Source organism: Triticum dicoccoides, chromosome 2A (assembly GCF_002162155.2).
Source record: "Triticum dicoccoides isolate Atlit2015 ecotype Zavitan chromosome 2A, WEW_v2.0, whole genome shotgun sequence".
Classification (NCBI taxonomy): Eukaryota; Viridiplantae; Streptophyta; class Magnoliopsida; order Poales; family Poaceae; genus Triticum; species Triticum dicoccoides.
Genome location: NC_041382.1, coordinates 178568624 through 178640712, shown reverse-complemented (window position 1 = coordinate 178640712; position 72089 = coordinate 178568624).

The window sequence follows — 72089 nt, the reverse complement described above, 5'->3', positions numbered from 1 at the left end:
CCGGAGCACTTGCGCCGGCGGGAAACAGGGAGGGAGGACAACACAGGAGCCGACCGGTATGGGGTCGACGGTTGCCGCAAGAGAAAACCATGGACGCACGCGCTAAAGTGCGTTGCCCCGCGGACAGGGAGTGCGTCCACGTCGAGCGGAGCCTCCTGAAGCCAAGCGGAGTCGTCGGCGATGAACGTGAGCGCGCCAAGACGGATCTCGCGGCCCTCCACCAAAACTCCGCCAGAAACCATGATGATTTGGATCGGAAAAGATCGCAACTCCTCCAACAAATCGCTAAAACACCGGCCCCAAGGTGGGCGCCAACTGTCGTGGTTCTCAGTCTGACAGTAATGTAGGGGGGTAGGTATGGAGAGGCAAGATCTTAGCTATGGAGAAGTTGTAAGCACACGAGGTTTACGAGTTCAGGCCCTTCTCGGAGGAAGTAATAGCCCTACGACTCGGAGCCCGGAGGCGGTCGACTGGATTATGCGTGTATGAATTATAGGGATGCGAACCCTTTACACTAAGGAGGGGGGTGGCTTATATAGAGTTCACCGGACCCCTCCAGCCCTCAGTTGTGCAGGGTTTTAAATACATTAAGGTCGGGCATTACTGGTAACGCCTCTAATAAAGTTCTATGATGACCATAAAAGCTACTTAATAACCGACCGTTAGCGTGCGGAGTGCCTTTAGGTCTCCTGGCCATCGAGTGATTAGACCTTGGTCGAGTGATTGCTTCTTGGTCGAGTGTCTTCGAGTCTGTCGAGTGGAACACCTCCAAGTCGATTGAAAGGTGATTTCTTCTTGAGATGTCCTTGGGTAGGGCAGCTGGGACAGGTCCATGACCCTACCCTAGGTACATAGCTTCATCAGCCGGCGTGCCGGTTCAATGCCTGCGCTATGAGAGGTCGCGTGCGTGTCAGAGCAATCACTCCCTCCAGTCCTTTTTTGTTTGGGTATAACAAAATCTTGTTTTCCATTCACATTTTACAAGTAAAATTCATGGACAAACTTTGACCCAAAATACGATGGGGACTAGTAAACCAGAACGGAGGTAGTAGTTTTTTTAATCAAAGAAGGGTTTCCCCCTTCTGATTTTCATTAGTGAAAACCAACATCTAAATCTAAACCATAGTATTTGCCCTAGAACTACCAGGTTCAACATCTCGCAACATAAACCCATCCAACCATATGCCAAGGAGGTACGTAGTACTTTGAATTCCATTTTCGCTCCATACCAATCGTTCTAAAAACTACTTAGTACTTATAACGCGCCATTGAAAATCGGAACTCTTAACCCCGCTAAAAAATGATATTTTAAACGTGGCTACTCAATATGTGGCAACTGGCGAGCCACCGCCTCCAAGTCGTTCACCTGTGGTCCCGACCATCAACTACTATAGATCAAATTATCACGCGAGCTGACTATTCCTACAAAGGTGCACTCCACCACGTACCCGATACCCGCGAATGCAGCAATCGTGCACCTAGGGTTTTAGGGTTTATTTGTTAACGTTTCCTTTACGTAACACTCATGTGTGTGAGACAGCGAGAGACCGACTGCGTGCGTGCGCCTCTTCTCTTCGTATATGTACTCCACCGTTTGTCTAGTGTCCAAAAAATTATAATAACTACTAGCAATGTGCCAATGCGTTGCCACACGATCAGAGTAGATTAATACATATTCATCGATTTGATTGAAAAAAGTCTAGTTTTGAAATACGTATATCACTAAAAATATGTTATATTTCACTCAAAATATATTCCTTTGGAGGTTTTGATGAGATGAGGGAGGAATGTTGTTGGTTTCAAGATTCGAGAAGTGGTATATGTCTAATTTCTACTCTTACTAGCAACATGCCCATGCATTGCACGGAACATCAAGATCTTGTGGGACAAAAGGATGAACGAGGGAAGGCCTTATCTGCAAATGTGGAGAGGAGTGCGGGTAAATTGCCATAGTTTCCTTCCTATCCGTCAGATATAAATCGGACGGCCTATATTGCAGGATGGCAGGCCCACCATCATCACCAACTCTGTTTTTTATCCCTACTCTTATAAAAAAGCATAGTTGGTGATGATCGTGTGCCTGCCATCCTGCAATATAGGCCGTCTGATCTATATCTGACGGATAGGAAGCAAACTATGGCAATTTTGCAAAAAGATACCCACACCCCTCTCCACACTTGCAAACAAGGCCTTCCCTTGTTCATCCTTTTCTCGCACAAGATAAACTACTCATAAAATTCATCTTGATGTTCCATGCAACGCATGGGCATCTTGCTAGTTGTTGCAAAAATCCCATGTGTGTGTGAGAGAGAGGGAGAGAGGAGGAGGACGGAGTGCATGTGTGACAAAGACACAAAGTGTGTGTGTGTGCGAGACGTATCAGCTTAAAATGAGGCGATAGTGTGTGTGTGCACGATCGAGAGGGTGTGTCTCAAGAAGGGAAGAAAAATCTACATAGATACAAGGAGCGGGAGAGGGACATGTATGCGATAGTGGAAGCACGAGTGTGCGGGTGTATAAACCTATCTAGAGGCTAGTCGATAAATGTTTGTAAGAGAAATACGAGTTAGGGTGCGAAAGCGAGAGCTTTGTGTGTGTGTGAGAGAGAGACGGTAGTCGAAAAGGGGAGTGGAAGCAGAAAAATCTGCATAGATACAAGGAGCGGAAGAGGGACATGTATGCGATAGTGGAAGCACGAGTGTGCGGGTGTATAAACCTATCTAGAGGCTAGTCGGTAAATGTTTGTGAGAGAAATACGAGTCGGGGGTGCAAAAGCGAGAGTTTTGTGAGAGAGAGAGAGACGGTAGTCGGAAAGGGGAGTGGAAGCAGGAGTTGGGTGTGTCTGAGAGAGAGGTAGGGATTTTGTCTGATCGGTAAACAAATGAATAATGTCAGTCTGGGATGGAGACGAAAAGGAGACCGCAACAAATGTTTTGTCTACAGGAGAGAGAGATAGAGTAATTTTAGTGGTATGATTCATATCTAGAGACATATAGGGTGTGTGAGAGAATCCCATAGAGAGAAAGACAAAGTGAAAGACGAGTGGAGACTGTGTGTGTGGCAGTGAAAAAGAAAGCTTAGGTACCTGGTGATACGAGAGAATGGTAATGACGTGAGAGATAATGAAAACCATTTAATATATAATGATAGGGATAGTGTGACACTTCTAAAGGGAGACATCGAGAGACCATGTTTGCGAGGATAGGACAAACATGAAGTGAGCGTGCGGGTGAGCTGGAGAAAAGAGAGTGATAGCTACATGAAGGAGCATGCATGCGAGAGAGATGGACATGAAAGGAGTGAACATAAAATGGATTCAAATATTTGAATTCGAGATGATGATACATGTAATCCATACTCGAACCAAAATTGATCTATCAAACAAGCATACTCATATGAATCCACGCACATCTATGTTATTTAATATGTAGATATTACTGATCCATACATTTTAGTAGAACATAATTTGGTTTAATTTTTTGAATTCAACGTTATGATTTCGAGATCATTGTATTTGTAAATCATATTATACATATAAAGGAGCATAATTCTGTGTTGTGCTTTTGAAAGTATATATAAAATGATGTATATAGAATTTTATTCCAATCGAAAATGGACCCCCTGAAAGAAATAGAATACAAACGGGATTCGAATTGAGTTGGCACGGTAAACGTGCACTCTGCAAAATTTGAACGAAGCAGGGAAAGTCGTAGTAACCGCCCGAAACCAAAATCTGTGAGATGGAAATTACTACTGCCTATCCCTGCCACACAAAGCCTATCTGCTTGATTTCTATAGGTTTCGATAGGGGTAGGTTTGTAATTTCACTCAAACGTGACATAACCGCCTCTCACCTGGATTCATACATGGTGGGCGCCAAAACACAGTGTGTCCTCGGCCGAAATCGACTCCCTCCCCGATTCATACATGGTGGGCGCCAAAAACAAACTCTCGTCGGCAAATATTCGGTGTATGCGAGATTACCGCCCTATCCCCAACCGACTAATATTGCTGTGATGTAGGAAATTTGAAACGGGGGCTAAGTTTGTAAATTTCCTCGCATTTGAGACAAGCACGCCCTGAAGACATGATTCCCCCTTCCTCTCCACCTACATTTCCCCATACGTACTCCATGGGCGCCAAAACACCCTCTCCACCCCAGCCTCCTCCGTCCGCCACCCCATCCACCGCCGTCCTCCTCCACCATGCCGGACCTGATACCCCGACGCCACCGTCCATTACAAGAGATCGACCTCTCTCATCCACGGCTTCGGACCGGGATCCTTGCATCTCGTCCTCTCGCTTCATCCCCGACGTCGTCCACCTTGCCGACGCCGCTCCTATGACCGTCTCGTCCACCGCACCCCGCCGCCACCGTCTACCCTCCTAGATATGCTTCCACGCTGTCGACAGCCATCGCTACCACAACACCATAAAATTCTCAGTAGATGCATACACGGGGCCGCACCAGAGGCGGTACTCTTTCGTATCTTCTCAACTTATTTATCGCAACAAGAAAATAGATCGCCACTGCTCTACTCTGATTTCTTGTCCATCACTTACTTGCTAGTTGAAAGCAAACATTGGTTGCGAAGTTGCTTTTGTCCGGTTTGCACCTTCAGATCCGTCATGGCACGCTCAACACTATACTCCCAATGCTTATGGTTTTCCCCTTTTATATTCCACACTAGTTAAATCACAGTAGACTAAATTTCAAAATTGGGTCAGTCAATTTTTCAGAGCTCACGGAGTTCACCAGTGCAAACGAAGGGGCTTGGGTGGGGACGGTGGTTATGGGGGCGGTGGTGGGGCCTCACCGAACGAAGAAAACTCGACGCGGGTGGGGGCTGGTGTGGGGGTGGGGTGGGGGTGGCAGAGGAACACAGGGGGTGGGGCCGGTGGTCCGGCCGGCAGCCCGTGCGGTGTTCTGCATGGGAAGGATCAGAGACGATGAAGAAGAAGGGTTAGGAGATGTAGGATCTTCGTCCAACCACCTGAAATGGTCGGCTGACCCAAATGACAAAAGTCACGCGACTTGCATACAAACATGCCTTTTTATGAAGTACCATTATCATACCTGCTTAGCACTGCTCCTGAATCCATCAAGCTAAACAATGTGCCACTCATTATTCCAAACTTGTTGCTCAAGTACGAATCTGATATGATGCTGATATTACTAAAATAGATAACATTTAATTGGTCGGCTCATGTTCCTACTTTACTTTCGAAAATATGCTTGCTCTGGTTCATCATGTGTGGGCACTGCTGTAACGCCCTCGATGCGGCTATATCTCCCACGTGTCGAAGCACGACTTAGAGGCATAACCGCATTGAAAGCAATGTCGCAAGTGAGGTAATCTTCACACAACCCATGTAATACATAAGGGAAAAGAGATACATAGTTGGCTTACAATCGCCACTTCACACAATTACATGAATAAAGCATTACAACATCCAAATACAATCAAGGTCCGACTACGAAACCCAAAATAAAAGAAGAACCCCAAATGCGACAAAGGTCTCCGATCGACCCCAACTGGGCTCCACTACTGATCAACTAGAACGAAACAACACAAAGGACAAGATCTTCATCGAGCTCCTCCTGAGCTTGGTTGCGTCATCTACACGGACTCATCGGCACCTGCAAGCTGGTTTTGGAAGTATCTGTGAGCCACAAGGACTCAGCAATCTCGCACCCTCGCGATCAAGACTATTTAAGCTTATGGGTAAGGTAAAGGTATGAGGTGGAGCTGCAGCAAGCGACTAGCATATATGGTGGCTAACATACGCAAATGAGAGCGAGAAGAGAAAGCAAAGCACGGTCGATAAAAGTATGATCAAGAAGTGATCCTAAAACAACCTACGTCAAGCATAACTCCAACACTGTGTTCACTTCCCGGGCTCCGCCCGAAAGAGACCATCACGGTTACACACGCGGTTGATGTATTTTAATTTAGGTCAACTTCAGGTTTTCTACAACCGGACATTAACAAATTCCCATCTGCCCATAACCGCGGGCACGGCTTTCGAAAGTTCAAATCCCTGCAGGGGTGTCCCAACTTAGCCCATGACAAGCTCTCACGGTCAACGAAGGAATAGACCTCCTCCCGAGACATTCCCATCAGACTCGGTATCCCGGTTCTACAAGACATCCTCGACAATGGTAAAACAAGTCCAGCAAAGCCGCCCAATGCGCCAACATCCTGATGGGAGCTGCACATATCTCGTTCTCAGGGCAACACCAGATAGATCAAGCTACGAGTAAAACCAGCCCTCAAGTTTCCCCGAGGTGGCCCTGTAGGCTGCCCATTTCGGACCAACACTTAGACAAGCACTGGCCCGGGGGGGTTAAAATAAAGATGACCCTCGGGATGTGCGACTCCCAAGGGAAAAAGGCTAGGTGGCGAATGGTAAAACCAAGGTTGGGCCTTGCTGGAGGAGTTTTATTCAAAGCAAACTGTCAAGGGGTTCCCATTATAACCCAACCGCGTAAGGAACGCAAAATCCGGGAACATAACACCGATATGACGGAAACTAGGGCGGCAAGAGTGGAACAAAACACCAGGCATAAGGCCGAGCCTTCCACCCTTTACCAAGTATATAGATGCATTAATTAAATAAGATATATTGTGATATCCCAACAAGTAAACATGTTCCAACAAGGAACAACATTTCCATATTCCAACAAGGAACAAACTTCAACCTCCACCTGCAACTACCAACGCTATAAGAGGGGCTGAGCAAAGCGGTAACATAGCCAATCAACTGTTTGCTAGGACAAGGTGGGTTAGAGGCTTGGTTCAACAATATGGGAAGCATGATAAGCAAGTGGTAGTTATCGCAGCATACGCATAGCAAAAGAGCAAGCAACTAAGCAAGCAAAGATAGAAGTGATTTCGAGGGTATGGTCATCTTGCCTGAAATCCCGCAAGGAAGAAGAACGAGTCCATGAAGAAGATAAATGGACGTAGTCGAACGGATCGTCACACACACGACGTTATCGGAACCAACCCGAAGAAGCAACACCGGAAAGAAGCAAACAACATAGTAAACAACCAACACATCAACATGGTATGATATGCGGAATGCGGGATGCGATGCATGTGCAAGAATTGACAAGGAATGCACGAACCTGGCCTCAACATGGAAATCCAACTATGCCACTGGAAAGGTGAGGTGAAATCGCTTGAAAATGATATAAAGATCACCGGAATCGGAGTTACGGTTTGGAAATGGCGAGCAATTCAAATATGGCACCGGTCTGTGATTTACAGCAAGTAGCCATCTAAATGCAACGAGATGAACATGCTACAGCACTCAAACATGGCATAAAAATACATGGCAGGGATGCATTCATGATGCTTAACAAGAGTTTAGCACTGAGCTACGGCCAATTCATCATTAACAGGTTCAAACAAGCATGGAAAAAATGCATATGGTAAACAGATTTCAGACTTAGTGAAATTAACACTTGTCTGGAATTTCAGATGAGGTAGCACACTTCGGAGCATGAAAACTATATGCTACAGGACCTGAACATGGCAAAGTAAAGCATGGCATGGAACTACTCGAAGAGCTTAACAAAAGTCCCTTAGTGACCTTGCGCCAAAAGGGATCAGAAAATACAATTGCAAGCATGTGAACATGGCAAAAACATAATCAGACTCTCAGACTTAGTGAAAACTGGAGCATGCTGAAAACAGATTTCAAGTAGGCATGCTTACGAGCTCGATGCACTCACTACAGAGCAAGGCATGACAATCCAAGCATACACCCAACAAGAATACACAAAATACAAACTAGACATGGCAAGAACAATAACATAGCATGCACGGATCAACTACAACATCATCGGCAAAATCGCTAACAAGTAGACAATCTGCCTAGATTCACGAAATAGCAAAAATAGAACTCGATTGACTCAAGCTAGGGTGCTCCATAATTGCAAATAAAGACATGGATGGATAGAGCACTACAAGATTAACAAAACATACTTACTGATCATCCTCAAAAGAGGCACGGATCACTAGGAAACAACATGAACATATGGCATAATGAGATAAACAGGTCCCTTAGTAAAGCATGTCATGGGGATACTCAAAGAGCTTAACAAAAGTCCCTTAGTGACCTTGAGCCAAAAGGGATCAGAAAATACGATTGCAAGCATGTGAACATGGCAAAAACATAATCAGTTCTCACACTTAGTGAAAACTGGAGCATGCTGAAACAGATATCAAGTAGGCATGCTTACGAGCTCGATGCACTCACTACAGAGCAAGGCATGACAGACTAAGCATACACCCATTAAGAATACTTAAAATGCAAGCTAGACATGGCAAGAGCAATATCATAGCATGCACGAATCAACTACAACATCATCGGCAAAATCGCTAACAAGTAGACAATCTGCCCAGATTCACGAAATAGCAAAAATAGACCTCGATTGACTCAAGCTAGGGTGCTCCATAATTGCAAACAAAGACATGGATGGATAGAGCACTACAAGATTAACAAAACATCCTTACTGATCATCCTCAAAAGAGGCACGGATCACTAGGAAACAACATGAACATATGGCCATATGAGATAGACAGGTCAAGGACTTGGTGGAAATGCTACGTCCCTGAAATCAGCATTAACGAATGCACCACTTAGCAAGCTTGTGCTAGTCACCACACACATCACAAAAATACAAGGGTTGCACCTCTGGATAGATGGCAAAACCCTTAACAAAACATATGTAGAGCTCATGGGCATATCATGCACACGATAATCATGGCAAAAATGACAAATATGTAAATGGAGCAGCAGATCTGACAATTATCTCAAGTAGCACTCTTCTAACAGCATTTCAGGCATCAAGATGAACTCAAATGAAAATTATGCAATGAGATGAAATGATGTACTCTCTGAGACGAACATTTTGATATGCTATATGCCCAAAACGGAGTTACGGATGCAAAGTTACGGTATTATGAACAAGGGCATATGAATCTGGAAATTTTGGGGACTTAGTAGAAATATCTCACCCCGAGAAAAGTCAACGGGATCTCGTGGTACGGGACGGCGCGGTGCAGATCTGGGGGTAGCGGGACACCGTTTGCTTGGAGGGCTCGGGGTGGACGAGGCCGATCCAGGACGAGGCGGTCCCGGCGGCGAGCTCGGGCTCCGGCGAGCTCGCAGAGCTCCAATGGCGCGGCGGGGAGGCGAGGAAAAAGATGGCGAGCTTGGGACCGGCTGGATCCGGGCACGGTGGTGGATCTCCGGCCGGATCGCGCCGGATCCGGCAAGGGCGGCGACAAGCGGTGGCGGTTGGAGGCGGTTCCGGCGAGGTTCGCGGCAAAGGTGGCAGCGTCCGGCGAGAGAGAAGGGGGCGGAGGAGAGAACCGACGAGCGGCGCATGGCGGCGGGCGCAGAACCGGGCGGCGGGGCAGGCGCGTCTCGGGCGGCGGCTCGGGCTCGGGCGGGCCGGATCTGGGCGTCTCGGGCCCGGGGGCGCGGGGACGGCGGCGGCGATAGGTGGTGGCCCCTGAGTGGCTGAGGCGGCGGGGAAGCTGACGTGGAAGACTCTGGTTGGCCGAAGTGATGTGGCGCCGGGGTGGACATGTCCGGCCGGCGCGGGAGGAAGTGTCCGGTGGCGCGCGGAGGAGTTTTTAGGGTTTGGACTGCGGGATTTTCGGAAGGGATCACATATTTATAGGTAGAGGGAGCTAGGAGAGTCCAAATTAGGTGCGGTTTTTGGCCACGCGATCGTGATCGAACGACCGAGATGATGGAAGAGGTTTAGGTGGGTTTTGGGCCAAATTGGAGGGGTGTTGGTCTGCAACACACACGAGGCCTTTTCGGTCCCTCGGTTAACCGTTGGAGTATCATACGAAGTCCAAATGGCACGAAACTTGGCAGGCGGTCTACCGGTAGTAAACCAAGGCCGCATGAAAAGTCTCGGTCCAATCTGGAAATGTTTAATCCCCACACATGAAAGAAAGGTAGAAATGACCACGAGAGGAGAACGGAGCGCCGGATTGCAAAACGGACAACGGGGAAAATGCTCGGATGCATGAGACGAACACGTATGCAAATGAAATGCACATGATGACATGATATGCAATGCATGACACGCAAGCAATGACAAGACAACAACAGCGAATAACTGGACGACACCTGGCACATCGGTCTCGGGGCGTTACAACACTCCACCACTACGAGAGGATCTCGTCTCGAGATCTAGAATGGCACTGGAAGAACAACGGAAGAGAAAAGAGGAGAGGTAAAACTAAGTTGCTCCTTTGACGAATGAGTGAAACCAAAGAACCTTGAAGAGGTTAAGCCACTCTGGGAGAATAACACAACGGAGATGAACGAAGTTGAAAGCACTCCGTTAAGAAAGAGTAACAAGTAAGAACAAATTCGGGAAGCACTCCGGTTTAGAAGGGATGCAAGACTTGATAAGGCGAAAGGAACTTGAGCAAAAGGGCACAACACTCCGGTTAAATGTACAATCATGAAAAGAACATAATCTTTGATGAAGCGAGATGATGGTTGAAGAAAGCAACAACACAATGCCTCCGGAACAAAAGAATAGAGCTTATGGGTAAGGTAAAGGTATGAGGTGAAGCTGCAGCAAGCGACTAGCATATATGGTGGCTAACAATCGCAAATGAGAGCGAGAAGAGAAGGCAAAAGCACGGTCGAACAACTATGATCAAGAAGTGATCCTATAGCAACCTACGTCAAGCATAACTCCAACAACCGTGTTCACTTCCCGGACTCCGCCGAAAAGAGACCATCACGGTTACACATGCTGTTGATATTTTAATTAAGGTCAACTTCAGGTTTTCTACAACCGGACGTTAACAAATTCCCATCTGCCCATAACCGCGGGCACGGCTTTCGAAAGTTCAAATCCCTGCAGGGGTGTCCCAACTTAGCCCATGACAAGCTCTCACGGTCAACGAAGGAATAGACCTCCTCCCGAGACATTCCGATCAGACTCGGTACCTCGGTTCTTCAAGACACTTCGACAGGTTAAAACAAATCCAGCAACACCGCCCGAATGTGCCGACAAATCCCTATAGGAGCTGCACATATCTCTTTCTCAGGGCACACTCAGATTGTCTTAGGTACGGGTAGGCCAGCCTAGAGTTGCCCCTGGTGGCCACCGGCAGCTGATAGGTGGACCAACACTCAGAGGAGCACTGGCCCGGGGGGGTTAAAATAATGATGACCCTTGGGCGCGCGACCCCCAAGGGAAAATAAAAGGCTAGGCGGCGAATGGTAAAACCAATGTTGGGCATTGCTGCAAGAGTTTTACTCAAGGCGAACTGTCAAGGGGTTCCCATTATTGCCCAACCGTGTAAGGAATGCAAAATCCGGGAACATAACACCGATATGACGGAAACTAGGGCGGCAAGAGTGGAACAAAATACCAGGCATAAGGCCGAGCCTTCCACCCTTTACCAAGTATATAGATGCATCAATTAAATAAGATATATAATGATATCCCAACAAGTAAACATGTTCCAACAAGGAACAACATTTCCATGTTCCAACAAGGAACAAACTTCAATCTCCACCTGCAACTAACAACACTATAAGAGGGGCTGAGCAAAGCGGTAACATAGCCAATCAACGGTTTGCTAGGACAAGGTGGGTTAGAGGCTTGGTTCAACAATATGGGAGGCATGATAAGAAAGTGGTAGGTATCGCAGCATAGGCATAGCAAAAGAGCGAGCAACTAGCAAGCAAAGATAGAAGTGATTCCGAGGGTATGGTCATCTTGCCTGAAATCCCGCAAGCATGAAGAACGAGTCCATGAAGAAGACAAACAGACGTAGACGAATGGGTCCTCACAAATGCGACATAACCGGAACCAACCCGAAGAAGCAAACACCGGAAAAGAAGCACACAACATAGTAAACAACCAACACATGCACAAGGTATGATATACGGGATGCGGTATGCGATGCATATGCATGATTTGCAAAGGAATGAATGAACCTGGCCTCAACTTGGAAAACCAAGTGTGCCACTGGAAAGATGAGATGAAATCGCTTGAAAACGATATAAAGGTCACCGGAAACGGAGTTACGGTTTGGAAATGGCAAGCAATTCAAATATGACACCGGTCTGCGATTTACAGCAAGTAGCCATCTAAATGCAATGAGATGAACATGCTACAGCACCCAAACATGGCAACACAATACATGGCTGGAATCCATTCATGATGCTTAACAAAAGTCTAGCACTGAGCTACGGCCAATTCATCCATTAACAGGTTCAAACAAGCATGGCAAAAATGCATATGGAAAAACAGATCTCAGACTTAGTGAAATTAACACTTGTCTGGAATTTCAGATCAGATAGCACTCTTCGGAGCATGAAAACTACATGCTACAGGACCTGAACATGGCAAAGTAAAGCATGTCATGGGGATACTCAAAGAGCTTAACAAAAGTCCCTTAGTGACCTTGAGCCAAAAGGGATCAGAAAATACAATTGCAAGCATGTGAACATGGCAAAAACATAATCAGTTCTCAGACTTAGTGAAAACTGGGGCATGCTGAAACAGATATCAAGTAGGCATGCTTACGAGCTCGATGCACTCACTACAGAGCAAGGCATGACAAACTAAGCATACACCCATCAAGAATACTTAAAATGCAAGCTAGACATGGCAAGAACAATATCATAGCATGCACGAATCAACTACAACATCATCGGCAAAATCGCTAACAAGTAGACAATCTGCCCAGATTCACGAAATAGCAAAAATAGACCTCGATTGACTCAAGCTAGGGTGCTCCATAATTGCAAACAAAGACATGGATGGATAGAGCACTACAAGATTAACAAAACATCCTTACTGATCATCCTCAAAAGAGGCACGGATCACTAGGAAACAACATGAACATATGGCCATATGAGATAAACAGGTCAAGGACTTGGTGGAAATGCTAAGTCCCTGAAATCAGCATTAACGAATGCACCACTTAGCAAGCTTGTGCTAGTCACCACACACATCACAAAAATACAAGGGTTGCACCTCTGGATAGATGGCAAAACCCTTAACAAAACATATGTAGAGCTCATGGGCATATCATGCACACGATAATCATGGCAAAAATGACAAATATGTAAATGCAGCAGCAGATCTGACAATTATCTCAAGTAGCACTCTTCTAACAGCATTTCGGGCATCAAGATGAACTCAAATGAAAATGATGCAATGAGACAAAATGATGTACTCTCTGAGACGAACATTTTGATATGCTATATGCCCAAAACGGAGTTACGGATGCAAAGTTACCGCATTATGAACAAGGGCATATGAATCTGGAAATTTTGGGGACTTAGTAGAAATATCTCACCCCGAGAAAAGTCAACGGGATCTCGTGGTACGGGACGGCGCGGTGCAGATCTGGGGGTAGCGGGACACCGTTTGGTTGGAGGGCTCGGGGTGGACGAGGCCGATCCAGGACGAGGCGGTCCTGGCGGCGAGCTCGGGCTCCGGCGAGCTTGCAGAGCTCCAATGGCGCGGCAGGGAGGCGAGGAAAAAGACGGCGAGCTTGGGACCGGTTGGATCCGGGCACGGTGGTGGATCTCCGGCCGGATCGCGCCGGATCCGGGAAGGGCGGCGACAAGAGGTGGCGGTTGGAGGCGGTTCCGGCGAGGTTCGCGGCAAAGGTGGCAACGTTCGGCGAGAGAGAAGGCGGCGGAGGAGAGAACCGACGAGCGGCGCACGGCGGCGGGCGCGGAACCGGGCGGCGGGGCAGGCGCGTCTCGGGCGGCGGCTCGGGCTCGGGCGGGCCGGATCTGGGCGTCTCGGGCCCGGGGGCGCGGGGACGGCGGCGGCGATAGGTGGTGGCCCCTGAGTGGCTGAGGCGGCGGGGAAGCTGACGTGGAAGCCTCTGGTTGGCCGAAGTGATGTGGCGCCGGGGTGGACATGTCCGGCCGGCGCGGGAGGAAGTGTCCGGTGGCGCGCGGAGGAGTTTTTAGGGTTTGGACTGCGGGATTTTCGGAAGGGATCACATATTTATAGGTAGAGGGAGCTAGGAGAGTCCAAATGAGGTGCAGTTTTTGGCCACGCGATCGTGATCGAACGACCGAGATGATGGAAGAGGTTTAGGTGGGTTTTGGGCCAAATTGGAAGGGTGTTGGTCTGCAACACACACGAGGCCTTTTCGGTCCCTCGGTTAACCGTTGGAGTATCAAACGAAGTCGAAATGGCACGAAACTTGACAGGCGGTCTACCGGTAGTAAACCAAGGCCGCATGACAAGTCTCGGTCCAATCCGGAAATGTTTAATCCCCACACATGAAAGAAAGGTAGAAATGACCACTAGAGGAGAACGGAGCACTGGATTGCAAAACGGACAACGGGGAAAATGCTCGGATGCATGAGACGAACACGTATGCAAATGAAATGCACATGATGACATGATATGCAATGCATGACACGCAAGCAATGACAAGACAACAACAGCGAATAAATGGACGACACCTGACACATCGGTCTCGGGGGGTTACAACACTCCACCACTACGAGAGGATCTCGTCTCGAGATCTAGAATGGCACTGGAAGAACAAGGGAAGAGAAAAGAGGAGAGGTAAAACTAAGTTGCTCCTTTGACGAATGAGTGAAACCAAAGAACCTTGAAGAGGTTAAGCCACTCTGGGAGAATAACACAACAGAGATGAACGAAGTTGAAAGCACTCCGTTAAGAAAGAGTAACAAGTAAGAACAAATTCGGGAAGCACTCCGGTTTAGAAGGGATGCAAGACTTGATAAGGCGAAAGGAACTTGAGCAAAAGGGCACAACACTCCGGTTAAATGGACAATCATGAAAAGAACATAATCTTTGATGAAGCGAGATGATGGTTGAAGAAAGCAACAACACAATGCCTCCGGAACAAAAGAATAGAGCTTATGGGTAAGGTAAAGGTATGAGGTGAAGTTGCAGCAAGCGACTAGCATATATGGTGGCTAACAAACGTAAATGAGAGCAAGAAGAGAAGGCAAAAGCACGGTCGAACAACTATGATCAAGAAGTGATCCTATAGCAACCTACGTCAAGCATAACTCCAACAACCGTGTTCACTTCCCGGACTCCGCCGGGAAGAGACCATCACGGTTACACACGCTTATGATATTTTAATTAAGGTCAACTTCAGGTTTTCTACAACCGGACGTTAACAAATTCCCATCTGCCCATAACCGCGGGCACGGCTTTCGAAAGTTCAAATCCCTGCAGGGGTGTCCCAACTTAGCCCATGACAAGATCTCACGGTCAACGAAGGAATAGACCTCCTCCCGAGACATTCCGATCAGACTCGGTACCTCGGTTCTTCAAGACACTTCGATAGGTTAAAACAAATCCAGCAACACCGCCCGAATGTGCCGACAAATCCTGATAGGAGCTGCACATATCTCTTTCTCAGGGCACACTCAGATTGTCTTAGGTACGGGTAGGCCAGCCCAGAGTTGCCCCTGGTGGCCACCGGCAGCTGATAGGTGGACCAACACTCAGAGGAGCACTGGCCCAGGGGGTTAAAATAATGATGACCCTTGGGCGCGCGACCCCCAAGGGAAAATAAAAGGCTAGGCGGCGAATGGTAAAACCAATGTTGGGCATTGCTGGAAGAGTTTTACTCAAGGCGAACTGTCAAGGGGTTCCCATTATTACCCAACCGCGTAAGGAACGCAAAATCCGGGAACATAACACCGATATGACGGAAACTAGGGCGGCAAGAGTGGAACAAAACACCAGGCATAAGGCCGAGCCTTCCACCCTTTACCAAGTATATAGATGCATCAATTAAATAAGATATATAATGATATCCCAACAAGGAAACATGTTCCAACAAGGAACAACATTTCCATGTTCCAACAAGGAACAAACTTCAATCTCCACCTGCAACTAACAACACTATAAGAGGGGCTGAGCAAAGCGGTAACATAGCCAATCAACGGTTTGCTAGGACAAGGTGGGTTAGAGGCTTGGTTCAACAATATGGGAGCCATGATAAGAAAGTGGTAGGTATCGCAGCATAGGCATAGCAAAAGAGCGAGCAACTAGCAAGCAAAGATAGAAGTGATTCCGAGGGTATGGTCATCTTGCCTGAAATCCCGCAAGGATGAAGAACGAGTCCATGAAGAAGACAAACAGACGTAGACGAACGGGTCCTCACAAATGCGACATAACCGGAACCAACCCGAAGAAGCAAACACCGGAAAAGAAGCACACAACATAGTAAACAACCAACACATGCACAAGGTATGATATGCGGGATGCAGTATGCGATGAATATGCATGATTTGCAAAGGAATGAATGAACCTGGCCTCAACTTGGAAAACCAAGTGTGCCACTGGAAAGATGAGATGAAATCGCTTGAAAACGATATAAAGGTCACCGGAAACGGAGTTACGGTTTGGAAATGGCAAGCAATTCAAATATGACACCGGTCTGCGATTTACAGCAAGTAGCCATCTAAATGCAATGAGATGAACATGCTACAACACCCAAACATGGCAACACAATACATGGCTGGAATCCAATCATGATGCTTAACAAAAGTCTAGCACTGAGCTACGGCCAATTCATCCATTAACAGGTTCAAACAAGCATGGCAAAAATGCATATGGCAAAACAGATCTCAGACTTAGTGAAATTAACACTTGTCTGGAATTTCAGATCAGATAGCACTCTTCGGAGCATGAAAACTACATGCTAAAGGACCTGAACATGGCAAAGTAAAGCATGTCATGGGGATACTCAAACAGCTTAAAAAAGTCCCTTAGTGACCTTGAGCCAAAAGGGATCAGAAAATACAATTGCAAGCATGTGAACATGGCAAAAACATAATCAGTTCTCAGACTTAGTGAAAACTGGAGCATGCTAAAACAGATATCAAGTAGGCATGCTTACGAGCTCGATGCACTCACTACAGAGCAAGGCATGACAAACTAAGCATACACCCATCAAGAATACTTAAAATGCAAGCTAGACATGGCAAGAACAATACCATAGCATGCACGAATCAACTACAACATCATCAGCAAAATCGCTAACAAGTAGACAATCTGCCCAGATTCACGAAATAGCAAAAATAGACCTCGATTGACTCAAGCTAGGGTGCTCCATAATTGCAAACAAAGACATGGATGGATAGAGCACTACAAGATTAACAAAACATCCTTACTGATCATCCTCAAAAGAGGCACGGATCACTAGGAAACAACATGAACATATGGCCATATGAGATAAACAGGCCAAGGACTTGGTGGAAATGCTATGTCCCTGAAATCAGCATTAACGAATGCACCACTTAGCAAGCTTGTGCTAGTCACCACACACATCACAAAAATACAAGGGTTGCACCTCTGGATAGATGGCAAAACCCTTAACAAAACATATGTAGAGCTCATGGGCATATCATGCACACGATAATCATGGCAAAAATGACAAATATGTAAATGGAGCAGCATATCTGACAATTATCTCAAGTAGCACTCTTCTAAGAGCATTTCGGGCATCAAGATGAACTCAAATGAAAATTATGCAATGAGATGAAATGATGTACTCTCTGAGACAAACATTTTGATATGCTATATGCCCAAAACGGAGTTACGGATGCAAAGTTACCGCATTATGAACAAGGGCATATGAATCTGGAAATTTTGGGGACTTAGTAGAAATATCTCACCCTGAGAAAAGTCAATGGGATCTCGTGGTACGGGACGGCGCGATGCAGATCTAGGGGTAGCGGGACACCGTTTGGTTGGAGGGCTCGGGGTGGACGAGGCCGATCCAGGACGAGGCGGTCCCGGCAGCGAGCTCGGGCTCCGGCGAGCTCGCAGAGCTCCAATGGCGCGGCGGGGAGGCGAGGAAAAAGGACGGCGAGCTCGGGACCGGCTGGATCCGGGCACGGTGGTGGATCTCTGGCTGGATCGCGCCGGATCCGGCAGGGGCGGCGACAAGCGGTGGCGGTTGGAGGCGGTTCCGGCGAGGTTCGCGGCAAAGGTGGCGGCGTCCGGCGAGAGAGAAGGCGGCGGAGGAGAGAACTGGCAAGCGGCGCACGGCGGCGGGCGCGGAACCGGGCGGCGGGGCAAGCGCGTATCGGGCAGCGGCGGCTCGGGCCCGGGCGGGCCGGATCTGGGCGTCTCAGGCCCGGGGCGCGGGGACGGCGGCGGCGACAGGTGGCGCCCCCTGAGTGGCTGAGGCGGCGGGGAAGCTGATGTGGCAGCCTTTGGTTGGCCGAAGTGATGTGGCGCCGGGGTGGACATGTCCGGCCGGCGCGGGAGGAAGTGTCCGGCGGCGCGCGGAGGAGTTTTTAGGGTTTGGACTGCGGGATTTTCGGAAGGGATCACATATTTATAGGTAGAGGGAGCTAGGAGAGTCCAAATGAGGTGCGGTTTTTGGCCACGCGATCGTGATTGAACGACCGAGATGATGGAAGAGGTTTAGGTGGTTTTTGGGCCAAATTGGAAGGGTGTTGGGCTGCAACACACATGAGGCCTTTTCGGTCCCTCGGTTAACCGTTGGAGTATCAAATGAAGTCCAAATGGCACGAAACTTGACAGGCGGTCTACCAGTAGTAAACCAAGGCCGCATGACAAGTCTCGGTCCAATCCGGAAATGTTTAATCCCCACACGTGAAAGAAAGGTAGAAATGACCACCGGAGGAGAACAGAGCGCGAGAATGCAAAACGGACAACGGGGAAAATGCTCGGATGCATGAGACGAACACGTATGCAAATGAAATGCACATGATGACATGATATGCAATGCATGACACGCAAGCAATGACAAGGCAACAACAGCGAATCACTGGACGACACCTGGCACATCGATCTCGGGGCGTTACAACAGCGCTCTGGTTCATCATGTGTGGGCACTGCGCAACGAACATTTTATTATCCAAAATTTGCTTGCTCTTCTTTAGCATGTTCCTCTTCCGTTCTTCTTTAATAAGTACTCTCTCCGTTCCTAAATACAAATCTTTGTATAGATTCCGTTCCAAAATACATATGGAGCAAAATGAGTGAATCTACACTCTAAAATGTATCTGGATACATCTGTATGTGATCCATAGTGGAAATCTCTACCAAGACATATATTTTGGAACGGAGGGAGTATGATAGTAGTACAATATGTTCCTTGTAGTGAAGATGAGCAGGGACATTTGTAGTGTAGAGGTCTATACGGTCGATTGTGATGGACACTTTGAACTCTTCGGGCCTCTTTGATTCATAGGATTTTGTAAGCATGGGAATAGTATTTGTAGTGGCCTGCCCACCTGAATCATATAAGAATAGCAAGGAAATGCGGGGAGCTGTGTCGCCTTTGAGAGTTACACTGATATTAACAGTACTGCACCTTCAGTTGAAGAGAGCTGGTATCCGAAGCCTTTCTAGCCGTACCGGCAATACTAGCACATATATTCCTGCAAGTTCCACTTTGCTAATTTTACTCTGATGCTTACGTTTTTCCCGTTATATGTACACTATGATCTGTGTAGCTGCTTTGTGTTGATTCTTGTTCCCCACCTGTTGATTCTTGTTTAGAATATGATCCTAATGACTATTCTAACCTCGAGGATCAAAGGCAGATGGCCTGTCCTGTTCACTAATCAAGGTGCTTGTTCTAATTTGGCAAGGTTTTATTGATTGTGCGTATCTTGCATATGTTGTCTTGCATTTCTTCTACTTTGTTGCACTGCCATCTGCTTAGTTTACTCATCATATATGTCGAGATTACATGCCCATCCATTATCAATACATATTCCATCTATCACCATACCATGTTTTTCCACTCAAATGGTGTTCTTGTGCATCAGACATCAAAAAGGAAGAGGGTGATTGCCGAACCTGAAGGAGCACCAACAAAGTCCTTGAAAAACGTGGTTGTGCCGGAGAAATCAGACAGCACCGCACTTATATTGGCTGTACAACCAGTGACACAAAACGTAGGACCGACTCTAGCAGACTGTACCCATACTTCACTGGCCACACCACTAGCCCCACCACACATGACCTGCACTCCAGCAAAAGGTATGCCGATTTCAGTTGCCATAGCACCAGCCATACCACATAAAAATCCCACTCCAGCAAAAAGTACAGCAAGTCCACCAGCGAAAGACCTATCCCAACTGCAGAGACGGCCATATCCTGCAGATTGGAACCCCATTCCAGTAATTCCTAGTTTAAAATACAATGCTTTCAATGTTATTAGGGACTACATGCATATATTCCCATCATGGGAAGATTATAGTGAAGACAAACACCATTTTCACATCTTCCTGTCCCACTTATGTGTAAGTGCTATTATTCATGGTGATTATTTCCCTGTTTTCTGCTGATTGAACACATCAATGATTTACATTAAATTGTTGTAAGTAGGCGAGGGTCAGTCTGGATAGTCATGACGAGCAAAGCTTGCTTGCGGTTTTCAAGGAAGCATTCCAGTAGTATCGGTGTTACCTGAGGAAATCACACTTTGATGGCAAGTCTATAAACGGATTTCTGGTGAAGTCTCCTGTGCTAAATTAAGAAGACATTGAATGGAAAAACCTTGTTATGCACTGGTCTCGTTCCGAGGATGAGGTATTGTCTATAATATCGCATGACAATTTGAACTTCTACTTTTCCGCATGTGCCTTACGGATCTTTTTTGCAGGAAATCCGCTCGAAAAGGAATTCTGGTTTGAAAAGAACGACGGGATATCACAAATATGCTGCCCGCTACTTTGCACTTGTTAGTACCTGTTGTCCTGTATCACTTTACTTGCATACATACCTGGTTCATTATGTGACGGCAGTATGCATAATAGCTTGCTTATCAATTGTTCGCTCCAAACTATTTGATATGTATGAATGGTTACATTAGTGTAGAATATATCCAATGCCAATGATTTTTTTAGCTCTGCATTGTTCTTGTAAGTACCTGTTGTCCTTTATCAGTGTACTTATATTGACAGGTACTTGTTCATGTACCATCACTCTGCAGCTTATTTTCTTTTTCCCTCCATTTTCTACACATAAGATCTATATTTACTCTTATGATAAGGTTGGATAACACCGATGGTACTGAAGAAGTTTAGCTCTGCGTTGCGCTTGGTTGTACCTTTTGCTTGTATCGATGTACTTACATTTATAACTACTTGGTTATGTAGCATCACTCTTCATCTTATCTTAAATATTCTCCATTTTTTCTTATATTGTCACATCTATATTTGCTCTTAACAAAATGTAGAATAAAGGTAATGGTTATGAAGAAGATTATGTGCTAAACTTCTTGAATTGCGCCCCCCCCCTCCATCAGCATGGACAAGGGCTTTATAGAGCCTGCCTTCACCAATAATGTAACTTTGTCCTTCTCAAGCCTTCAAACTTTGTTGTGTATATTTGGTTAGGCGTGACTGGAGCAGCTGTTTATTTTTGGTGTTTGCATCAAAACGCATGTTTAAAGTTTATTATGTACTTCATAAACAAAGTTTGTCCTTCTCAATTTAAGTTTTCAGTTGTACACCAAGTTCCTTCTTCATACCATCTATATTAAACTATACAGAGCAAGTGATCTTATTTTGCCAATCTGAAATGGGATAAATTGACAGCACACTAACCATTGATACTTATGAGTTTTGGATCTGTAATCCAGTGGTGTCGTGAAGCTGCCAACTCCTTCACAATGTCATTTCCTGCCATGTCTTGACCTAAACAATACCACATTGTGTTAATGCTATTTTAAACTGTGTCACTTTATTCAGCAGTAAAAAATGTGATGAATTGTCAGCACTGATACTTATAGAGAAGGACCGATTTGGAAACTCGGGATGAGATAACATGTGCTAATACCTCTGCTATCTTCAAGAATGCTTGGTGGCAGTATCGGAATTACCTAAAGAAAACGTACTTCACCGGCAAAGAAACTCATCAAATTCCCTTATGTTCTCCTGAGACACATTTACCGGACGATGACTGGGAACGCCTTGTTCTATACTGGTCCGGAACCAAGAATGTGGTAAGGTCTATGAGCTCATTTTCTATTTTTAAGTATTATATTCTTGCATCTTACCGTGCTATGTTCATGTAGAACAAGTGCCTAAACCTGAAGAACAACTATTCTAATTTAAGATTCCATTGCTATCATAGCTCAAAAAAGCGCTAGGCGTTAATTGTCTATTTTGCCACCGCCTTGCGCTTTACTGACCAAAGTGCATGCCTATGCGCAGTTATGCACAGATTAAGTGTAGTTACGTGCAATGCGTTTTGCCAACGCCTAGAGCCTAGGCGCGCTTAAGCGCTCGCTTAGGCGCGCCTTTTTTTTAACTATGATTGCTATCGTGCATACTGCTTTGCTCTTGTATCACTGTATTTACTCATGTAAACTTATTTTTAAATTGAATGATCCAATCGGAACTCCAATGGCACAGGAGGTATGTTCACGCATGTTTCTTTAACATGTTTGCTCTTATCAATAGCTCTGTTGATTTCAATTTCAATTGTGTATACAGTTGACTTCTTATATCATGCACATTACTAACATCACAACAGAGCCAATAGTGTTGTTGTACATGTAGACCCGTGGTACCCATCTGAAATCTTGTTGTGTCGTGTAGTTTCCCACGCTTTGTATTCTTTCACTTATGCTTTGTCTTGAACTGATATGATTTGAACCATGTGTCTATTTGATTTGGCAAGACAATGCAGTGACCATAGGACATAGATATATGTTTGTTTGATGCTTTTATTATGTACTAGTACTTGGCAATAGAAGACTTGGTAGTTTAATCTTGTCCACCTTACTAATGAACTGGTTCACCGAAATGAGTTTCATATACTAGTACATGCTAAACCTGTTATGTGTATGCTTGTTTCTTCTTTTAGAATGCTGACAGAATATTGGGGAAGAGTGCCTTATTAAGCAATGGTAAAGGAAGTAATGTAGATAAGGTTCAGGATAGTGACACATCCTTGTTGGTCTCCAACAAAGCTGATAAAACAACTAAGGAAGACTATGTCGAAGATAGTGAGACAACCCCAAAGTCATGTCTTGGTTTAGTGTTCGAGTTACTTGCCACTACTGCTTGCACAAGCTATTCAAACACGCTGTCTGAATCAGTTCGGTTTCTTGAGTCTCAACTACAAGCTGAAAGACATTGATCAGCTATGATGCGACAAGAAGCGGAAGGATTGCGAAAGTCCCTGGAGCATTCAGATGCATACTTTCTGGAGCAACAGCAAGTGTTGGAGGATTTTAGCGCCAAACAGGACAAAGCTAATAAGCTTGCTAAGATTATTGCCAGCATGGTGGATACCCAGGATAACATTTCTTGAGCTCTTCTGAAGTTGTTTCAGTTATGCTCTTGTTTTGCTGCCGCGTTTATTTGCATCGGTGGCCAATTTTGACGGCCAGTGTATGTAATATGCTGCTTTATTCCCTATATTTGCACTGGTTGCGAACTTTGATGCCGAGTGGATGTAATATGTGTAATAGCGGTAATAGGCTAGCGCTAATTGCTTCCTTATTTATTTCCTTATTATCTTGTTTAGTTGTTTGCTTGTAGTCACTGCAGTTCTTTTTCTGTGTTTTTCTAGTGGCCACAATAACCTATTTTTGGAAATTAGGCCAAAATAATCATGGCAACACATGGACTGTTGTAACCATGGGCCTCCTGCGAGCCGTATGATCCATGGGCCTTCTACGGGCCATAGGATCCATTGGCCTTCTATACGGGCCATAGGATCCATGGGCCTCCTACGGGCCGTACGATCCATGGGCCTTCTACGGGCTGTACGATCCATGGGCCTTTTACGGGCCGTACGATCCGTGGGCCTTCTACGGGGCATATCATCATTTCACCAATCATGGGTCGTACTATTTGTGGACCATAACGGGCCGTTAATAGGCCGTATTTGATAACTCTATGAAAATAGCCCAAGGCTTTTTTTTGACATGAAAACTGCCCAACGTATTAATGGGCCACAAACGGGCCGACTGTAACCACGGGCTAAATTTGGCCCACAAGCAGAAAATGACAGTAACGAGCCATAAGTAACCAAATGCTGGAAATGAGCCCAAGAATAAACGGGCCCTAGAAACAGCCCAATGGAATAATAGGTAGTTAATGGGTATGAAGTGATACACTATTCATTACGGGCCAGTTTCACCACGGGCCGTTAATGGGCCAAGAGTTACAAAGGGCCTCATAGGGGCCGAAAGACGTCATGGGCCATACATGGGCCGGAAGTTAAAACGGGCTGGAATCATATTGGACAGCCCAGATGACGGGATTGGGCCTAATTTCGAGAGGTTGTAACGGGCCCTGGGTTAGCGGGCTGTAAATGGGCTATATGCAAACAGGCCATTAACAGGCTTTTCGTGGGCTGGCCCGCCACATTTTGACCAAGTCAAACGGGCCGGCCTTTTCATAGGAATGGGCCTCTATTGGGACGTGCCACATGTCGACGTATCATAGGTGCCTTGGGTCTAATGAGTGGATGACATCAGTCCCAACGGTGAGCTGACATGTGTTTCCTCCAGCCAATACTGATTTTACATGTGGAAAATCCCCATTGGTCGGGGCTGTTAACGGGTTACCGGATCCAAAACTAGAACGATAGCTTAGCGGCGATCCGTTACGGTGGATGCCAGTGTCGGTCAACCTTGACGAAAGCACTTCTGTGACGCGCGATTTATCGTCATGGAAGTCGACACTTCCGTGATGATAATTTTGGTAATGTCATGGAACACTTCTACGACAGCACAGGTATGACTATCTTGATTCTGTCATAAAATCGTCGTGGATGTACATGCATGACAAAAAACATGACCTACTATGACAAACACGTATCATCATGGAAGTGTATTTTTTTTGTAGTGTTGTGTTGAACCCCAAAAGGTCTATGAGGCGCTCGAGGATCCGGATTGGCTCAATGCCATGCAAGAAGAACTCAACAACTTCAAGCACAACAAGGTGTGGAGATTGGTGCCAAGGCCAAAGGGGAACCATAATGTCATTGGAACCAAGTGGATATTAAGAACAAGCAAGATGCTCATGGAATTATTGTTCGCAACAAGGCTCGTTTGGTAGCACAAGGCTACTCCCAAGTCAAGGGTATCGACTATGGTGAACCTTTGCTCCTGTTGCTCGCCTTGAATCTATTTCTTTGTTGATTTCTTATGCTTCTCATCATAACTTCAAGTTGCAACAGATGGATGTGAAGAGTGCTTTTCTTAATGGTCCTATTAATGTGTTGGTGTATGTCAAACAACCCCCGGGGTTTGAGGATCCCGAGTTCCCCAATCATGTGTACCAACTTGATAAGGAAATCTATGGCCTTAAACAAGTCCCACATGCGTGGTATGAGCACCTTACCGAGTTGTTGCAAGACCGTGGGTTTGAAATTGGGAAAATCGACCCCACTCTTTTTACTAAGAAGGTCAAAGGGGAGTTGTTTGTATGCCAACTATATGTTGATGATATTATCTTTGGTTCTCCTAACAAAGCTTTCAATGAGTAGTTTGCCGCTCTCATGACCTCGAAGTTGATGTCCGTGATGGGAGAGTTGAAGTTCTTTCTCGGGTTCGAAATCAAACAAAGAAGAGAAGGAACCTTCATCAACCAAGCCAAATACACTCAAGACATGCTAAAGAGATTCAAGCTAAGTGATGTCAAGCCGGCTTCCACTCCAATGCCCGTCAAATGCCAACTTGACATTGATCCCAATGGTAAAGAGGTGGATCAAAAGGTATATCGCTCCATGATTGGCTCCTCGCTTTACCTTTGTGCATCTAGACCAGATATCATGTTGAGTGTGGGAATTTGTGCACGGTTTGAAGCCGCACCTAAGGAAAGCCACTATGTGGCAAACAAGCGAATCTTTCGATATTTGGCTCATACCCCAAACTTTGGCTTATGGTACCCAAGAGGAGCTAACTTCAACCTTGTGGGCTTTCCGGACTCAGATTGGGCGGGAGACAAAGTGGATAGGAAGTCAACTTCAGGAGGGTGCCAATTTCTTGGTTGATCTTTGGTGAGTTGGTCTTCTAAGAAGCAAAGTTGTGTATCTCTCTCGTCCACCGAAGCGAAGTATGTGGACGCCGATAGTTTTTTTGCTCAACTTCTTTGGATGAGGCAAACTTTAAAGGATTATGGTGTCATTTGTGACAAAGTGCCTCTTTGGTGTGACAATGAAAGTGCCATCAAGATTTCTCTCAACCTGGTGCAACACTTCAAGACGAAGCATATTGAGATTCAGTATCACTTCATCCGGGATCACATTAGGCGAGGGGAGATCGAGCTCAACTATGTCAACACTCATGATAACCTTGCAGATATTTTCATCAAGCCCTTGGATGAAGCAAGATTTCGTGAGTTAAGGCATGAGCTAAATATCATTGATTTGAGCAATGTGGCTTGAACCTTTGCATACCCCACCATATTCATGTTGATGTCTTGTTTAGGTGTAGGCATGGATATAGGGGGAGTGTTGTTCTCTCAATGAACTCTCCCTTCCCCATTATGCATAAATTGATCAACTCTCTCACATTAGCCATTTTGGATGGTACTTGTGCTTCAAAGACGAGTTTTGGTCATGAGCCCTAGGATATTTCCTCGTGGTGCCATACCAATTGACTCAAACATAGGTGGCTCCGACCACCGTCCTCTCTCTTTGAGAGATTTTGGTTTGTGTTTGGTCCTCGTTGTCTTTTGCCTTCTTTTGAGCCGTGTTTGTGTTTGAGTTGCCTTGTGTGTGTGTGTGTGCTCGTTTTACGTATCCGGTTGCTTGAAGTGTGCATAGCAAAGGTCGTGTTTTCCTGTTTTTTAACTTGCACTTTCTTGGGTGTACGGTACTACCGTGGCTAGCCACGGTACTACCGCAGGAGGTGGGAGGCATTTGTGCTCGCACAGCTGCAACTCCGGCACGGTACTACCACTTCCAGCACGACGGTAATTTTTTACTGCCGCTAGAAGAGCGGTACTACCGCCCTGTGTGCGGTACTTCCGCCAGGGTGGTACTACCGCAATGACCCGCGGTACTACTGCGCTGTCGAGAGCGCATGGGGGTCAAGAGCGGGCAGGAGGAGTTCCAACTCCCCATACCCATTTATCTCTTTCTCTCACCTCATCTCTGTATCTCCTGCCCAAGAACGGCGCTGGAGGACCTCGCCGGATCTCCGTCTTCGGCCGCTCTCCTCGCATTCCGACCGGTGGGATCGATCCCCACCTCGCCCTCTTGCCATGGAACTGGTATCTCCCTCAGTCCCTCTCTTTTTACCCCATTGTTGTTCTTCTAGGTTTTGGGAGATGCTTGTGTAGTTCTTGAGATTTTTGGCTAAATCCTTGCAAGAGGAGATTGTAGGAGAGTGCTAGTGCCATAGATATGTTATTTTGTGTGTTGGAACAATGTAGTTTTGATCAACGGTAGTACCGATCCATATTTATGGATGTTCCTAGTTCCGTTTTGGTGAGATTCAACCCATGCGGTACTACCGCTCCTCCCGGAGCGGTACTACCGCCTGCTCTAGCAAGATCCGCCTTGTGCGGTACTATCGCCCGGCGCGCGGAAGTAAAAAATTACTTCCGCTCTAGGCGCGGTACTACCGTGCCAACCCAGTATGGTACTACTGTGGCTAGAGCAGATGCAACGTTTTACTTCCGCCTCACGGTGTAGTACAAATGTTGACATATAAATTACTTTGTTTTGTCACACTCAATCTCATTTCTACATTGTTTCGTTCGGTTTTGGTCTTGGTCTTTGCAATAATCCTTCTCGCTCTTCTCATGTGTTTGTGTTTTGTGTCATAGGTGGTGGCTCTAGTTCCAATGTCAGGCGCTCGAATCCCAGCCATGACACGAGCTCCAAGTGTCTTCACAACCAAGAGGCTCCTGAGGGCTCTAGTGCCCCACAACGCCACGTCAAGTCCACAGCTAAAAGATCAAGGAGCCAAATGTTGGCATGGATGAGATGCCTCAAGCGGGGTTTCTAATTCAAAGGAAGCTCAATCCCTACATCAACCCTAGGGAGATCACAAGGGGAAATGACCTGTTCTGGACCAAGCAACAAAACCTTATCTTCTTGGATGTGATCAAGGCCAAGCAGAACACCTATGTCCCATTTCAGTGGATAGACATGGAACATCTGAAGAAGAACCGGGCATATTTTGTAGAGCCTCTGGATTTGGTGGAGCAGTTTGGTATTGAGGGGATCATCACCTTCCACCTTGACTTTGACCCGGAGTTGGTGGCTCAGTTCTTTGCTTCTGTCCACTTCCACACGGATGATAAGCGGACCGTGACTTGGATGACAAATGGGAAGAGGATGTCTGCTAAGTGGAAGGAGTTCATGGATATGTTGAACATTCGTGATGAGGGGCTTGATAAGCCTATTGGTGCCCGTCCCCATGCCAACCCAGAGTTTGCCAACAAGAACAAGCTTCAACCCCTCCTTGTTGAGAAGACCCTCCCCGGTGGCAAGAAGTCTTTTGTGTTGAACCAGTTTCTTGACATCATGCACCGGATCTTCCGCAACTCTCTGTTTCCTCGCATAGGCGACAAGGACAAGGTGCACTCCTATTTCGTGGACATGATGCTCATGTGTGAGGCAGCCCGTCATCAAATACCTGAACCACTTGATATCTCTCACATTATGTGGAGTGAGCTTCAGTTTGTTGTGTTCCACTGTAAGGTGCCCATCTATGGACCTTACTTGTTCCTATTGATCTCGAAGACTTGGGAGAAGCTTTTTCCGGACGACGAGTTTCTTGCTCCCAACTGGATTCTCCATGAGCCTATCAAGCTGCACATCAAGAGCAAGTGGGCTAATACCACGACCTGGGCTGAGGCTGAGGCTGCACGGATGGATGTTGATGAGGATGAGTTTGAGGAGGAGGTGGCTGAGGACAGTTCTTCGGGGGTATTCACCTCCATCTACTGAGCCATCTTGGGCTAAGAAGCTCAAGGCCAAGATGAAGGCTCTGTTCTGCATGCAGGCCAAGGGACAGTACAAGGCCCATGTTGCTTAGAAGGAGAGTCGCCAGCACGACAAGAGGATCTTAAGGAAGCTGGGCCAGAACATCGTGAGCGGGTTAGAGAAGAAAATCACTTCGGAGGCTGCCTGGATGGCAAAGTAGGGCTATCAGTGGACTGAGTCAGATGGGGAGTCTATTCCTGCCGCTGAGACAAATGAGGAGCTTGATGGGTGATCACTTCAGTGAGAGCTACCACCTGTGTCGCAGGTGTCATCTCTGCCTTTTTGGTGTCTCGATGCCAAAGGGGAGAGAGTGTAGGATTTTCAAGTCTTGTGTCGACTCTTGTTTCACTTTGCTTTCATTCCTTTGAACCTTCGTTGCTTTGGTTTGTGGTTGTGTTCGTGTGAGACCAAGAAACTATCATAAGGTGTGAGACATATGACCTCAAGCTTATCTTAATGTCTAGTATTTTTAGTAGATTGTGAGCTTATGTTATCTTATGCCCTTTACTTTATGCTCACTTACTTTACCTTGCCTCCATGCTTAGTGTCACTTATATTGTTGCAAGGATTGCCTTGTCTATAAAATATAGGGGTAGTGTTGATCCTAGTATGTGTCCGTGCAGTCCAAAGCATACCTAGAGTGCACACATCTAGGGGAGCCTGTCTATATTTTATAGACGTTGGGTTTGCTTATGTTCATCTTATATACTTATGTGCAAATCCCGTATTGTCATCAATCCACCAAAAAGGGGGAGATTGTAAGGTCATATTTCTCCCTATGTGCTTTTGGGGATTGGTGAAAATGCATTTGCGGACTAATCATGTGCATTGAGCATCTCACATATGTCATATCTAGGCACAAGACAATTCGGTGCCCCTCGGAGCCTATCGAAGACGCGGTTTTCTATGTTTCTTTTCGGTGGATTTGAGTCGTAGGAAAGCCGTACTATTAAGAGGGGGTCCGCTTCGGAAAGGTGAGGGTGGAATCAATACATACACATATATTCCTTTGAACCACCTTTCCTTCACTTCATTGGAGCACCAGTCGCTTACCCTTGTCTCTGCGATATGAAGGCTTCCTAATGCTTAAGTGTCTGTGGCATGCGGTAGTACTGCTCAAGGGAGCAGTAGTACCGCAGGCGCTTGCGGTAGTACCGCTCCTACAAGCGATAGTACCACAGGGACTAGCAGTAGTACCGCTCGCGGTAGTACTGTTGCTCCTGGCCTCGACACTGGCGCGTGCGGAAGTAGGCGCGGAAGTAATTTTTTACTTCCGCCCCAACGCGGTAGTACCGCTCCCTGTGAGCAGTAGCACTGTGCCGGATTTTCGCGCAGTCATAAACTCATCGGAAGTAGTCACAGATGTAATTTATTTAGTCAGCGCCTTCCCAGCCCAGTTGAGCCCTTCCTTGCGGTAGTACCGCAAGGGAGCGCGGTAGTACCGCTCCGGCGGTTCTACCGCTCGTTGCTATTCGCAACAGGGCCTCGTATGGTCACTGCCGCTCTTGCGGTAGTACCGCACAGTAAAGCGGTAGTACCGCATGCCGCGGGCTGAATGAGTGGGTAACGGTTGGATCTTTTCCTCCACTATATAAAGGGATCTTCTATCCCAAGAAGACCACCTCTTCCCTCCCCAAGCTCCATTGTTGCTCAAAGCTCCATTTTCGCCAAATATCTCTCCCTAGCCAATCAAACTTGTTGATTTTCTAGGGATTGGTTGAGAAGGCCCCGATCTACACTTCCACCAAGAGAAATTCGATTCCCCCCACTAATCCCTTGTGGATCTTGTTACTCTTGGATGTTTGAGCACCCTAGAAGGTTGAGGTCACCGCGGAGCCATATTCCGTTGTGGTGAAGCTTCGTGGTGTTGTTGGGAGACTCCGATTAAGTTGTGGAGATTGCCCCAACCTTGTTTGTAAAGGTTTGGTCGCTATCGGTGTCAAAACTGGCGGATCTCGGGTATGGGGTCCTGAACTGTGCGTCTAAGTTTGATAGTAACAGGAGACAGGGAACACACTGTTTACCCAGGTTCGGGCCCTCTTGATGGAGGTAAAACCCTACGTCCTGCTAGATTAATATTGATGAGTATGGGGGTTACAAGAGTAGATCTACCACGAGATCGTAATGGCTAAAACCCTAGAAGTCTAGCCTATCTGATTATGATTGTCTGTCTCCTCTACGGACTAACCCCTCTAGTTTATATGGACACCGGAGGGGACTAGGGTTGTACAAAGTCGGTTACATAGAAAGAAAATAATACATTTGGCCACCTAGCTTGCCATCCATGCAAAGGAGAGTCCTATCCGGACACGGGAGAAAGCCTTCAATATTGTATCTTCATGGCCCAATAGTCCGGCCCATGTCAACAGTCCGGACGCCCGAGGACCCCCTTGTCCAGGACTCCCTCAGTAGCCCTTGAACCTGGCTTCAATGACGAGGTGTCCGGCGCGCAGATAGTCTTCGGCATTGCAAGGCGGGTTCCTTCTCCGAATACTCCGACAATATAGTCTTCGAACAACGACCGTGTCCAGATCTGCAAAACAAGTACCACACATCACCGTAGAGATTACAATATTTCACGAGTCCCATCTGCTGACAACTTTTTGTAACGTGATATCACGTCCCTGCCCGATTATTATTTCGAACCGTGTTTCGGCCTAGCGCTTCGTATTTCGAGATGCGGTTTTATTGGCATGTCTTGTCAAAGCAGAGATCGTGCCCCTTATTGCGGGATCCTCATCAATACGGGTATGGGTAATCAGACCGTGCCGTCTGCACGGCCCCTAGGGAATAGGCGAGTTTCATGGCGAGTGGGGAGGCGCTTGATATTCGTCGTCTTTATAAGGAGATAAGGATTCATCTCTTCCACCCAAGCCTTCTCTCCTTCTATCTACCCACTCTCGAGCTCCTGCGCCCAAGTTCTCATCCTTCCTCCCCCAAGAAAGCACTCCAATCATGTCCGGAGCGCAGGGCAAGTGGATGGCCTCCACTGTCAAGGAGAAGGACATCACCCAACTTTGGGAGGCCGGATATTTGTCCAGGGAGATCTCCCATCGGCTTCCTGCTAAGGGACAGATCATCCCAACTCCAGAACCCCATGAGAGGATCGTGTTCATCCCTCATTTCATCCGCGGGCTGGGATTTCCTCTCCACCCATTCGTTCGAGGACTCATGTTCTACTATGGGCTGGACTTCCACGATCTGGCCCCGAATTCCTTCCTCACCATCTCGGCGTTTATCCTCGTGTGTGAGGCCTTCCTCTGCATCCCTCCCCACTTCAGACTGTGGCTGAAAACCTTTAATGTGAAGCCAAAGGTGGTGGGTGGCGAACACGCAGAATGCGGAGGCACCATGGTGAGCAAAATGTCCAACGTCCCGTGGCCCAAAGGCACCTTCGTGGAGACCGTTAAGGGGTGGCAGAAGCTGTGGTTCTATGTCACTAAGCCCCGTGATCCTGCCTGGGCCGCGGATCCTGAATTCAAGTCCGGGGCCCCAATGCGGCTTACTTCCTGGCAGGAGAAGGGCCTGGATTGGTCTTCGTCGGATGAGTTGACTGCGCTTCAGACGCGCATCAGGAGCATGATGGACAAGAATGTCAAGCTCGTCGATGTGATTCAAGTGATGCTAATTCACTGGATCCTTCCATGCCAGAACCGGGCTTGCCATCTATGGGAGTTCAATTCGGCCAAGCACAAGACCCTGCAACACTTCCTCGGAACTACGCATGAGGAGATCTGGAAGGTGCTCTTCAAGGCCAACGAGACATGGCCGGAGACAACCAAGGACTGCGGACTACGCCAGTTCGGTAATTATTCCATGCTCCAAGGCGCATCTCTTTCTGGCTTGCTCAAGGAGGATGTCCCAACTTTCCTATTTTTCCTTTTCAGTGTTGGATGAAGAAGGCGGAGCGGATTCGGTGTTCGGCTCCGCTGCCCGAGGAACCAGCCATCCCGCTTTCGACGAAGATGCTGGTTCCGGCGCCCTACGTAGCACCGGAGAAGAAGGCCAAAAACAAGGCCAAGGGGACCAGAGGAGGCCTCCGTCCCAGGGGTACTTCGGATGCGACATCTGAAGATGTCGAAACTCACTCTGTCATCGAAGACGAGGAGGAGGAGGAAGAAGAGGAATAAAGCAACTTCCCCCTCCCCGAGGGGGGGAGAAGAGAGCGGCCTCCACAGATCTGGAGACGGAGGCGTCCAAGAAGGGAAATGCTTCCCTCGTGGATAGCTCCACGTGGGACGTCGATAGCAGCCCAGAGCGACGCCCTCGAAATAAGCCCCAAGCCGAATCGTGAGTATCCGAAGACCATGAAGTATTCACATATCCTCCTCTTTCACCTCATAATTCTAACATGTTGAATCATGCATTTGCAGTCCGGCTCATTCTGCCCTCGAGCGATCCTCGTCTATGGGGAACTCGCTGGATCCGAAGGTGGTGGACAGCGGGTCCCTTCTAACGGCCTCCTCTCCCAAGGCTACGGACGACGCCGAGGTGTTGTCCCGAAGGACCCCCGGCCAGGGAGAGACACAGGAGGTCGTCAAGACGACACCAGAGGGCGAGACCTCGGCCGTCGAACACATGTGGGAGCAGATCCCCATGGAGACCGACGGTGGGGGTTATGTCCAATTCGCCCCCTAGCAGAATGTGGTCCCGGAGACCTATACGGCTCCGGAATCCGGCCAGCAGCCTCCTTCACTGGAAGGAGGTGTGCCCCTTCCACCGGTGACCTCTGTCCAACCAGAGGTGTCGGATACTCTACTGGAGGCGCTTCGAAGCGCTTCCATCGTTGAGGAACACCGTACCCTCATGGGTGCGATGATTGAGAAGATCCAGTTCACGAAGAGTGGACTGACTGAAGCCTGTGCAAGCCTTCTAACAGGCTTTGAGGTAAGCACTGCCTTTGTGTGAAAAGAAAGTTACAGTATAGACAGTAGCCCCTGAGACTATGTCCGGTGTTTGGAAAGAAAAGTCGAACAGAGGATCAAATAGCTATTCGCAGGAAACTAATCATACATGTCTTTGTGAATAAGCAGGCGTCGCTTCTGGCCGCGACTTCTCATGCTGCCGAAGTCTCCGGACTGAAGCGGAAACTAGAACGGACCGAGGAAGAGCTCGGCCGTGCGAAGAACCAGCTGGAGAATACCCAAGGTATATAATGATATTGTGTATCTCCGGAAGGGATGAATAATGTAAGCTGATCACAGTGCCATGACATGTATTAGGGGCGGGGACAGGTAGAGGCCCTCAAAAAGGCGTTGGGCGAGGCCGAGGAGAGAGCGGTAAATGAAAAGGCTGTCCGAGAAAAGCATGAGGCCAGGGTTGGTGAGGTCCATCAGGAGCTCCAGGATGCAATGGAGAAATGTGAGTCCTTGGAGCGCCAGAATGCGGACCAAGAGTCCGAACTCTCTAAGGCCCACCAAAGCGCGCAAGAGGCCCGAGACGAAGCCCAAGGCGCCCTCCGGGAGATCCAGGAGGCCAAGAAGATCGCGGCGGGTAAGGATTTCATTATGCAAAGCAAGTATGTGAGCCCGAGTCTTACTGACTCGGATTTGGAGTTCTCCAGGGGCGTTTGCGGATTTGCCCCGCAGTGTTTCTGACGCTGCGGAATTCTTTCGGAGCGAAGAGTGGAGCTCGATGGAGAAGTTGTTCTGGTCGCAATACCTTGCACCAGAACATCCAGTGCCCTTTAGCGACCAGCTAAAACAGCTGGTCGAGCTGCATAGGGTGGCCGAACTAGCCATGAAGGATGTAATAATCCGGCTGTGGCCTGCAGAAGTTATACCCGGCAGCTACTTCGGCCCCGTGAAGTGGCTGGTAAATGCCTGCCCGCGGCTTGATGCCATCAAACGGTCGGTCTGCATAGAAGGTGCGCGGATGGCCTTCGCCCACGTCAAGATGCAATGGGCGAAGATGGATGTCGTCAAGCTCACGACCAAAGGACCGCCTGCGGGCAAGGAGCACCGCACGCTCGAGCGGTATTTTGAAGATGTTCTAAAGGGATCCCGCATTGTGGCAGAGCAATGTGCTAAGGACATAATTTTTGAATGAATACATTCATGTAATCCCGCCCTGTATGATAAAAATAAGGCTTGATATGTAATATAATGCTTTGTTGTTTTGTTAAGTTAAAAAAATTACCTCTTGTGCGGCCGTTTTTATCAAATCTGAGAGTTGTCCAGTCGTCGGCTTCAGCCCCCACGTAGGTAGTACGGGGGTGTTCGGGATGAATCTAAACACGCTTTGTCCATGAGTTTGGTCCTCGAAGGAGGTGTTTAGCGCAATGAACCAGGCAATCGGACTATGTGGCTTTATTACCCTCACTTAGCCATAGGAGTTTGACAATGAAAATATAAGCTCAGCCCCTAGTGTCCAGATTAGGGTGTTGTAAACACCTGATGGGATGAGAACCGATTCGTCGCGTAATGCGGGAAAAATCGCTAAAGATTTGAAACCTCCGAAGAGCTGACCGGCTCACGCCGCTGACAGTCAGTCTTCGGCTTTCTTTACTGAGGTGCTCATCCGGGTAAACCGGGACACAATCGCAGTAGTTCTCCCTTTACTACCCTAGCCGATATAGCGGAACGTAAGGTAGTAAGCACAGGAGCCGGGCAACCCAACTATTGACCAAAGACATGATTCGGAGCCAATGCATATAATGCTAAATTCAGGGTGCTGAACTATACTGTAAAAGTGTTCGGGCTTGTTGCCATAGTGTGGGGCACAATAAAGCCCCTGGCGGATTATGGCGTACCAAGGTGTATGGATGCAAATTAAAATAGCAAAAAATAAAAATAAGGAAGAAGAAGGTGCCACGTATGTTGGGCCGCAAACTGTTTCCATTATAATTTTAAATAATACGTCAGAGCGTACGTGAACAAAAAAGTGCGAGAAGCAACAGTGGCTATTTGACATGCCAAGACCAAGGCGGAGCTGCGTACGGGTCCTGAAAACAGGTAGAGTGATCTCCATGAGGGACATCTAGAGATTCCCCCGAACGTCTGTGCTACTTGCCACCTTGGTGTGTCCGTTCTACGAAAGGACTGATTACAAGGCTGGGGAGAGGGACCTGCGGAAAGGAAACCTGAGGAGGGAAAAAATAAAAAGTGAAGGTATGTGTGTCCAGGGGAGGTCGAGCCTTATTGTGGATCACAATCTAGTTATGCCTCCGTCTATGCCCACGGTATTTTGAGTGCGTAGTTATGTACGTGTGGCGCGAACGCCGCCACTTGGTGTGGTCTGGGACGGAGGCCCAATTGCTAGTTGAGCTCTTGACAAGATGGGTTGTCCTGGCGCATGGTAATCCAGACTCGTTTGACAGGGTCCGGGAGTATGGCTGCCGAATTAAGGTTCTGTTTGCGGAGGGCGCTCTGTACTTCTGCTGCCAGGGTAGCGGTGTGCTCCCCGGTATGGAGAGAGCACTCTGTATTTCCATTGACTGTTATGACACCGCGTGGTCCGGGCATCTTGAGCTTGAGATAAGCATAGTGTGGCACCACATTGAATCGAGCAAACGCAGTTCGTCCGAGAAGTGTGTGATAGCCATTGCGAAAGGGGACGATATCGAAGATTAACTCCTCGCTTCGGAAGTTGTCCGGAGATCCGAAGACGACCTCCAATGTGATTGAGCCCGAGCAGTGGGCCTCTACAATTGGTATAACTCCTTTAAAGGTGGTGTTGGTGGGCTTGATCCTTGATGGGTCGATGCCCATTTTGCACACTGTATCTTGGTAAAGCAGGTTGAGGCTGCTGCCGCCGTCCATGAGGACTCGTGTGAGATGAAATCCATCCATTATTGTATCGAGGACCAGTGTGGCTGACCCGCCATGATGGATACTGGTCGGATGGTCCCTACGATCGAAAGTGATCGGGCATGATGACCATGGGTTGAGTTTTGGGGCGACTGGCTCTATCGCATTGACATCGCTGAGCACGCGTTTGGGCTCCCTCTTGGGGATATGGGTGGCATATATCATGTTCACCGTTTTGATTTGCGGAGGAAACTTCTTCTGTCCCCCTGAGTTTGGTGGATGGGGATCTTGGTCATCGTCCTTGATTTGTGAACCCTTCTCCTTGTTTTCGGCATTTAACTTACCGGCCTGTTTGAAAACCCAATAGTCCCTGTTGGTGTGATTGGCTGGTTTGTCAGGAGTGACGTGCATCTGGCATGGGCGATCGAGTATGCGGTCCAGGCTGGATGGGCCCGAATTGATCCTTTGGAACGGCTTCTTCCGCTGGCCGGACTTGGAGCCGCTGAATCCGGCGCTGACTGCCGTATCATCGGTATTATCACCGTTGTTTCGATGCTTGTGTCTGTTGTGTCAGGGTTTGCCGTTGCTATTTTTGGCTTCCACAGTGCCAGGTTCGCTTGCATTGTTATTGCTATGGGCTAGCCAGCTATCTTCACCCGTGCAAAAGTGGGTCATAAGTGTCGTAAGGGCTACCAGGGTCTTCGGCTTCTCTTGGCCGAGGTGTTGGGCGAGCCATTCGTCCCGGATGCTGTGTTTAAAGGCCGCCAAGGCCTCGGCATCAGGGCAGTCGATGATCTGGTTCTTTTTAGTTGGGAACCTAGTCCAGAGTTTCCTGGCTGACTCTCCGGCCTGTTGAATTATGTGACTTAAGTCATCGGCATCCGGAGGTCGAACGTATGTACCTTGAAAGTTGTCAAGGAAGGCTTCTTCCAAGTCCTCCCAGCAGCCAATAGAGTTTCCAGGCAGGCTATTCAGCCAGTGTCGGGCTGGCCCCTTGAGTTTTAGGGGTAGGTATTTGATGGCGTGAAGATCATCGCCACGCGCCATGTGAATATGGAGGATAAAGTCTTCAATCCATACCGCAGGATCTATGGTTCCATCATATGATTCGATATTGACTGGTTTGAACCCTTCTAGGAATTCATGTTCCATTACTTCATTAGTGAAGTAGAGGGGGTGTGTGGCGCCTCTATGTCAGGCCAAGTCGCGACGTACCTCGGATGGAGTGCGTCTGCAATTTTCGGCTCGGACGTGACTATACTTGCCACGTTCGGCTCGATAGCCGTCGTCGCGTGTCGGGGCAAGCCCCCGTGATACATAGATCAATCTGGCTAGACCTGCTTTATTCTTCAGGCCCTGTCGGAGATCATATGTGTATCTGTGAGCAGTTTTGTCTTTATGATGAGGTGATACCGGCTAGAGTTCGGCTTGGGTTGCAGCCTTGTCCGGACCACGTGGTGGTCGGTCAGCCACATTGTGCATTGATGGCACGGGCTCCAACGCCTCGTCATTGAATTGAGGTAATAATTTGCGCTTCGGGTAACTTCTGAGTGGTCGCTTGAGGTCGTACTCCTGAGCTTCCAGGACGTTAGTCCATTTATCATTGAGCAGGTCTTGATTAGCTTGAAGTTGTTGCTGCTTCTTTTTCAGGCTCCTTGCAGTGGCTATTAGCTGGCGCTTGAAGCGCTCGTGCTCGAGAGGTTCCTCAGGCACGATAAAATCCTTAGTGCCGAGGCTCACCTCATCCTCGGAGAGCGGAAGATAATTATTGTCCTTCGAGTCTTCGTGCGTGGCCTGTTCACCAGGGCTAACTTGCCCGTCTTCCCGTTAATTTTGTTCGGCAGTTGCCTTAATGGGGTCTTCATTCTCTTCGGCACCGTCTGGAGTGTTATCTTCTCATGTGTTGTTGTTGTTGTCTTTGCTGCGGCGTGACTTAGAGCGGCGCCGCTGACGCTGGCGCTTTGGTTGTATCTTGGGAGGTTTATCCTCAACTGGATCTTCCTTGTCATCGCCGCTATTCTCTTTTGGTGCATCCACCATGTATACGTCATACGAGGAAGTGGTCGTCCAGCGTCCGGTAAATGGTGGGTTTTGGGCCTCTTCTTCTCCGGCATCGTCGTCCATACCGTCGATGTCGTCGGAGCCGTAATCGAGCATGTCAGTTAAGTCTTTGACAGTGGCTATTAAGTGGGAGGGGGTGGGAATCAAAATTCGTCATCAGCCTTCAGTTCGAACCGGATATAATTCGGTCGTGAGTCCCCCGCTAAGGAGAGTGTTTTTAATGAGTTTAGCACATCGCCTAAAGGCGAGTGCCAGAAGATGTCTGCGGAGCTGAATTCGATGATCGGCGCCCAGTCAAGCTCGTTGTGCACGGATGCACATGCTTCAGATTCTGTAGTCGAAGGCGTGTCTGAGGTTCTCGCAACACAGATCTTACTTGTGGTGGGTCTATGTGCGGCTCCAACGCCGCTGAGTCTGCAGCCTCCGTGGCGGGGTTGAGCCTCCCGTCCTTAGATGGCATGACCTGCTCTAGATTTAGAGCTGGAGCAGTTGCGGGTTCTATCCCCTAGGTGTAGTTCCATGACAGATTTAGGCCATTTTCATCGTGGTGACAGGGAGCGGCTACTGCCGCGGTCTCGAATCCGTCGAAGATCAAGTCTCCGCGGATGTCCGCGACGTAGTTCAAGCTTCCAAATCAGACCTGATGGCCAGGGGCATAGTTATCGATCTGATCTAGATGGCCAATCGAGTTGGCCCGTAGTGCGAAGCTGCCGAACACGAAGATTTGTCCGGGGAGAAAGGTTTCTCCCTAGACACTATTGTTGTGGATGATTGACAGGGCCATCGAACCTCTTGGCGACGGCACAGCGGAACTCTCAATGAATGCACCAATGTCGGTGTCAAAACCGGTGGATCTCGGGTAGGGGGTCCCGAACTGTGCGTCTGAGGTGGATGGTAACAGGAGACAGGGAACACAATGTTTACCCAGGTTCAGGCCCTCTCGATGGAGGTAAAACCCTACGTCCTGCTAGATTAATATTGATGAGTATGGGGGTTACAAGAGTTGATCTACCACGAGATCGTAATGGCTAAAACCGTAGAAGTCTAGCCTATCTGATTATGATTGTCTGTCTCCTCTACGGACTAACCCCTCTGGTTTATATGGACACCCGAGGGGACTAGGGTTGTAAAGTCGGCTACATAGAAAGGAAATAATACATCTGGCCGCCTAGCTTGCCATCCACGCAAAGGAGAGTCCTATCCGGACACGGGAGAAAGCCTTCAATATTGTATCTTCATGGCCCAAAAGTCCGGCCCATGTCAACAGTCTGGACGCCCGAGGACCCCCTTGTCCAGGACAACCTCAGTCACCGCCTCCAAGGGCACCAATAGTGGTATCACGGCATCTCGCATTGTGTGAGGGCGTGAGGAGAATACGGTGGCCCTAGTGGCTTCTTGGGGAGCATTGTGCCTCCACACCGCTCCAACGGAGACGTACTTCCTCTAAAAGGGTAGGAACTTCAGTAACACATCATTGTCTCAACCGGCTCCACTTTTGGTTATCTCTTACCTCTACTTGCCCAATCTTATATTATGTTGCAGCCCTTGCTTCCTTGTGTGCTAGTTGTGGTTGCATCATATAGGTTGCTCAGCTGGTTGCATATCTAGACAACCTTTTTTGATGCTAAGTTTAATTTGATAAAGAAAAGCTAAAAATTGTTAGTTGCCTATTCACCCCCCTCCCCTCTAGTCAACCATATCGATCCTTTCGGAGGTTCATGAAGATAGTCAACCAAATAATGAAGAACCAGACAATGATGTTGAGATGGAACCTACAGTTGATCTTGATAACCCACAACCTAAGAATAAAAGATATGATAAAAGAGACTTTGTTGCTAGAAAACACGGTATAGAAAGAGAACCGTGGGTTCAAAAACCTATGCCCTTTCCACCTAAGTTAACTAAAAAGAAAGATGATGAAGAATTTGAACGCTTTGCTGAAATGCTGAGGCCAGTCTTTTTGCGTACTCGCCTGACTGATATCCTTAAAAAGCCTCCTTATGCAAAGTACATGAAAGACATCATCACCAATAAGAGAAAAATACCGGAAGCAGAAATCTCCACAATGCTTGCTAATTATACTTTTAGAGATGGAGTACCTAAGAAACTTGGAGATCCGGGAATACCAACTATACCTTGCTGCATCAAAAGAAACTATGTGAAAATTGGTTTATGTGATTTAGGAGCTAGTGTTAGTGTTATGACTTTCTCTTTATATAAAAGAATTGATTTGAATAAACTCACACCTACTGAAATATCTTTGCAAATGGCTAACAAATCAACTGCCATACCTATCTGTCTCTGTGAGGATGTGCCTGTTGTTGTTGCTAATGTTACTATTTTGACTGACTTTGTTATACTTGAGATGCCCGAGGACGACAACATGTCAATTATCCTTGGTAGACCATTCTTGAATACTGCAGGGGCTGTTATTGATTGCAATAAAAGCAAGGTCACTTTTCATATCAATGGTAATGAGCATACGGTGCACTTTCCGAAGAAACAATTCCAAGTGAATGGTATTAAAGTTACTGAAAAATCTCTGACAATCACTATGGAAGTTTTCAACGACCTCTACCTACTGTTAAAAATAAATATTAAATGCTTATTGTTGGGGATATTCATATCCCCATTGAGGTAACTTAGTGATTTACGAAAGTTCTTCGGTTTCATGCTAATCGAAAGTGGTTCTTAATAAGACTTGATCAACCTTATTTATGGATCATTTTTGAGAGGTATGGAGTTGATGAATTGAGTAAGCACTACCTTCTGTCCCTAATTTTTGTTTTTTGTTTGTATTAGTTAAATAAAATAAAATGCAATGTTTTGTCTGTTTTCTGAATTTCCCGTGCAATAAAAAAATGACCCAAAAATAAAAGTTCTCAGAATGCTCTGAAAATGTAATACGATTTTTTTCTGAATATTTAAGAATTTTTTGTGCACATAATATCAGAGGGAGGTGCACCAGGTGGGCACAACCCACCTGGGCGCGCCAGGACCCCCAGGCATGCCCTGGTGGGTTGTGGTCCCCACGTGGGCCCCCTCACTTAACCCTTCATACCACTTCATCACCTACCTCTAGAAAAAAATCACCATTGCTCTCTCTCTCCCGTGTTCTTGCTCTCAAACCCGCGGATTTCGATCTCTTTGCTCGAAGCTCCATTTCCAAAACTGTTTCGGGGGATTGTTGCTTGGTATGTGACTCCTCTATTTTTTCCAATTAGTTTGTGCTCTAGTGGTTGATATTTTGAATAATTAGCTACTCTTGGTGCTGTTGTAGATGAGCTTGCATGTTGAATTCTTAGAGTTCTAAGTTGTTTGAATACTTTGTATGGCCTCTGTTCATCCCTATGAGTAGTTGCCATCAATCTTGTAAAGTTCTATTGAGAAAATTTTGTGGACTAATTTTTTTAGAATTCTGTTCATAGGAAAAAGATAAGTATCTTTAGGAAGTTTGCTTCCAAGAAGAGCTCCAAGGGAGTTATTGGGGAGTCGTCTGACAGTGATCTTCATACCCAGAGATTAGCAGAAGTACGACCGTGTGAATGGCCACATGCCCCGTTCATCGAAGGGGCCGGAATCCTTCAAGAGTTTACACAATATGATGCTAATGCCGGCCTCACCGATTTCATCGCAGCCGAATGTGAAAAATATCATCTCCTCACAAACACCTTTGTGCAAAGTTTTAATTTTCTTCCTAGGAATAATCCTCCTGAAGTGCAGTTTAATTTATATGCCGAACCCCATCAGATACCACTTACTGAATTTTGTGAAATATGCTTGCTTCCTTCTGATGGTGGTTTGGTAGAGCCTAGGCCTGCAGAGTTTGAAGGCTTTTATCGTACTCTGACAATTGGCGATGAGAGAGGGGTGTTGAGTATCACTATCACTGGCTTGCATTTTCCTGCTGTTCATTATTTTGCTTTTTTATTACAAAATGCTTGTTCGCTAGAGAGAAGGTGGGTGCACTTAGTGCCCCAGACCTTGCTATTTTACGTTGTGCACTTGAAGGCGACAACACTCATAGCTTGGGAGCTATTGTGGCATGTCGCCTCCACATTAATAAATCCAAGGGTAAAATACATGGTGGTATTTACGCTACTCGTTTGGCGGCTCGCTTTAATGTTGAGATATGCCTGCATGATTACCCTTTGCCCAAGGTTTACATAGATCGCGCTGCTATGGAATACCACCTATTTATTATTATCGATTATCCTAACATCTCTATTCCGTATAACCTGGTTTTCAGTGTGAGAACTCTTGATATTATTCCATTGCTTGAACCTGCTTTGTTTGATCCTATTGCCAGGGGTGGATACAGGATTATGCCTGCGGATATCATCGCCTACCGGAACAACCAGGGTGCAGCAGAGGAGGAGCCTCAGCAGTGGGTCCACAGGTGCCCGCTCCTCAGCAGTTCGACATGAGACTCCATGGTTTCTTCGACTACTGACTGATTACCAAGTTAGGCCAAAAGCCTAAGCTTGGGGAGTACGTATTCCCATCGACATTACATTCATGCTCACACATCTCATTCCAGTTGTCGGTTCCACCCTTTTTCATTATATTATCCATGTTAAATTTATTCCCTCACTTTCTTCTTGTGTGTTTGAAAAACCTTGAGAAAATCCAAAAATATTTCCTGCTTCTTTTTTATTTTCTTTCTAGAGTAGTTAGCTGTAGCACTAAAAACAAAACCCAAAAAGATTTACTTGTTCTTCTTTTGCTTGTTGGGAGTTTTCCCGTGTAAATAGTTTTTCTCGTTTTTGCTTTTCCCTTTTACTTGCTTGTTCAAGAAAACCAAAACTCCAAAAATATTTCAGTGTGTTTCTCTGAATTTCTTTTCCTTTTATTTGAGTCATACCGAGGAGAAGACCACGATGAAAATGTTGAGTGGCTCCCATATGCATAATTGTTGATTTAACAAAGAGCCCATATTACCTTGTCTTCTCCTGTTGAATAAAATGTTTGCAGATTCTAGCTTAGTCCACGACACTCTTGCACTATTATTACTTTCATATCGTTTGGTCATGCAAGTGAAAGGCAATAATGACGATATTCGATGAACTGGCCTTGGCAGAGAGAAACGGGTATGAACTCAACTTGTTCTATTTTTGTAGATATGTTTAACCTAGTATCCATGATTCAACCCATTATGATTAAACATGTTTGCAATGACAATTAAAGATTATAGTTTGTCATACCATGCATAAGTAGCTAGGAGTGGATAATGATTTATCCTGGATATCAACATTGCGTTAAAATGATTGTGATGTAGTATGATGATATGGTATCCTCCTCTGAATGTTGAGTGGATTGACTTGGCACATGTTCATCAATGTAGTTGAATCAAAACCAACACAGCCTCTATGATATTTATGTACATGGTGTTCATATCCTACTCATGCTAGTGTCCAATGTTACTTATGCATAATGCATGTTCATGACCGTTGTTGCTCTCTAGCTGGCCGCTTCTCAACCTATTTGCTAGGATTCACCTGTACTAAGTTGGAATTCTGCTTGTTCATCAAAAACCTTAAACCCAAGTAATTCCAGATGAGTCCACCATACCTACGTATATGCGGTACTACCCTGCCGTCCTAAGTAAATTTGCATGTGCCATCTTTAAAAACTTCAAATAAATAGCATTTTTGTGTGCCTGGATCATTCATGGAACGATAGGAGGTAGTCGGTATCTTCCATGCTAAGCGGGTTATTCTCAGGATGAGCGTTTATTCACTCACCATCGCACGAGAAAAAAGGGCGGTAATAGGGATGCCCAGTCCCAAACTACAAACAGAAAAGGCTTACAAATAATCAAATAAAAACTCCAAACGGGGTCATAACCTTTACTTTATCGCTTGGGAACCGCCACTAGCGTGCTTAGCATGGAAGATACATGGTCGTGAAGTAAACAAGAAGGGTGCATGTCTCAAAATATCATTTACCTCTATTTTAAAAACTTGAGCTCTGGCATCGCTACAAATCATTGCTTCCCTCTGCGAAGGGACTTTCTATTTACTTTCATGTTGTGTCATCACCATCTAAAATAAGCGCCAGAACCTGAGAGCATTGTTGTCATGCTGATGCATTTGTGTGTAGCTAATGTTGGGTGCATCATGAGTGGATCTTTTCTACCATGAATTACAATGTTTAGTCGATGCTTGAACTTTGGAGGTGCTCTGCATTTATGTTTTGCGGTCTCGGAAAGGGCTAGCGAGATACCACTATTGTCATATTATATCATGGCTGTTTTCATAATGTGTTATTGTTTGAGATATCTTATTATGCTCGCTAGTTGATTATGTCATTGATATGAGTTAATATAATTTTTAAGAGTTATTGTCGGCATAGTTAGTTATAATATTGGCTGAAAACCTGGGTGCTGTTTGAGCTTATTTATGCAAACTGGAGCAAAAGAGTTCGTAAAAGTTTTTTCACTTTCAGTTTATCAACTGAATTGCTTGAGGACAAGGAAAGGTTTAAGCTTGGGGGAGTTGATACGTCTCCAACGTATCTACTTTTCCTAACGCTTTTCCTCTTGTTTTGGACTCTAATTTGCATGATTTGAATAAAACTAACCCCGGACTGACGTTGTTTTTAGCAGAATTACCATGATGTTGCTTTTGTGCAGAAATAAAAGTTCTCGGAACGGAACAAAACTTTGTGAGGATTTTTTATATCAATAAAGAGAATATCTGGAGCCCAGATCCACCAGAGGGGGGCACTTGGGTGGGCACAACCAACCAGGGCACGCCCCCTCTAGGCGCGCCCAGGTGGGTTGTCCCCACCTGGTGGCCCCGCATACCCTGAAACTGACACTATAAGATCACATTTTTCCAGAAAAAACAGGGAGAAGGAATTATCACGTTCCACGAGACAGAGCCGCCGTCACCTCCTGTTCTTCATCGGGAGGCCAGATATGCAGTCCGTTTGGGGCTCCGGAGAGGGGGGTCTTTGATCTTCGTCATCACCAACCCTTCTCCATCGCCAATTCCATGATGCTCCGAGTGAGTAATTCCTTCATAGGCTCGCTGGTCGGTGAGGAGTTGGATGAGATTCATCATGTAATCTAGTTAGTTTTGTTAGGCTTGATCCCTAGTATCCACTACGTTCTGAGATTGATGTTGCTATGACTTTGCCATGCTTAATGCTTGTCACTTTGGCCTAAGTGCCATGATTCCAGATCTGTACCATTTATGTTATCACCATTATATGCATGTTCTAGATCCGATCTTGCTAGTTATAGTCACCTACTACATGTTATGATCCGGCAACCCCAAACTGACAATAGTCGGGACCACTCCCGGTGATGATCGTAGTTTGAGGAGTTCATGTATTCACCGTGTGTTAATGCTTTGTTCCGGTTCTCTATTAAAAGGAGGCCTTAATATCCCTTAGTTTCCATTTGGACCCCGCTACCATGGGAGGGTAGGACAAAAGATGTCATGCAAGTTCTTTCCATAAGCACGTATGACTATTTACGGAATACATGCCTACATTGTATTTATGAACTGGAGCTAGTGCCGTATCGCCCTAGGTTCTGACTGTCACATGATGAATATCATCCAACAAATTACCGATCTAATGCCTATGAATTTATTTTATATTGTTCTTGCTAAGTTACCACTGCTATCGTTACTGTTGCACTTGCTACAAAACTATTGCTATCATTGTTATTGTTACTATTGCTATTGTCACTATTATCAAAACTATCGAACTACTTTGCTACTGATTACTTTGCTCCAGATAATTAATCTCTAGGTGCGGTTGAATTGACAACTCAGCTGCTAATACTTACAAATATTCTTTGGCTCCCCTTGTGTCGAAACTATAAATTTGGGTCGAATACTCTACCCTCGAAAACTGTTGCAACCCCCTATACTTGTGGGTTATCAGATGCGGACCAAGAGGCACATCAAGTGAAGTCACCGAATGCTACATCGGCTGGACATCCGGGCCCCTCCCTGGATTTTCGAAGACCCCAAGTCCAGGCCAAGCGCCACGGAATGGTGCCCGATGAAGATAGAGTGGCCGGATATCTGGCGCCCCATCGACCGGCTAGACATCTGGTGCCTCCCCGTAAATTCGACCGTGAATGTCCAAAAGCAGTGTGAATCAATCGACAACCTGTCCGGACATCCGAATCCTCACGAATGGGCGGACATCCGGCTCCTCACGAATGGTTGAACATCTGGCGTCCGGGCAGACATCCGACGCCTGTGCGCATAGCCACGGACCAAGAGGCCATGTAACCTCTCTCTCTCCTCCCAAGCTCGCCCCAGACTATAAATAGGCCATCCCCTTCCTCTTGCTAGGGTTAGCAAAGTATATGTGATGGACTAAAGAGCTTTGCTCCTGACCTATCTCTCCCATGGAGATCAAGAACTCCATGTGAGAAGATCCCTAGTGGATACAACGCCCTCTAAGAGGACATCCCTAGTGGCTACAAGGCCCCTCTAAGGGAAGATCCTCCATGGATACAAGGCCCCTCCCCTCCTACAGATTTAGGAAGAATTGTGATGAGGACATCCCAAGTTCACCTCGTTTATCATCTTCTCCTCATGAAAATCTCAGCTGTCAAATGAAGCTTCTACAAAGAAGACCTATTTGGGTCCTATCACAAGGAGCCATGCCAAAGAAATAAAACAAGAGGTGAATGCGTTCCTAGCTAATCATAATTCAGATATCCATGAGAATTTTATACTGCCTAAATCTTGTGTACTAAATTTACTTAGGTGCAATGTTGAGGACGACCAACAACTTTCAGCACATGAAGAAACAAGTTTAGCTCATGAAGAATTCTGAAGACCATACAACAAGTTTGAAGAGAACAAGTTTCAACTATGATGTAAACCATGTTTTGGTGACAAGGGCAACTACTTACACCTCAAAGAAGAATAGCAAGTCATCTCAACCATCTACTTTTGCATGCACGGTTCCAGAATTCTGGGATCCAGAATTCGTCCCAGAACTTGCTGCATCATGCCACATGAATATATTTGTTCCCAACACGTGTGGGAGTACAAAATGGACAACAAATAAAGTATACTTTCAGGGAAATCAAACTGTGCATCATTTGGAGTCCTGAGTCAAAGGATATGATAGTTCCGATGCAATATGTCCAAAGCAACAATTGCTGCGCGAGGCTCCATGTGTTTGCTCCCTTGCCCAGCTGATTAGCACGAGTTTGGGCCCCTCTTTTGGACTGGTTTCACACCTAAATTAGGAGGATTGTTCCTAGTATAAATACCCCTTTCCCAACTTCAGCCACAACTCTTTGGCAATTTGATTTTAGAATAGGTTATCTAAGTGCAATGTTTGAGAGGTCACTTCCTCAACTCTTGTAATCCTACCTTGTGAGAGGGTAAACTCACTTTGTGATTTTACAAAATTAGCCATTGAGGCGGCGACCAGTTCGTTCTCCCAACTTCGTGTGTGGTTGCGTGGATTGGAAACTAAAAGTGTGGTTGGGTGAATACTTGTTGTTGTTTGTTGCATATGCAGTAGCTTGCTTCGGTCTCGTCAGGTTGCACTAGTTATCTTTACCCGACAACGTTGTTGGCTGGGATTGAGTGTTCCCTTTGTACCCTTCAGGTGGCATTGATTTGTTTCATCAAGCAGATCCTCCGTGAAGATACGGCGACCCCATACCAAAGTATCTACCTCTTTTACTTTGCTCTTGTTGGATCTGGATCTTGAACCTTGTATGTGTATGTGGATTTAGTGGATGTGTGACCTTGGATTTTCTCTCTTGAGTGTTCTGTCGGATCACGGGTTCCGGCAAAAACCCTAAAGGTCCGAACTTTGGGGTGCACGCGAAGATCTCCCCCCCCCCCTACCGATCCACGTCCTAGCTTTACTAAGATCTTACAGGCTAACTCGACGAACTCACAACACAAAGGACACAAGATTTATACTGGTTCGAGCCACCATTGTAGTGCAATATCCTACTCCAGTGTGGTGTGGTGGATTGCCTCTTGGGCTGAGGATGAATAGTACAAAGGGAAGAACAGCCTCATCTGGAGAGGTGTTCTTGTGCTTGGTGAACTTGTGGTTGTCCTGGTCTCTCTTGGTCCGACCGATTGATCCATCTACTATAGTGGTGGCTAGTCCTATTTATAGAGGCCCTGATCCTCTCCCCAAATATTGAGCGGGAAGGGAGCCAACAACGGCCAATTTGAAAGGGGGCAGTTAGTACAGCCTATCCTGACAAAAGCAGTCTTCGCCTGCAAAAGGCTCTGGTGGTGATGCCGTCTTGGGCTCCGCGGTGACCTCCGTCTTGCCGTCCTTCTGGTCTTGGTCTTGTTGCACTGATATGGAAACCTTTGCTTGACGCCTCGGTATTCCGCGCCTGCGCCTACTTCCTTAGCACCAAAGAGGAAACAAGGACACTGTGCGTGTTGGCGCCCGCCTGGCCTTGGTCGTCATGGCTCACGTCACTAGAACCTTGCGAGGTTCGCTTGGCCTTGAACTCTTCGCCCCTCGCGAGCCAGCCTGGTGAGGCCGCTCCTAAAGAGGTGTTGTGTCGTCCGCCTCGCGAGGCTTGGCCCCTTGCGAGGGTCTTGAGTCCTTGCTGGTGAAGATGGGACATACGGGCCCGCTCGCAAAGCCATGACGTGGGCCGCAGGCAGGCAAGTCTAGGGACCCCCGTTCCTAGAACGCCGACAGTAGCCCCCGGGCCCAAGCGCGCTCAGGCTTGGATTCAAGGCAAAGCCAAAGGGGCAAGAGCGGAGCTCCGCAGGGCCCAATAGCCTGCGGCCTTGGTCAACGCGTGGTGGTTGATTGGACGTGGGCGTCTCCGCTTCTGCACGCTGCCTTGCAATCCGCCCGGCTATGCGGCCACCGCAACCTACACAGTTATTCTTCCATCGCCTGCACCATACTCCTACAATTCCTCTGCTTCTCCCGGACTCCGCTCCTCTTTCCAATCTGACCTGAGCTCTGCTCACTCCATCGCCATGGCGCCGACGCAAGCAGATAAGTGGAAGAAGCCTCTGTCTTTGGCTTGTGCGCCCCCGGCCGCCGAGCCCGCAGTTGGCCGATCGCTGGTGCTCAACGATGAGGCCATGGGCAAGGTGCGCCCCATGCTTGCCTCCAGCTTCAATGAATGGGGAGGGACGGTGGCCTGGCCTGCATCTCGAGCTCGCATCGACCAGACGGCCATCGAGGTCCCGTTCTTCATCGACGCCCTTTGGGCTGGCTTGGTTCCTCCTTTCTCCGCCTTCTTCAACGCAGTGCTCGCCCATTATCAGATCCACGTGCTGCACCTTGATCCTCAATCAGTGACCCTTCCCGCCGTCTTCGCCTTTGTTTGTGAGGCCATGGTAGGCATTGCCCCTTTAGTGGCCCTTCTCCGCCACTTCTTCTCGCTGCACCTGATTGATCCCCGACAGAGCTCAGGATGCCTGAGCTTTCAGGCTGTGGTGGCGACGGCCGGCGCGGGGATTGACTTCAAGCTCCCACCATCCATGAGTGGGTTTCGGACATGATGGGTATTTATTGATGTCGGAGTGCCCAGCCCCCTGCTCTCTTCTCCGTCAGCGCCAGCTATTCCCAGCTCCGGTTGGTGCCACCAAAGGCTCACCGATTCGCGCCTTGCCCTATTTGGCTCAGGCTGAAGTGGCTCAAGGACCTTGATGTGACTGCGCCTATGGTGGTGAAGGAGTTCGTTCGGCGCCGGATCACCCCGCTTCAGCACCACTCTCAACCGATGTGGGCCTTGCTCAGCAGCAAGGACCATGATACGTCTCCAACGTATCTATAATTTTTTATTGCTCCATGCTATATTATCTACTGTTTTGGACTATATTGGGCTTTATTTTCCACTTTTATATTTTTTGGGGACTAACCTATTAACCGGAGGCCCAGCCCAGAATTGTTGTTTTTTGCCTACTTCAGTGTTTCAGAGAAACAAAATATCAAACGGAGTCCAAACGAAATGAAACCTTCGGAAACGTGATTTTCTCATCACATAAGATCCAGGAGACTTGGACCCTCCGTCAAGAAAGCCACGAGGCGGTCACGAGGGTGGAGGGCGCGCCCACCCCCCTAGGGCGCGCCCCCCTGCCTCGTGGGCCCCTCGAAGCTCCACCGACGTACTTCTTCCTCCTATATATATCCACGTACCCCCAAACGATTGGGGACGAAGCCAAAAACCTAATTCCACCGCCGTAACTTTCTGTATCCACGAGATCCCATCTTGGGGCCTGTTCAGGAGCTTCGCCGGAGGGGGCATCGATCACGGAGGGCTTCTACATCATCATCCAAGCCTCTCCGATGAAGTGTGAGTAGTTTACCTCAGACCTACAGATCCATAGTTAGTAGCCAGATGGCTTCTTCTCTCTTTTTGGATCTCAATACAATGTTCTCCCCCTCTCTTGTGGAGATCTATTCGATGTAATCTTCTTTTTGCGGTGTGTTTGTTGAGACCGATGAATTGTGGGTTTATGATCAAGTCTATCTATGAATAATATTTGAATCTTCTCTGAATTCTTTTATGTATGATTGGTTATCTTTGCAAGTCTCTTCGAATTATCAGTTTGGTTTGGCCTACTAGATTGGTTGTTCTTGCCATGGGAGAAGTGCTTAGCTTTGGGTTCAATCTTGCGGTGTCTTTTCCCAGTGACAGAAGGGGCAGCAAGGCACGTATTGTATTGTTGCCATCGAGGATAACAAGATGGGGTTTTTATCATATTGCATGAAACTATCCCTCTACATCATGTCATCTTGCTTAAGGCGTTACTCTATTTTTAACTTAATACTCTAGATGCATGCTGGATAGCGGTCGATGAGTGGAGTAATAGTAGTAGATGCAGGCAGGAGTCGGTTACTTGTCTCGGACGTGATGCCTATATACATGATCATACCTAGATATTCTCGTAACTATGCTCAATTCTGTCAATTGCTCAACAATAATTTGTTCACCCACCGTAGAATACTTATGCTCTTGAGAGAAGCCACTAGTGAAACCTATGGCCCCTGGGTCTCTTTCTCATCATATCAATCTCCATTACTTTATTATTGCTTTGCTTTTTACTTTTCACTTTGCATCTCTATACCGAAAATACCAAAAATAGTATTTATCATCTCTATCAGATCTCACTTTCGTAAGTGACCGTGAAGGGATTGACACCCCCTAAGCGTGTTGGTTGCGTTGAGCTATTGTTTTGTGTAGGTACAAGGGACTTGAGCGTAGCCTCCTACTAGATTGATACCTTGGTTCTCAAAAACTGAGGGAAATACTTACGCTACTTTGCTGCATCATCCTCTCCTCTTCGGGGAAATCCAACGTAGTGCTCAAGAGGTAGCAGACCACATGAGACTTCAGGAGTCCGGGCTTCCCCTCGAGGTGCGGCAAATGGTGCTCGAGGTCTTGACAGGTGTCCCGCTGCCAGATGACATGCCGAGGAAGAGTTGCCTCATGTACCGCTGCTTGAACAAGGCGACATTCGCGGAGCAGATGCCCGCCTTTAATGAGTGGGGGCTGCGTCCAGTCGGCCTCGTGGGGCCTCGTGAGAACCCCATTGTCGTGGTTCCACTTCCTATTGCTGGCACCAAGCTCGCCCCAAGTGTGGATGCAGGGGACGAGCACCGCTGGGGGCTGATGGTGAAGGTGCCGAGATGTTGATGCCGCCCAGGGCTCCTGAGGCGTCGTCCTCAGGAACTCACGACTCTTGCCCTGGGGCGGCGGTTGAGGAGGCGACACAACCCATGTCTCCCGAGGCCGGGGCTCCTAAGACCTCGGCAGGTCGCTGTGAGGCAGGGCCTGGTGGCTCCCCTCAGCTTGGCGCTTCTGAGACTGCCCCTTCGAGCGCTTCTCCAGTTGCGCCTCGCGTTGGCCGCCATGTGCAGCGCTTCGGCCGGCTCTGCATGGACTTCGAAGAGCTCCACAAGAGGAAGGGATCCCCAAGCAGCGGCACCTTCGGGCTGTTAAAGCGGAGAAAGTACATTGCCGTTGACGAGTAAGTACCTTATCTTGGTGATTCTTCGCGTGCTGCTTCCCTTCCTGACGATATCTCTTCAAGATATCTTCCGCCAAGGCGGCAAGATCTCCTGAGGAGAAGCCCCCTCTCGACTCGCTTCTCCTACTAGCCTCTATCCCTTCAAGCTTTGCTCACGGTGTGGAGTCAACCGGGGAAGCCGGCCCGTCGACAAGGTGTCTCGAGCCTGCGCCTTTGCCTTCTTTTCTTTGCGGCCTTGCTCGGAGCACAGCAAGCATGCCAAGGGTTCCTCCCCTGGTCGTGGATGGCGACTGGTTGGCTTCGATCCTGGGGTCTTCTGATAATCCCCAAGTGTAGGGAATCATCGTAGGAATTTCCAAAGATGGAAGTGATAAGTATGGAGTGTCGAACCCACAAGGAGCTAAAGGTAAGATCAATATTTTCTCAAGCCCTATCTACCACTAATACGACTCTACGTACATCGAACATTTGATTCCAACTAGAAACAAGAAATGAAACTACGTTGTGGGTATGAAGTGGATAACTTTGCATGATATCGGAAAGCTAAAATATGAAAGTAGGTGCTGTTATAATAAAGTTAGAATATATTACTAAATATTATAAATAGAGAGTGTGGAATAATGGTGGATCAGTGTGTGGGATTGTCCTAGGTAACTGTTAACAAGACCGGTAATCACTATTGCAGTTTCATATGAGGGAGAGGCATAAGCTAACATACTCTCTCTTCTAGGATCATATGCACTTATGATTGGAACTCTAGCAAGCATCCGCAACTACTAAATATCATTAAGGTAAAACCCAACCATAGCATTAAAGCATCAAGTCCTCTTTATCCCATACGCAACAACCCCCTTACTCGGGTTTGTGTTTCAGTCACTCACGCAACCCACTATAAGCGAATCATAAACGTATTGCAACACCCTATAGCGGGAATCCCTCACGCTTGCGCGACACGGAGGGCACCATAGGACAGCACCAAAGTAAAACATACAACTCATACCAATCTAGATCATTAATCAACCCAAAGACAAAGGATATCTACTCAAAACATCATAGGACGGAAAACACATCATTGGATCATAATATGTGGCATAAAGCACCATGTTCAAGTAGGGATTACAGCGGGGTGTGGGAGACTATACCGCGTAAAATAGATGAGGATGGTGATGTTGATGAAGGCGATCACCGCGGCGATGATTCCCCTCCCGATGGCACTCCGGTGCCACTGAGAGAGAGGAGGAGAGGTTCTCCCCCTTGTGCTTCCTCCTCCATGGCCTCCTCCTAGATGGGGAGAGGTTCTTCCTCTGGTCCTTGGCTTTCATGACGATAATGGCCCCTCCGGGATCCTCCTCCATGCCCTCCGGTGATGATGGCCCCCTCCGGCAGGGTGCCAGAGAGGGCCTAGATTTGTTTTTGGTGGCTAGAGAGGCTTCTGGCGGCGGAACTCCCGATCTAGGTTATTTTCTGGAGGTTTCTATATTTATAGGAATTTTTGGCGTCGGTCTCACGTCAAGGAGATGCCCGAGTCGTCCACGAGGCAGGCCCACGCGCCTGGGGGGTGGGCGCGCCCCCCCACCCTTGTGGACGGCCCGGGACTCTTCTGGCCCAACTCTTTTACTCCGGGGTCTTCTTTTGGTCCATAAAAAATCGTCAAAAATTGGCACGTCAATTGGACTCCGTTTGGTATTCCTTTTCTGTAAAACTCAAAAACAAGGAAAAACAGAAACTGGCACTGGGCTCTAGGTTAATAGGTTAGTCCCAAAAACCATATAAAATAGCATATAAATGCATATAAAACATCCAAGGTTGATAATATAATAGCATGAATACTTCATAAATTATAGATACGTTGGAGACGTATCAGCATCCCCAAGCTTAATTCCTGCTCGTCCTCGAGTAGGTAAATGATAAAAGAAATAATTTATGAAGTGTGAATGCTAGCAAGTGCATACGTTTCATCAATGATAGTTCCAATTACTTTTTCTAGCATCATTATATATCATAATAGTAGCTCATTTTCATAAAGCTTTTCATGATCAAGTAACAAGCTATTCGCGTGTTAAAGTATCATAAACTTTCTTGAAACTTAACAAACTATATTCTCAGTCATCAAACAATTGCAATTCATCTTATTTTCAGGAAGGGTCTATGTCAGAGCTTTGATTTAGCAAACTCCACATACTCAACTATCATTTAATCTTTCACAGTTGCTAATACTCACGTGATATTTATGGGTTCAAAGTTTTAATCGGACACAGAGAAAGATAGGGGCTTATAGACTCGCCTCCCAACCTTTTACCTCAAGGGTAATGTCAACAATAATAGTTCATGACAACTTACATCCAATTGGATATATATATATATATATATATCAGGATCTTTCCAACACAATGTGCTTGCCAAAGGATAAAATGTAAAAAAGGAAAGGTGAAGATCACCATGACTCTTGCATAAGGGTAGAAGATAAAAGTAAAAGATAGGCCCTTCGCAGAGGGAAGCAGAGGTTGTCATGCGCTTTTATGGTTGGATGCACAAAATCTTAATGCAAAATAACGTCACTTTATATTGCCACTTGTGATATGGACCTTTATTATGCAGTTTGTTGCTTTTATTTCTTCCACATCACAAGATCGTATAAAGCTTATTTTCTCCACATTAATAGATCATACATATTTAGAGGGCAATTTTTATTGCATGCACCGATGACAACTTACTTGAAGGATCTTACTCAATCCATAGGTAGGTATGGTGGACTCTCATGGCAAAACTAGTTTAAGGAATGTTTGGAAGCACAAGTAGTACCTCTACTTGGTGCAAAGAATTTGGCTAACATGAGGGGGGGAAACAAGCTCAACATGTTGGATGATCCAAGACAATATACTTTATTTCGGATATAAGAGAACATAACCCATTACGTTGTCTTCCTTGTCCAACATCAACCTTTTAGCATGTCATATTTTAATGAGTGATCACAATTACAAAAGATGTCCAAGATAGTATATTTATATGTGAAATCTCTCTTCCTTCAATATTATTTCATGAATTGTTCAAGTGACCAATTCTATGTTTGCTAACTTTCAATAAGTTTACTACTTATACTTATTCTATGTGAAGTCATTACTCCCCATTATATGAAACATATATAAATTCAGATTTATGATATTCAATTATTCAACCATTTACTCATAGGATATACGTGATGCACGTGAGTAAATGACAAACTACTCCAAAAGATAATAGTGAAGGACACTGAGTAGTCAAATAATTAACTAGCCATGGGAGGATTCTTTTTCATTTAATAATTCAGATCCAATGATTTTATTAAAATAGCAAGTAAAATTGAAAATACTCTCCAAGCAAAACACATATCATGTGACGAATAAAAATATAGCTCCGAGTAAGGTATACCGATAGTTTTGAAGATGAAAGAGGGGATGCCTTCCGGGGCATCCCCAAGCTTAGGTGCTTGAGTCTTCCTTGAATATTACCTTGGGGTGCCTTGGGCATCCCCAAGCTTAGGGTCTTTCCACTCCTTATTCTCCTTATATCGATATCTCACCCAAAGCTTGAAAACTTCAATCAGACAAAACTTAACGAAACTTCGTGAGATAGGTTAGTATGATAAAGAGTAAACCATTTACTTTGGTACTGTCAAATACAAGGTTCATAATTGTTCTCACACAATTCCTACTGTACCATATCATTTCTACAATTTATATTGAGGAATGTAAGTCATAGAAATAAGAAAACAAGCAAACTATGCAATGAAAACAGAATCTGTCAGGAACAGAACAGTCTGTAATGATCTAAACACTAACCATACTTCTGCTACTCAAAAAATTATGAAATAAATTGGTGGACGTGAGTAATTTGTCTATTAATCTTCTATAAAAAGAATCAGCACCAAAGCACTCTTCTGTAAAAAAAATGGCAGCTAAACTCATGAGCGCAAAGTTTCTGTTTTTTACAGCAAGATCACATTAACTTTCACCCAAGTCTTCCCAAAGGTCTTACTTGGCACTTTATTGAAACAAAAGCTATAAAACATGATTACTAAAGTAGCTTAATCATGTACACACACAAAAACAGTAAGGGTAAATATTGGGTTGTCTCCCAACAAGCGCTTTTCTTTAATGCCTTTTAGCTAGGCATGATGATTTCAATCATGCTCACATAAAAGATAAGACTTGAACATAAAGAAAGCATCATGAAGAATATGACTAGCACATTTAAACCTAACCCGCTTTCTATGCCTAGGTATTTTGTGAGCACACAATTTATGGGAACAAGAATCAACTAGCATAGGAAGGCAAAACAAGTATAACTTCAAAACTTTAAGCACACAGAGAGGAAAACTTGATATTATAGCACTCCTACAAGCATGTATTCCTCCCTCATAATAATTTTCAGTAGCATCATGAATGAGTTCAACAATATTACCATCACGTAAAGCATTCTTTTCATGAACTACGAGCATAGAAATTTTACTACTCTCCACATAAGCAAAATTCTCCTCATTCAGAATAGCGGGATCACTAGTTCCGAAAGTTGACGCTCTTCCAAACCCGCTTTAGATAATAGTATTATTCATACTCCAAAAGATATAAGTGAAGTTCATGGATCGTTCTACAATTAATATAGACTAACCAATATCAAAGCTCAAAATATATAAGTGAAGCACACGAAGCATTCTATAAAACCATACTCAAAAGATTTAAGTGAAGCTCAAAGAGCAATTCTATAAGATCATACTTAGAAGATATAAGCGAAGCACATGAAGTATTCTATAAATTTATGAAGGGACATCTCATACTATCATGGTTCTTAAAGAAAAAGACAAACACAAAGGACACAAATCATGTGAACAAAACAAAAACCGAGGTATACCGATAATTGTTGAAGAAGAAAGATGGGATGCCAACCAGGGCATCCCAAGCTTAGATGCTTGAGTATCCTTAGAATTTTTACTTAGGGTGCCTTGGGCATCCCCAAGCTTGATCTCTTGCCTCTATTTATTCTTCTCACATCGGTAACTCCTCGTTCTTCGAACACTTCATCCACAAAAAACTTTTAACAAAAACTTTGTGAGATCCGTTAGTATAATAAAGCAAATCACTACCTTTAGGTACTGTTGAAATCTCATTCTAATTTCATATTATAACTATATCTACTGTATTCCAACTTCTATATGGTTCATACCCTCCGATACTAGCCATAGATGCATCAAAATAAGCAAACAACACACGAAAAACAGAATCTGTCTAAAACAGGATAGTCTGTAGTCATCTGGAGGTTTAGTAAACTTCTGTAACTCCAAAAATTATGAAATAAATTTGAAAATTTGAACAATTTATACAGAAGTAATGTGAAAAAAGTTTCAGACCCATTTGACTTTCCATTAAAAAATGTAAAATCACGCGTTACAGACAAAGTTTCTGTTTTTGTTCTGCACATAGTTAACAAGCCATCTAATCATCCTAAAACCAAAGCTTGGCATATATATAAGGGGATAATTATTTACAGAGAAACTTCCATGGAAAATTCTACATTGTTTCCGTCAGCATGAACACGAGTGCTCAAGGTCGACCCTCACTTCTTCAATGCATAACTTTCCAATCACTTCTCTTTTTGAAAAACTTTTTAGGCATGAGAGGCAAGTAATTTTTTGTATTTTCATTATTTTAAAAAAATTGTATGTTTCACCCACAACTAAATAGAAACAAAAAAGGAAAAACAAAATCTACTTAGTGAAGAAAACAAACAAGCATACACAAGAATATCAACCCCACGATATTGCTCCCCGGCAATGGCGCCAGAAAAGAGCTTGATGATCCCCAAGTGTAGGGAATCATCGTAGGAATTTCGATAAGTATGGAGTGTCGAACCCACAAGGAGCTAAAGGTAAGATCAATATTCTCTCAAGCCCTATCTGCCACTGATACGACTCTACGTACACCGAATGTTTGCTTCCAACTAGAAACGAGAAATAAAACTACGTTGTGGGTATGAAGTAGATAACTTTGCATGATATCGAAAAGCTAAAATATGAAAGTAGGTGTTGTTATCATAAAGGTAGAATATATTACTAAATATTATAAATAGCGAGGGTGGAATAATGGTGGATCGGTGTGCGAAATTGTCCTAGGCAATTGTTAACAAGACCGGTAATCACTATTGCAGTTTCATATGAGGGAGAGGCATAAGCCAACATACTCTCTCTTCTTGGATCATATGCACTTATGATTGGAACTCTAGTAAGCATCCGCAACTACTAAAGATCATTAAGGTAAAACCCAACCATAGCATTAAAGCATCAAGTCCTCTTTATCCCATACGCAACGACCCCCTTACTCGGGTTTGTGTTTCAGTCACTCACGCAACCCACTCTAAGCGAATCATAAACGTATTGCAACACCCTACAGCGGGAATCCCTCACGCTTGCACGACACGGAGGGCACCATAGGACAGCACCGAAGTAAAACATACAACTCATACCAATCTAGATCATTAATCAACACAAAGAAAAAGGATATCTACTCAAAACATCATAGGATGGAAACACATCATTGGATCATAATATGTGGCACAAAGCACCATGTTCAAGTAGGGATTACAGAGGGGTGCGAGAGAGTGGATCGCGTAAAAGAGATGAGGATGGTGATGTTGATGAAGACGATCAACATCTCCCGCCCCCCTTGTGATTCCTCCTTCATGGCCTCCCTCATGGATGGGGAGAGGTTCTCCCTCTGGTCCTTGGCCTTCTCGACGGTAATGGCCCCTCCGGGATCCTCCTCCATGCCCTCCGATGATGATGGCCCCCACTGGCAAGGTGCCAGAGAGGGCCTAGATTGGTTTTCGGTGGCTACGGAGGCTTCTGGCGGCGGAACTCCCAATCTATGTTATTTTTTGGAGGTTTCTGTATTTATAGGAATTTTTGGCGTCGGTCTCACGTCAACGGGATGCCCGAGTCGTCCATGAGGCAGGCCCACGCGCCTGGGGGGATGCCCCCCCACCCTCGTGGACGGCCCGGGACTCTTCTGGCCCAACTCTTTTACTCCGGGGTCTTCTTTTGGTCTATAAAAAATCGTCAAAAATTGGCACATCAATTGGACTCCATTTGGTATTCCTTTTCTGTAGAACTCAAAAACAAGGAAAAAACAGAAACTGGCACTGGGCTCTAGGTTAATAGGTTAGTCCCAAAAACCATATAAAATAGCATATAAATGCATATAAAACATCCAAGGTTGATAATATAATAGCATGAATACTTCATAAATTATAGATACGTTGGAGACGTATCATCTTCTTCAAGCAGCGGGACTTCACTTGTCCGGGCGCCTTGCGGGCCCGTCCCGCAATTGGGTGGATGCCAGCCCCCAGCCTCCTGCTGATAGGGGGCGAGCCGCTTCGGGCCCCGTCCGTGGTCCCAGCGGCGGAGGATGAAGTTAGTAGCATGCTCGAGTCGGTGTAAGAAAGGAGCGTCGTTCGCCATGAGCTCTTCCAGGAGGCGATGGATGCGATGAACCGGCTTGGTGAAGAGCTTGTGGATGTGGACGCGTGCCTCGTGGCCGAGGGTCTTCGGCTGGTGGAGGAGCGGCATAAGCTGAAGGTGGCCATAAACCTCGGGCGCCACCAGCGTGAGCTCGATAATGCGAAGGCCGAGGCTTCCCTCGCAGCCTCCCGTGAGGCCTGCTCCCAAGCTCTGGAAGAGGCTCGGGAAGCTGACTGCCGTCGCGAGGCCGCGGAGAAGCGCGCGTGGGAGCTCCAAGCCTAGAGCGCCATCTTGGATCAGCAAGTGGAGGCGCGCAGGGCCGCCTTTGCGTCATTGAGGGGGACACCCGCCGAAGAGGAAGTGATTCGGAAGCGCGAGGAGGCTCTAGCGCTGGAAGCCGTGGAGCATAGCCTTGAGCTTGAACGACTGGAGACAAGGGAGCATAAAGTTGCCCAGGTGGAGGATGCCGTTGGAGCGCGCAAGGCCAGGGCCCAGCAGGAAGTTGATCGTCGGGTGGCCGAGGCTCGTGCGGATCTCGAGAGCAGGTACGACCTGAAGCTGAAGCTCGTGGTAGCTAGGGCCGCTTGTAGGACTGCTGCCCTCAAGTCCAGGTTGGTCGAGGTGGAGCGGCGCGAGGAGGCCGCTGCAACCGCCCTGGCCTCGGCGCAGGCTGAGATGGCTTCCGCCCCTGCCGAGCTGCTCCCTCTTCGGCAGCGGGTCGCCGACGCTGAGTCCGTCGCGTGGCAGAACAAGGAAGAAGTGCTTCAGCGATGGACGCTGGAGCGTGTGCACGCCCCCATGCTCCAGGACCTCAGGAACAAGGCCAACATCGCCCTGGGCCATATCTGTGATGAGAATGCTCCTCATCCCCACGTGAATGACTATGCTAGCCACCTCCGCTTCTTCACCAACGTGGTGACGCGCTTGGAGAACCGTTCCGAGAGGGCTCGCCAACTTGTTTAAGAGAGGAGCCGCAGCCTGCTTGGGCGTGTGTTCTCCCGCATTTTCAGGCATCTCCAGAACGCTGACCCCAACTTCGACTTTGATGCCCCCATCGCTCCCGTGCCCGAGGCCATCCAGGGTGACCTGTCGCGATGGGTGGAGGACAATGTGGACGCGCTGGTCAGGGCCTTCACTTCCGATGACGATGGGGTGGTGGTCGCGGTGGACGTGGGCGACGTGGTCGACGACGGTGATGGCGACGCTAGTGGAGGTGATGGTGATGCCATCGATGGTGGCAGCTATGCCATCGATGGTGGCGGCGATGCCAGCGACGCGTCTTAGGGCGATCCAGGGGACGCGGCGGGCGACATGTCTGACTGATCCCTTGCTTCCCAGCTATTTGTCCTGCACACAGAAGCTCGAGCGTAGCCCGTGAAGTTGTAAGAGCATTTTTGGAGAGGAAGCCCCTCTTGTAAATTTGCTACTGCCTTTATCTTGTTAGGGCGAGTTCAATATGTATCTTCGTCGACTCTCATGCCCTGGAGCGAAGTTGCTGTTGCGGTTTACCTTAGCCTGGACGAGCCCAGACCGGCTCGTGAGGTTGAAAGCTCCGGAGGAACTCGCCGAGACGCCCGAAGGGGCCGCGTGATAAGCGAGTGCTAGCCAGGGTGCGACATGCGCGGGGCACGTGTGTGTCTTGCCCAAACTCGCTCACGAGGAGCCCACGAGGGGGGAGCAATAGGCACAAATTCTGAAATAAGGCAAGAACCAGACAGCAAGAAATCGCTCGAACGAGAAAAGGCACCCCCCGCGCGCATCAAATGAAAACTCAACTCCAACTTAAATCCAAAGCCAAAAGGCAGGGCTACAAAAAAGAGGTTAAAAGAAAATGGTTGTGTCCGGCGCCTAGTCTAGTCTTCTTGCCTTCAAGTCTTCTCACGAGCGCGGAGCTAAGTGCTGCCACTAGGACGTGGGAGGGAGCCCTCGAGGCCCGAGGGCAGCACTCCTGAGACTCCGGGGCATGTACAGCCCCACTCATTATTACTGAGAGTGTCATGGGTGGCGGTCTTCATAGGAGTGTGACTTACTTCATATCGCCGGACGAGGGCCCCGCCTTGTGCCACCCCCCACCAGCGTTGGGACGACCGGAGACCAGGACGGCACCAACGAGGGCAGAGGGGACACCAGCGGCGCCCTCGGCGACCACGTGTCCTCTGCCGGGGGTAGGCTCTGGAGCACCTCCTCGCATAGGGCCTACCTTCGGGGGACGCCTTGCTCCACGCGATGCGGGGAGGAGCCTTGCTCCTGGCCCCTTCCACGCAGCCCCCAGTGAGCTTCTCTTGGTGAGGCGGATACCGCCGCACCGGAACCGTCGCCTGGCGCTGTGACCTGATTCACTTGCGATTAATGGGTAGCGTAAGCCTGCCCTTGGGAGATTAGTGGTACCTGATGTCTACTACACAACCTACTTCTTGTAGACGTTGTTGGGCCTCCAAGTGCAGAGGTTTGTAGGACAATAGCAAATTTCTCTCAAGTGGATGACATAAGGTTTATCAATCCGTAGGAGGCATAGGATGAAGATGGTCTCTCTCAAGCAACCCTACAACCAAATAATAAAGAGTCTCTTGTGTCCCCAACACACCCAATACAATGGTAAATTGTATAGGTGCACTAGTTCGGTGAAGAGATAGTGATGCAAGTGCAATATGGATGGTAGATATAGGTTTTTGTAATCTGAAAATATAAAAACAGCAAGGTAACTAATGATAAAAGTGAGCGTAAACGGTATTGCAATGCGTTGAAACAAGGCCTAGGGTTCATACTTTCACTAGTGCAAGTTCTCTCAACAATAATAACATAATTGGATCACATAACTTTCCCTCAACATGCAACAAAGAGTCACTCCAAAGTCACTGATAGCGGAGAACAAACGAAGAGATTATGGTAGGGTATGAAACCACCTCAAAGTTATTCTTTCTGATCGATCTATTCAAGAGTCCGTAGTAAAATAACATGAAGCTATTCTTTCGGTTCAAACTATCCTAGAGTTCGTACTAGAATAACACCTTAAGACACAAATCAATCAAAACCCTAATGTCACCTAGATACTCCAATGTCACCTCAAGTATCCACGGGTATGATTATATGATATGCATCACACAATCTCAGATTCATCTATTCAACCAACACATAGAACCTCAAAGAGTGCCCCAAAGTTTCTACCAGAGAATCACGATGAAAACGTGTGCCAACCCCTATGCATAGGTTCATGGGCGGAACCCGCAAGTTGATCACCAAAACATACATCAAGTGGATCAATAGAATACCCCATTATCACCACGGGTATCCCACACAAGACATACATCAAGTGTTCTCAAGTCCTTAAAGACTCAATCAGATAAGATAACTTCAAAGGGAAAAGTCAATCCATTACAAGAGAGTAGAGGGGGAGAAACATCATAAGATCCAACTATAATAGCAAAGCTCATGATACATCAAGATCGTACCACCTCAAGAACACGAGAGAGAGAGAGAGAGAGAGAGAGAGAGAGAGAGAGATCAAACACATAGCTACTGGTACATACACTCAGCCCCGAGGGTGAACTACTCCCTCCTCGTCATGGAGAGCACTGGGATGATAAAGATGGCCATCGGAGAGGGATTCCCCCCTCCGGCAGGGTGCCGGAACGGGTGTAGATTGGTTTTCGGTTGCTACGGAGGCTTCTGGCGACGGAACTCCTGATCTATTGTGCTCCCCGAAGTTTTTAAGGGTATATGGGTATATATGGGAGGAAGAAGTATGTCAGGGGAGCCACGAGTTGCCCTCGAGGATGGAGGGCGCGCCCAGGGGGGTGGGCGCGCCCCCCTGCCTCGTGCCTTCCTCGTTGCTTCCCTTACGTACACCCCAAGTCTTCTGGATTGCTTCCGTTCCAAAAATAAGTTCCGTGAAGTTTCAGGTCAATTGGACTCCGTTTGATTTTCCTTTTCTGTGATACTACAAAACAACAAAAAAACAGAAACTGGCACTGGCACTTGGCTCTAGGTAAATAGGTTAGTCCCAAAAATCATATAAAATAGCATACAAATGCATATAAAACATCCAAGGTTGATAATATAATAGCATGGAACAATCAAAAATTATAGATATGTTGGGGACGTATCAGCATCCCCAAGCTTAATTCCTGCTCGTCCTCGAGTAGGTAAATGATAAAACAGAATTTTTGATGTGGATGTCGGCGTTCTGGGAACGGGGGTCCCCAGACTTGCCTGCCTGCGGCCTGCGGAGTGGCTCAAGTGGGGGCCCAGCGCGGCCCATCTTCATCAGCTCAAGCTCAAGACCCTCGCGAGGGGCCAAGCCTCGCGGGGCGGATGACAGGAAGCTTCCTTAGAGGCAGCCTCGTCAGGCAGGCTCGCGAGGAGGCGGAGAGATCAAGGCAGGGGTACCTCGCGAGGAGCCCGTGACGCAAGCCATGACGATCGAGGCCAGGCGGGTGACAGGCGGGCGCCGGCCTGCGCAGTGTCCTTGTTTCCCCTTTGGTGCAAAGGGGGCAAGCACACGCCAAGCCATCGGGAAAAGGTTACCATTCCGGTTCAACGAGACCAAGACCAGCAGAGCGGTAGGGTGGAAGTCACCGTGGAGCCCAAGACGGCGTCATCACCAGTGCTTTTGGCAGCCGAAGACCACCTTTGGTCCAGATAACTTGTACTGGATGTTCCCCTTCAAAATGGCCAATTGTTGGCGCCCTTCCCGCTCATTATTTGGGAAGAGGCCCTGGGCCCCTATAAATAGAGCGAGCCACCACACCCGGAAGGAGGACCCAGGAGGGACATAAAGAGAGAGAGAGAGAGAGAGAGAGAGAGAGAGAGAGAGAGAGAGGCGACTGAACTCACCCAAGCAGTTCATCGCACCAGCTCAAGAACGCCTCTCGCGAGGCTGTTCTTCCCTTGTACTGTTCATCATCAGCCCCTGAGGCAATCCACCACACCACACACTGGAGTAGGGTATTACACCACAACGGTGGCCCGAACCAGTATAAACCTCATGTCCCTTGTGTTGTCCGTTTTTCCAGCTTAGATCACGCGAGGAGATTGGACGTGGATCGATAGGGGAGAGATCTCCGCGCACACCCCAGTGTTCGAACCTCTAGGGTCTGCCGGAACCCGAAATCCGACATTTGGCGCGCCAGATAGGGGTGCGCCGGAATCCTTCTTCCTCCACATCATGTCCTGTCGTCTCGCCGTTCAGATGTCAAGCGACCCGGCAGCCAACACCGACCGCTAGGCAGCATGGCTCGCCCACGCCGTGGCACCGGCCCAGGGCGACCTCAACCTTGCGCCTCAGGCAGCCCGTGCTCCGCAGGGCGCTGCAGGGCGCGGGCGACGCGGGCAGACGCTGCCTGCCCTCACACCACGGCAGGTGCGGGCCGCAGCAAGGGCCTCAGACCACGCCGCGACCACAGCGCAGTACACCCAACGGGAGCAAGCGAATTCCAGGGCCGCGCTCACGGTCGCCCGAGAGCTGCTATGGTGCCGACTGCTGGAGGGCGGCCGCGACGTGTTGTTGGAGCGAGTAGCTGAGCTCCTGGACGCCGCCGCCTCAGGAACACCTCCTTTCTGCGTCCAGCTGCCACCCCAGACCCAAGGCGGACCACATGGTGGCATCGTGCACATGCACGCAACTTCCAGTGGACTCCGGGGCCCGTCCAGCGCCAACACCTCCGCCGGCACCGGGCGACAAGTCACGCCAGCCCCCTCTCAGGCCAGCGAAGGGGTGCACGCTGCGGCCTTCGGCCTCGGCGGACCGCCACGCCATCACCCCCATGACGGCGCTCCAAGCCAGGCTACATGGCATACAGGGTGCTACGGCGAGGCGCACGAGGCAGTGGCCCCAGAAGCTTATGTGCCCCGCATGGTGGATCAGGGGTGCGCGCTGGAAGAAGATCATGGCTTATTCCTCAGGCCAGGCTGGGGCGAGGAGTCGCCAGAAGCTGAGCTCTTTTGGGAACCCCAGGAGAGCCTCGACAACCGCACCGGTGGCGGCAACTATCGGGTACCACTCATCCCTCAGGAGCAAGCTTATGCTAACCATGGGTCACAGGAGATACAGGTCTCCACAGCAGGTGGCTGCCCCAATTCTGCAACCTCATACCCCTCAGGAGGAGGGCGCAGGGGGCTGCAGGAGAGGGGCCGAGATTCGGGTTCGTCCCCGTGACGGTCGGAGCAAGGCGCTCTCAGGAGGTAGGCCCGCTGCCGGGGAGGTGCCCCAGGGCCTGCCCCGGCAGGGGACCCGTGGTCGTCAGGGGAACCACTGGCGACCGCTTTGCCTCATTGGCGTCGTCCTGGTTTCCGGTCGCCATCGATGGCGGCAGAGTGTGGCGCAAGGCGGGGCCCTCGTCTGGTGATATGAAGCAAGGCCGGTACCTGTGAAGAAGGCCCAGTGCCTGTGAAGCTCGCCGCCCGTGACACTCTCACGTAATAATGACTGGGGATGTACACGCCTCGGAGTCTCCAGAGAGCCGGCCTCGGGCCTCGGGGGCTCCCGCCCACGTCCAGTGGCAGCACTTAGCTCCACGCTGGTGAGAAGACGTCGAAGACTAGACTAGGTGCCGGACGCGGCCTTTTGCTTTTGCCTTTCCTTGTTGACAAGTTCTTCGATTTGGATTTAAGTTGGATTTGAGCTTGATGCTTGAGTGTGTTTGGGGGAAGGGGTGTTTAGTCTCGTTCGAGCAATCTCTCGTGCTCTGGTTTCGGCTTTGCATCCAAAGTTAGCATCGACTGCCCCCCCCCCTCGCGAGCCCCTCGCGAGCTGGGCCCGGGCCAGGCACGTTTTACAGCCGGGACCGCTGTTACCGCACCCTCTCCGGAGGTCCTCATCGCGGAATCTACAAGTTAATCAGGCGACAGCCGAGGTACGGCGGCCCCCGCAGGCCCGCCCAAGACTCGTCGGGGTCGGAAGGTACACAAGTCAGCTGACTCATCACCAGGCCAGTTGCTAAGTTCACACGCAACGTTATACTTACCAGGGTACTAATTGCAAACCTTTACATGAGGGGCTACCCCTCCCAAAATGCTCTTACATTCTTCAGGGCCAAGCCCAAACCTTCTTCGTGCAGGATAAACAACAGTGACATGCGGTCACTCGGACATATCACTCATCGCGTCTTCTTGGGCATCCTCGGAGGCATCGCTGGCGTCGTTAACATTGTCGCCGCCGCCGCCAGCATCTCTGTCAGCGCCAGGCTCGTCCACAACACCGCCTTCATTGGCGGCCACGACCACGCCATCATCATCATACGTAAAGGCCCTGACGAGGGCGTCCACATTATCCTCAACCCATCGCGCCAGGGCACCCCGGACGGCTATGGGCACGGGTGCGATGGCAGCGTCCAAGTCAAAGTGGGGGTCCCTGTCAAGCAGATAGCTGAAGACGCGGGAGAATGCACGCCCGAGCAAGGCTCGGCTCCTCTCTCAAGCCAACGGGACCTTTCGGAGCGGTTCTCCAGAAGCGTAACCACATCGGTGAAAAATTGGAGGTTGCCGGTGTAGTTGACCTCGTGCGGCTCCTTAGCGGCAGCCTCGCAGATGTTGCCCAAAGCTGTGTTGGCCCTTTCTCTAAGCGTGTGAAGCATGGGGGCATTCTCACGCTCCAGAACCAGTCGTCGATGGATCTCGTCCTCATTCCGTTGCGCGATGGCCTCGGCGTCATCAACCCTCTGACGGAGAAGAAGCTGCTCGGCCCGGGAAGAGGACAGCTCCGCTTGTGCTGCGCTGAGGGCGGCTGTGGAGGATTCCGCACGCCGCCTCACTTCGGCCAGTTTGGCCCTGAGGGCAGCGGTCCTGCCCTCAGCCTCGGCCTTGATCAGCCCCAACCTTGTCTCGTATTCGTGCTCGAAGGCCGAGCGAGCTTCCGCCACGCGGCGATTGACTTCTTCCTGGGCCCGGGCTTCGCGCACGGCAACGTCATCCTCCGCCCGAGACACCAGGCGCTCCCTCGTCTCCAACCGCTTGAGATCAAGGTTGCGCTCAGCGGCCTCCAGCGTCAGTGCCTCCTCGTGCTTCAGAAGCTTCGCCCGATCGACAGGGGCCCCCTCCATCGACTCAAGGGCCGCCTGGTGCAGTTCCACTTGCTTCTCCAGGGAGTTGCCCCAGGCTAGGAGCTCCCATGCGCGCTCCTCCGCATCCTTGCGTCGTCGATTTGCTTCCCGAGCCTCCTCGACGGCCTGGGAGTATGCCTCGCGTGAAGCTGCCAGCGACGCTTCAGCCTTCGCGTTTTCGAGATCACGTTGGTGACGCGCGAGGGCGATGGCTACCTTTAGTTTGCACCTCTCCTCAACAAGGCGCAAACCTTCGGCCTCGAGGCGCGCATCCTCGTCAGCAAGCTCTGCCCCGATCCGGCTCACCGCATCCACCGCTCTCTGGAGGAACTCTCCGCGAAGGGCGCGTCGCTCCCGAGCGTGCCTGAGCACGTCTTCCGCATCACCCTCTTCCACTGGAGCATGCGGAGGGCCCCGAGGCGGCATGTAACGCCCTCGATGCGACTATATCTCCCACGTGTCGAAGCACGACTTAGAGACATAACCGCATTGAAAGCAATGTCGCAAGTGAGGTAATATTCACAAACAACCCATGTAATACAATAAGGAGAAATATACATAGTTGGCTTACAATCGCCACTTCACACAATTACATGAATAAAGCATTACATCATCCAAGTACAACCAGGGCCCGACTACGGAGCCAAAATAAAAGAAAAACCCCAAAAGCGACAAGGTCCCCGATCGACCCCAATTGGGCTCCACTACTGATCAACTAGAACGAAAAACACAAAGGACAAGATCTTCATCGAGCTCCTCCTTGAGCTTGGTAGCGTCATCTCCACAGTTCAACGGCACCTACAGGCTAGTTTTGGAAGTATCTGTGAGTCACGGGGACTCAGCAATCTCACACCCTCGCGATCAAGACTATTTAAGCTTATGGGTAAGGTACAAGGTATGAGGTGGAGCTGCAGCAAGCGACTAGCATATATGGTGGCTAACCTATTCGCAAAAGAGAGCGAGAAGAGAAGACAAAAGCACGGTCGGACAACTATGATCAAGAAGTGATCCTAGAACAACCTACGTCAAGCATTACTCCAACACCGTGTTCACTTCCCGGACCCCGCCGAGAAGAGACCATCACGGTAACACACGAGGTTGGTGCATTTTAGTTAAGGTCAACTTCAGGTTTTCTACAATCGGATATTAACAAATTCCCATCTTCCCATAACCGCGGGCACGGCTTTCGAAAGTTCAAAACCCTGCAGGGGTGTCCCAACTTAGCCCATGACAAGCTCTCACGGTCAACGAAGGATATTCCTTCTAGCGGGAAGACCCGATAAGACTCGGAATCCCGGTTACAAGACATTTCGACAATGGTAAAACAAGTCCAGCAACACCGCCCGAATGTGCCGACAAATCCCGCCCCTGGTGGCCACCGGCGGCTGACAGTTTGGACCAACACTAAGAGGAGCACTGCCCCGGGGGGTTAAAATAATGATGACCCTTGAGTCTGCAGAACCCAAGGGAAAGAAAAGGCTAGGTGGCAAATGGTAAAACCAAGGTTGGGCATTGCTGGAGGAGTTTTATTCAAGGTGAACTGTCAAGGGGTTCCCATTATTACCCAACCGCGTAAGGAACGCAAAATCCAGGAACATAACACCGATATGACGGAAACTAGGGCGGCAAGAGTGGAACAAAACACCAGGCATAAGGCCGAGCCTTCCACCCTTTACCAAGTATATAGATGCATTAATTAAATAAGATATATTGTGATATCCCAACAAGTAAACATGTTCCAACAAGGAACAACATCTCCATGTTCCAACAAGGAACAAACTTCAATCTTCACCTGCAACTAACAACGCTATAAGAGGGGCTGAGCAAAGCGGTAACATAGTCAAACAACGGTTTGCTAGGACAAGGTGGGTTAGAGGCTTGGCTTAACAATATGGGATGCATGATAAGCAAGTGGTAGGTATCGTAGCATAGGCATAGCAAAAGAGCGAGCAACTAGCAAGTAAAGGTAGAAGTGATTTCAAGGGTATGGTCATCTTGCCTGAAATCCCGCAAGGAAGAAGAACGAGTCCATGAAGAAGACAAGCGGACGTAGTCGAACGAATCCACACAAACGCGACGTTATCGAAACTAACCCGAAGAAGCAACACCGAAAAGAAGCAAACAACATAGTAAACAACCATCACAAAACATGGCATGATGCACAAACAAGTATGATGCATGTCCGGTTTAAATATGCATGGCATGACAAAGTGCACAAACAATCCTACAAATTAAGTGGAGCTCAATATGCAACGAGTTGCATATTGACGAAACACCACGTGACTTATTTAGTTCTCTCCCGTTTATGTACTCAACCACATTACATGTTGATTAACATGGCAAGAGGTGAAGCAAAAGAAAACTACCTATCTAGGCAAGTTTAAATGAGGCCAGAACAACAAACAACAAGTCCGGAAAATCCTCATGTGCATATTAAGAATTGGTATTGTTCTGTCCTAAACACAATTTTATAGTTGTTAAACATGCAAAGTGATGCCACCAAGTTAAACTAGGCATTTTTCTACCCCACTTACATATAAAGTTTGTTTAAAATGGAGCTACGGTTATTTAGTAGTGATTTAAATCATTTTAGCATGGCATTTAAGCAAATTTACTCAAACAACATTTTAAACATTTTAACAAGGGTGAAAGTTGCATACTGATAAAGAACATGAAAATCTAAGCAAGATGCATATATGGCAAGTTTCATTTGGATGCATGGATATTTAGCTACAAATAATGGAAAACAATGGCAATCCTTTAAATATGCAATGCAGTAGACAAATAGCAAAACGCATGACTGATAAAAAAAACACGATCGGGCCGAATTGCAGGATCCTGCAGCGGCCCAATTTGGCCCGAGTGACGGTGTGTGCAGAACGGAAAATAGTGCAAAAACTAGGCGCCTGGGACTCGAACCCAGGACCTACTAGATGAAAGCACAAATTGAAGACCACTAGGACAGGGGCGTGTTGGTGGTAACAGAGGAGCTCAGCTGAACATGAAGAGTCAAGAGCTTGATCTGGGTGAGCCAAATTGATGTAAAAGTGTTGTGCCCGTGGGGATTTGATCCCTGGTCGTCTGGGTACAGCTCTGTAGCCAGAGCCACTCCGCTGCTGCTGCCTATGTGAACACGGAGAAGCGTTTCTATTGTTGAAGTGACAAAAGCCAGGCCTTCTTCCCCATGGACGCACGGTGGACATGGCCGGCGACGGGAGCCAACACCAGTGGCTGCAGGTAGACGGCGGGGCCGCGGAAACATGCATGGGTATGCGCGTACATGTGGGGAGCAGAAGAAAGGGGCCGGACCTCGAACGTTGAGCTGGAGCTCGTCTCGGCTACGGCGCACAGCGATGCATGGGCGAGCATGGCGCGGCGAGCGAGCGGCAAGCAGGCAGGGTGTGCGCGCGGGTGCAGATGCATGCGGGGGCTACGGGCGCGTGCGTGTGTGGTGCAACAAGGAGCGGTCGGAGAACCCAAGCACAAGCATTGGAGCCTGCTTCCATGGAAGCCATGGCATGTGGGCACGGACAGGAAGGCTACTACGGCGAGGAAAACAGACATGGTTACGAGGCTTGGGGAGCGGCTGCTCACCACAGGGGTGCCGACGATGATAGATCGGATGGATAGGCGACGGAGGCGATGAGGAGCTCGCTGAACTTGGCGTTTCTCTGATCCGTGAAGAAGACGAAGCAGAGGAAGAAGGGGACGTCGTGGAAGAAGCTGCGTGGACTGGGTGGACGCGGGCGAGGTAGCAGCAGACGGCGGTCGCCGAGGAGGTCACCCTTGCGTCGACTAACGGACGAGGAAGGC